A 61,517-nucleotide genomic window follows, 5' to 3' on the forward strand; every position below is an offset into this window, starting at 1 on the left:
AGGCCCTCCCAGAAGACGGACACCAGGCCCTCGTTATCCCAGGCAAGCTCAGAAGCGAGGGTACGGAACCGTATGGCATATTGGCCCACGGTGAGATTCTCTTGGCGGAGACGTAGCATACAGGAGGCTGAAGAGGTTTTTCGTCCTGGTTCACCGAAGACTTTCCGGAAAGCAGCGAGGAAAGATGACAGGTCGGACACCAGGGGACCCCCTCTTTCCCACAGGGGATTTAGCCATGTCAGTGCCTCCCCAGTGAGATGGGACATGATGAATGCCACTTTGGCCCGGTTGGAGATGAACTGATGTGCCAAGAGTTCAAAGTGCAGGGTGCACTGGTTTATGAAACCTCGAGCTAAGGCGGGGTTGCCACCAAAACGAGGAGGTGCAGAAAGCCGGGGACCGGGGCTGGATGCCATGGTATTGTTGGGCAGCGGCTCTGCTGGAGCAGGAGTCGTACGACTCGAGGTGGATGCAGGAGGAACAGGCAGTGTGTCCAGGTGGGAGTTGACACTCCGCAGGTAGTTCAGGATGGTTTCCTGTTGGGATCTCTGACGGGACACCTCCTGGTATAGGTCAGAGAGCGAGGGAGCTTGGGTGCCACCGGGTTCCATGGCCCGAGCAAACTGTTACGGATCCGGGTGGTTGAATCTCTGTGCCGTGGTGCAAGGAGGGACCCAGAGGGGTGTAACTAAGTATCAACTCAGACCGACCCTGGTCGTACGGCGGTTAGCGACTCCGTGACCAGGGAGGGACCGAGCAGAGGGACCAGGTGCTACTCTGGGGACGACCTTGTAAGAGAGCAGGTGGCTCCCACGGGTCAGAAGACTGGGACTGACCGGTATAGCGGGTGGGCACAGCAAGCAGGCAGAAGTCTCTGGGTTGGCAGACTGGTGGTCACGGCAAGAGACGGCAGGAGCCTCCAGGTAGGCTATCAGGTGGTCACGGCAAGTGACGGCAGGAGCCTCCAGGTAGGCTATCAGGTGGTCACGGCAAGTGACGGCCAAGCAGGCTGAAGTCTCTTGGTAACAGTTAGGTGGTCACGGCAAGTGACGGCAGAGCCTCCAGATAGGCTAGCAGGTAACAGGCAGGTAACAGGCGAGTGCTCCCAGGTGAGCAGGCTAGCAGGCATGGCAGGTAGCAGGCAGGTAACTGGCGAGTGCTCCCAGGTGAGCAGGCTAGCAGGCACGGCAGGTAGCAGGCAGGTAACTAGCAGGTGCTTCCTGGTAAGCAGGCGGGCTTGCCCATAGACAGACTGGCAGGTTGTACGGAAGACAGACTGTCGGGCTGGAGAGTAGTCAGGCTGGCGGACTGGAACAGTAGTCAGGCTGGCAACTGGACCAGAGGGCTGAAGCAGAGGTAAGAATACTTGTGCAACAACTATTGCTCGGGCACCTCCATTTTGGAGGAGGTGCCTTATATATGGCCGGGGACTCCTTAGGACGGCGCGCGGCCCCTTTAAGAGAGAGGGAGCGCGCGCCCTAAGCACAGTGCCCGGGAAGCTGCGCGCGCCGGCAGCAGCAGGAAGAGGGCGGTCAGTAAAAAGGGGGGTTTATAAGGGATTTGGAAAGTTCGTGACGCCACCTGTGGTGCCTGGTGAGGATCACCAGCGCTGCAACAGTCCTCTGAGGCAGATGTTAGGGCAGCTTGTGATGGGACGGCTCCCCACAGGTGAAGCAGGCCTCAGGGCAGTGTAATGGTAGAGAGTGGGTTGCGCTGGGTGTTGTAGTGCAGGGGGAACAGTGGCGCTGAGGAAGGAATGGACAGAGGCAGTGCAGAGAAGTCATCCAAGATTTTACTCACAGTTCTTAAGACACTTCACAGGTGCACTGTACAAGTAAATGCCTCCCGCGTCGCGCTGCGTTCACCGGGCAGGGGTTCAATCCTTCCTCAGGCTGCTTGGGAATACCTGGCAGAACCCCACTTTCTCATGTTCCTATTTTGACCGTCTTCACACTGGTCCTACTCCCTCCTGCTCTGCGCGGCCCACTCTCAGTCCTGTTGGGTACTCTGAAGTCCCTCCTGTCCGTCGGAGTTACACAGACTTGCTTGACCCTCAGGGGACTAGAATGCGGCTGCCATCCCTCTGTCTTCTGACAGATGCGGAGCGTACGGGTGCCATCCTGCACGCGCCGTACCCCCTGGGATCCTTTCTGTAGAACGGAGCCTACTCCCTGCTCCTCACCTGGGCCTCCTGCCTTGGCCCTACTTGTGGAGCAGATCTCCTAATGAGACTCTGCCCCCGGACTGTTCTTCTGAACTGTCCCGAGCTGTTCTTCTGAACTGCTCCCTAGAACTGAACTGCCACCCTAAGATGGCTTCCCTATTTATACCTCACTATGATGGTGCTTCCTCTAACTACTTCCTCCACCCACACCCACTACTGGTTCCCCCTAGCTTTGGTTCCCCCCACTCCAGCCAGGGACAGGGCTCAGCAGGAAACATACATTGCGTCTTGCCCTTCCAGCCAGCCTGGAGCAGTGTAGTGTTGGATGCAGGTGTTTGGGGTTCCGTGCAGCACTCCCACCTTACCTGAGAGAAGGAGACACCACACCTCTGGGTGAGGTGCAGTACCTCTGTGGCGACTGAACCCTCAGGGGCGCCACACAGACATAATTGAATACACAGGACGCCTGTATACATACATGCAGACAGGCATGTGTGCACGGAGCACATGCATACAAACATAATTGAATACACAGGACACCTGTATACATACATGCAGACAGACATGTATACACAGAGCTCATACATACAGAGAGAGACATGCTGAATACACAGAGCACATATGTATATATATATAGATATATATATCTGAGTCGGCCTCCACCAAGCCGGGGAGTAATGGCGGTCAACTGTCTCAATGGTCTTGCAGGCCGTCCTCAAGAGATTAAAAAAGGGGAAGGTTGTTGAAGGGATGTAGGATCAGCCCATCTCAGTAATCAACGTCCAGATGTCCGGTGCCACAGGAAGAAAAACAAATTTTTACTGGAGCAGTTGATGATGATGATGATGATTACAGCTCTCCACAGTTAGTCATTACACTGAGCCAACAGCCCTTCATGGTGAGATGAACCCAGTTCTTTTTCGGCAATGTGTAGCGTTTCTCCTCACTCTCGCTGCACATAACTCTATACTGCACTAAAACTTCTCCCCTCAGCCTGGACCTCGGCATCCACGCCACCTCAGGCTTATAGGAAAGTACCTCAGCTCTCTTCCCACCGCTGGCAACTAAGGATCCTCCATAGACATCCCTCGTCTGACCCCTTGCTGACATCGTCTGACAGTTGGGCGCTTCTTGAGCCGCGCAGGACACTATGTCCCATATGGCTGCACAAATTTTGCTGTTGTCCCGACAAAAAAACACAGCAAAGGCACTGGCTGGCCTCCTTGATCTCCAGCTCCACTCAATCCCAGGGAGCAGGGTTGCTTCACTTGTGCTTATTTTATCTCCTGCAAGGCCTGCTACCCACCAGACTTCTCAATAGCCCTTCACAGATATTTGTGACGCCTGTCTTTGCAGGTCATCACCTATATATGTATATCCATATATCCATGTATTGGTTGCTTTTTCCTTTTAAGATATTAATAAAATTCTGACTTTTTACCTGGATGAGATTAGCCTATTGTGAGAAAAATTTTGAATATTCTCCATATATCACAAAGCTTTATTTGTACCTTTCATTTCGAATCTATTTAATGTTTTTTTCTTGTAAACTAGTCCCTTGGTTTTGGTCTTTGGTTACGTAATCCTTACCCAATTGGCTGGCACCATGCCGATATTGTAAACTGCAACCCTGAATGTCAGAATAAATGTATGTCCTTATCTGCTAATTTGTGAGAAATTGTATTCGGTGTGTTATCCAAAATATTTGGAAATTTTCCTGATGTATTTTCCAAGTCTGAATCTAACGAATTAGCCCAATACATAGTTTAGGATTGTCCCATTGACCGGGTACCTAACTCCCATCTCTCCAAGGGAATATTATATAATCTTTTGGGTCTGAAACCTCAGGCCATGAGAGATTATAGCAGACAGTCTGAAAACAGAGTTCATGAGACGTTTCATGTCCCTTTGGTTCACCAAACTCGATCTCCGAAGGCATATAACGTGATCCATATCATGGGCGGGGGAATGAGTGGAATAATGCACCTAATACAAAATGAGTACCTTCTGATCCCCTTTGGGCTAAGTCACGCAATTTTTCCAAAATTTTGTTAATTATATATTCCAAGATATTAGTGGTGTTTATGCAATTTTTTATCTAGATGATATCTTGTTTTTCTCACCAGACTATAAGACCCACATGTGACAAGTCCGCAGTCTACTGCAAAGACTCAGAGACAATATTTTATTTGATAAACTTGAAAAATGTGTTTTCCTGGTTTAAAAAGTAAATTTCCTGGATTATATTTTGTTGGCAAAAGGTTTCTGTATGGACGACACTTCAAATCTACAACCTATTAAGGATTGGGTTCAATCCAGATCTGTAAGAACTTTGCACGCATTTCTTGCGTTCTCTAACTATTATCAAAAATTTCTAAAATTGATTTCCAAGATAAAAAAACACATGACCGATTTAACTAAGAAATGGACCTATTGTTACGGGGCCTTGGTAATGGTCATGTCACGCAAGGTGTGGGAAAGACTTAGTGCAACACAAAGGGAAGAGGGAAAGGGAGCCCCGACTGTAGGGAAAGGGGGGGGAGTGGAGACCTCCTAGGTTGATCTAGCGTCACCCTGTCTCCCCTAATGTCCCTGTATTGGCTCTTCACCAAACGCCGCACACGTACCTCGCCCTGTCTTTCCCTGGCGTTTGCTCAGGCTAGGTAAGAGAAGAGATGAGCACTAGTCGATCTCCATTAAACACTATAGACAACAAGGAAAGGCAAACAGGGGAAATAGCTTAGCTTTAGACGACTCCAGACAAACATGCACACGTCCTCAAGCTCCAGAGAGGACAAAGTACTGCTCTTGCTAAAGCCTTCACAGGTAGTAATGAATATCATCGACACCTCCCTCTAGAACACACCAGGTATTTATACAACTAGACCAGGGAGTTAATTAGCCAGAGGGAGGTAGCCTCTGGGTTCTAGAGACTGCCTCTAAGAAGATGTCTGTAATGCCAAATGTAGAGATCTCCTGCAACCAACTGCAGGATGACTGTCTGTCACTTCTGACACACCCATAACAGTACCCCCTCCTCTATGAATGGCCTCCGGACACTCAGGACTGGGTTTCTCAGAACAAGAGGTGTGGAATGAGCGAACCAATCTGGGAGCGTTCACCTCTGAAACCCATATCCTCTCCTCTGGACCCTAGCCTTTCCAGTGCACCAAGTATTGTAGAGAATGACTTTGGAGACAAGAATCTGCAATCCTTGAAATCTGGAACTCCAGATTACCATCAACCATTACTGGGGGTGGTGGTAGAGGCAAGGGCTCAAGAGGTTGCACATACTTTTTGAGGACCTATGGAACACATTGTGGACCTTAAGGGCCTGGGAAGTTCAAGACGAAACGCTGCTGGGTTAATGACGGCCATTATTTTATAGGGACCAATAAACCTAAGTCCCAGATTCCATGAAGGAACTTTCAATCTTATATTCCTGGTAGATAACCACTAGTGTTGAGCCACCCCCGTAGTGTTCGGGTTCGGTTCGTCGAACACCGGTATGTTCGCCGAACTGTTCGTCGAACACTGTCGAACACCGTTAAAACCAGTGGCAGGCAAACAAAAACACATAGAAAACACCTTCAAAGGTGTCCAAAAGCTGACAAACTGCTCAGAAGACACAACTAACACATGGAAAAGTACATATAGTCATGCGAAAAGAAAAGAGGTGGAGGAGTAAAAGGAGGGGGAGACACAGATATAGGCATGTTATGCCCTTCTAAAATCAAGAAAGGCTGGAGTAAAAATCTAAAATCAGCCTACCAACACCCAGACGTCGTGACAAGAAAATTAAAAAAAGAAATATCTTTAGGTAGAATGGCGTTTCCATTCAGAACACTTTCCTTACAAGGCATAGTGGTATCCCCATTGTGAGTTGTGCCAAAAACGGAACCCAATACATTCGGACTAATCCACCATTTGTCATATCCAAGGGGCAGGTCAGTAAACGACAACATTGATGCGGAACGAAGTACAGTAGTATACACTGTACATCCTTTGACAAGGCAATCAGGCGGATAAAGAAGTTGGGAAGGGTCACCCTAATGGCCAAAACAGACATTGATGGGGCGTTCCGGTTACTTACTACCTGTGCCTCCGAATAGTGTCAACCTATTGGGCTGCTTCTGGGAAGGAGCATACTATATAGATTGCTGTTTGCCCATGGGGTGGTCCAGATCCTGCTCACTATTTGAGGCGTTTGGTTGCTTCCTCGAATGGGTTGTAATGGACGTTTCTAAGGGGGCACATATTATTCATTACCTCGACAACTTCTTATGCCTGGGCCCAAAAGACTCGCCACAGTGTGAATACACACGGTAGTCCACCTGTGAGAAGGAGAGAGGTGGAGGGAGAGCAGACACCACAGAGCCGAGGGGTTAGATGGAGAACGGAAGAAGGAAAGAGGGCGAGGGAGGTAAGGGAGTACAGTGGAAGGCCGACCTGAGCTCCCCCACATTCCTGCTGGGTGGGGAACAGCCCTAGGAAGAAAAGCCGCTTGCGCATCCCTTTGAGGTTACAGGCGCGAGCGGGCAGAGGGACTACGCTGGAGTGCGAAGCCGACACGGCCAGTCCGTTCCTGCCCGTGCAACCTCCGTGTCGCCGGGTTTGTGCCAGAGCCGCGGTGGACCCTGACGGCCAGCCGCCCTCTCCCAATACTGGTGCCTGTCCGCTGGTGGGTCGAGCCCCCTCGCGGTGGGTGGGGTAACATCTGCAGAAGAAAGACCATCTTGCAGCCAAACTAAGATGTCTACTTCTTTTTGTGGACGATGTGATACGATCCCTTTCTTATGGACACGCCCATCGCTACAAATTCCAGATGAGGCACAAAAACAGCAGGTGCTTCAACGGATATCAAGTGCTCCTTCAAGTGGGCTCTCCTCCACCTCAACTTCAACATCACAAATACTCCAGTCCTCAGAGGTGTCACCCCAATCGCACTTGCTTCCTCACAGCTCCCAAGTCTCCAGCTGCCCGTCTGAGTATGGGGTAACACAGATGGTTGAGTCTGCACAGCTGTCTACTCATACTATAGCCTGGGAAACGTAGGTCTGCTCCAGAGCTTCTGTTAATCCAGACGAGGAAATGATCTGCACTGATGCCCAGAATCTTTATGAGTCGGATCCAGGACCAGATGAAGAAGGTTCTGAGCATAATGTAGACCCTCTTTCCCAAACTGTAACTCCTGTTGGTGGAGACAATGATGAAGACGATGATGAGACTCAAATACCTGATTGGAGTGACAACTTGACTTTTCGGTCAGGGCAGGAAGAGGTTGGCTCTGAGGACGACGGGTGTGAGAACACACAGGGTGATGATGACGAGGTTGGAGATCCCACTTACTTTCAACCCACAGTCGTGGTGGCTCTTCAGGTCACATGGGCTCTAAGCCTTGCATAGCCTGGGCATTTTTTCAGATCGATAAAGATGACCCAACTCGTGTTATCTGTAATATTTGTCACCAAAAGCTAAGTAGAGGCCAAAAAATCCATAGTTTGAGTACTTCATGCATGAACCGTCACATGGATATGAAGCATAAGTTGCAGTGGGAAGCTCACTGTGCTACAATGCGGCCTAGCGGGCCGGGCCAACCACCGTCTGCCCCATCTTGTGCATCCGCGGCCTCTTCATCCTCTGTGACTGGGGGGACAGCAGTCACACATGTTTTTGGACGCAGACCTGCCGCCTCTTTACCCGCAATAGCCAGTGTGATTGGCAGTTCATAATTTCATTTGGAAGTGGAAACACCAGCTGGTGTTGAGCGCTCTCCGACATCGAGAGCACCACCTTTGGATCAAGGCTACCTAACTTTTCCGCCTGCATCTTCCTCACAGACCGGCAGTTTGCCGGGGACACCCTACTCAACCCCGTCTAAGCTCAACAGCCAGCCCTCGGTCCCTCAGATGTGGACAAGTAAAAGACCATTTCCTCTTAGCCATGACAAAGCTAAGAGGTTGAATTTCACCATCTGCAACCTGTTGGCTACAGAAATGCTTCCTTTCCGCCTGGTGGACACAGAGGATTTTCAAGACCTTATGTCCGTCGCAGTGCCCCAGTACCAGATGCCCAGTCAGCACAACTTCTCAAAGAAAGGTGTGCCTGTGCTCCACCAGCATGTCGCACACAACATCACCGCTTCTTTGAGAAACTCTGTGTGTGACAGGGTGCATTTCACCACAGACACTTGGACGAGTAGGCATGGACAGGGGTGTTACATGTCGCTGACTGGGCACTGGGTAACTATGGTGACAGCAGGACAAGGGGCTGCTGTCCAAGTCTTGCCGTCCCCACGAGTTGTGTGTCAATCCTCTTTATCTAGAAGTTCCTCCACTGCTTCTCCCTCCTCAACCTCCTCTCGGTCCTCCACCTGCACCCAAAGCCTGTCTGGTAATGCCACCCACTTTCTAACTGCGCAAAAGGTATCCTGCACACCTCCTTACTATGCTGGCAGCAGGGCTCAACGGCATCAGGCGGTGTTTACTTTGAAATGTCTGGGAAACGTGAGTCACACAGCTGAGGAGTTGTGGTCAGCTCTGGAGACCCAGTTTCATGAATGGTTGTCTCCACTGGACCTGCAACCAGGGAAGGCCATGTGCGACAATGCTGCAAACCTGGGTGCGGCCCTTCGCCGGGGCAATGTCACACACGTGCCTTGTATGGCTCACGTGTTGAACCTGGTTGTCCAGCAATTTTTAGCCCACTATCCCGGACTAGATGGCTTTCTGCAGAGCGCACGGTCGCTGTGTGCTCACTTCCGGCATTCGCATCCCGCATCTCAACGACTTACATCTCTACAGAAGTCGTTGGGCCTGCCAGTTCACTGGCTGAAATGCGATGTGCCGACATGGTGGAATTCAACTCTGCACATGTTGCAGCGACTGTGGCAGCACCGACAAGCCCTGGTGCAATACGTTCTGACGTATAGCCTGGCTCAACGAGATCCAGAGGTGGGGCAAATCACGCTGCAGGAGTGGTCTCAGATCAAGGACCTATGCACCCTTCTGCACAGTTTTGAAATGGAGACAAAGATGTTTAGTGCTAACGATGCCATTATCAGCATGACTATTCCAGTGATTTACATGCTGGAGCACACGTTAAACAGAATTCGGAGTCAGGTGGTGGGACAAGAGGAGGTGGAGGAAGTAGAGGAGGCGTCGTATGTGGAAGGGATAACATCTCCAAGGTCCAGATGGTCGGCAGCACCAAGGTGGCAGGCATGGGAGGGTGGGGGAGAGGGATTAACCAGGGCGCATGGTAGCAGCCAAACTGTTGAGGAAGGTGCAGGAGCCGAGGAAGAAGTGGAGGACGAACTGGCGATGGGCATGGAAGACTCATCAGATGAGGGAGACCTTGATCACTTTTCTGTTGTGCGAGGTTGGGGGGAGAGGGCAGAGGAAGGAAGCATGATTCTTACCTCGCTACCAACACAACAAGGACTTGGTCCTCCTGGATGCGCAAGACACATGAGTGCCTTCTTGCTGCACTACCAACAACATGACCCTCGGATTGTCAGAATTCGAAGTAATCCCGACTACTGGGTTGCCACTCTCTTAGATCCCCGGTACAAAAGTAAATTTGCCGAAATAATTCCTGCCTTAGAAAGGGATTCACGCATGCAGGAGTATCAGCAGAGGCTGTTGCAGAATCTTACATGTGCTTTTACACAAAACACCAGTGGTGCACGTAGTGAATCTCACAGTTCTAACTTGCCAACCGTGGGACTGTCGAGTCTTCATTACTCAAACCGTAACAGTAACACAGTATCTGCTGGTAACAGCAATTTTGTGGAATCGTTTCACCACTTTTTTAGACCATCCTTTGCAAGGCCACAGGAGACAAGAAGTCTGACACATAGTCAACGCCTAGAGAGGATGGTCCAGGAGTATCTCCAAGTGAACATCGAAGCCATGACTGTGTCACTGGACCCTTGCTCATTTTGGGCTTCTAATCTGGAAAAATATCCGGAGCTCGCCACTCACGCCTTGGAGATCTTGTCATGCCCTGCAGCCAGCGTTCTCTCTGACCGTGTGTTCAGCGCTGCTGGTGGTGTGCTGACAGATAAGCGCACGCGGCTGTCCACTGAGAATGTAGACAGACTCACGTTCATAAAGATGAACAAATCATGGATCCGCAAGGACTTTTCTACCGCTGTGTCATCCTGGGGAGACTAAAAGCTTGAGGAATTGGTTAAATCACCTCAACAACCGTTTTAAACAACTCTGGGGCAATTGATGCCACTTAAGTGGTGTCTGTGCCACAATTTTTGGAAAAAATGGAGACTCTTTTTGGAGTCCCCTTGCTGTGTTTTACGTGACTTTGGCATCGTCAATTCCAGGTGGGTTAGGTCGCACCCCCCCCCTTTTAACCGTAAGAAACTACATACACTATGGCTTGGGGTAACACAGATGGTTGAGTCTGAAGAGCTGTTTACTCAGAGGTCTGCTCCAAAGCTTCAGTGTCTGCTAGTCAGCGTAGTAGCCCAGCTCTGAAGCAAGCTACACTGCCTGTGTATCTAATAAGAATTTTTAACTGGATCTAGCCTAGGCACACTGTGGGGACCCCCAACCAAACCCAGATGCTCAGCTCCCCTACCGCCCCCCTTTCCTTGACAATACAATAATGTAACTCTTACAACTGGATCGGTGAGGATCAGTCACAGCTTTATTAACTCTTTATACTCATTCCAATAGAAAGGCATTTTATTTCTAAAATAATTCAGCTTGTTGCAGCATGCCTTGTGTCTCCACACCGGCAAGTTGGCCAACAAGTGTAACTCTCCAACATGTCCTTTCTATTTCCAGGCCACGGAGGATCCTGCTTACTCGTATGCAGGACTCCGACCCCCATCCATCACTCTTAACGCTTGTTCCACTCCGTCCTGGAGTCATGACAGGAATACGTCCAGTCCAATATCCATTAAGTGAACACCGTCGGGCCGTATGAGGCCTGCTTTATCTCCTTCCAGTTGTCGGTGTCGTATCACTACACCACCTCTGTCTCTTCTAAATTGTGCCATCCGAATATTTATTACCCGCCTTGTCCGTTCGATGGCCGTGATGTCTCGCGCACCTTGCCATACCGCTATCGGGACAATCTCTGACCATACTATAGTTAGTTTTGTGAAAAATTCTCTGAAGCGCTCAGTGTCTAGTTTCATTATTGCCATTAGTTATGCACTCTTGTGATGACCTAGGTCGTTTCCCCCGGCCTGTATAACTAAGATGACCGGACCTCTTGCCTCTCTCCTTACCTTGATTACCTTCATTAGTACCTGTGGCCATTGCAGGCCTCTAATACCTCTCCAGTTGAAATATGTGTTATGAAACTCTAATTTTCTCCCGCCTGGGCGGACTTTCGCCCTTTTTTCTGCCCAATATGTATACGAGTGGCCTATCACCCACACTGTTGGCTTAGCGTCACCTGTAAAAGAAACAAACCACGTTAGGATAACAAGTCCGGTCTTATGTATCTCGCCAAACACGTGGATCGCCATTTCCCTGTCCTCTCAACTTCCGTTTCAGACAGTCCTGCTCTTGCTGCTTCCGTGGCCGCGCCTATTCGGAATGAGTGTGTCCCGTAATCTTTGGGGTGGTTCCCTGCCGATGTTAGGCATTTATTTAATATAGCTTGGAACTGGTATCTTGATAATGGCGTTCCATCAATGTGTGATAGGAAGAAATTATCTTGTGATCTGATGGTTATATATGTTTTTACTATTGTTACCCGACTCAGTGTACCATTTGTGGGTTGTAGAAGTACCCAAGTGCCCCTGCCCGCTGGAACCGTTTTCGATTTGCGTATGCGTAGACGTATTGCATTATTGGCTATGACTATGTCCTGGTGTAATAAGCCTCCACAGGTGGTAATTTTGGATTGAGGGACTAATTCGCTTATGCATAGCGCCCCGAAGAAGGTGATCGCATATGCAGTAGACAGTAGTGTTGCTTCAAATTGTGAGTGTCATGTTAATGGTGTTAGGGATATGATGTGAGAAATCAGTTTTAGTAACACGGGACGGGACGTCTACACTCCTGACTTGGCTGTCCCCTTTTCCACCCTTTTATGGATTGTCTGATGATGAATCTCTTTGTCACATCTCCCCAATTCAGTAGTTGGAAGTGAAATGCTACTCCGGTCAGACACCGCTGCGCTGAAGCCCGTGATATGCCCCTCATCATTAGCTGGTGGAGAAATTCTATGGTGACTTGTAATCTGGCTTGTTCACATTGGTCAGCCCATCTGCCTGCTACTAGTCGTATCTAGTGTTGAGCGGTACCTTCCGATCTCCTGCAATAAAAGAAAAATAATAAAGCAACATCATCCTTACCTTTTGATGGTTCCCAGGACAGCTTCAGCTCTGCTACATCGAGATGACAGGCTGGACCGCAGCAGAAAGCTGCCATCCAGCCTGTTATCTCCCAGACACTGAGAAGCGCAGGCTTGCTTGCGCTCCTCAGTGTCTGGCTGTGACGGCATCCAGATGAGCCGAGAATGAACTCAGCTCACCTCATGCTCGTCACTGACAGCGTGGGAAAATTCTCCTGCGCTCAGCGCTTCAGCAGGAGAGTTCTCTCACGCTCACCGCATGCGCAGGAGAATTTTCCCACGCTGTCAGTGACGTGCATGAGATGAGCTGAGTTCATTGTCGGCTCATCTGGATGCCGTCACAGCCAGACACTGAGGAGCGCAAGCATGCCTGCGCTTCTCAGTGTCTGTGGGATGACAGGCTGGATGGCAGCTTTCTGCTGCGATCCAGCCTGTCAGCTCGATGTAGCAGAGCTGGAGCCGTCCTGGGAACCATCAAAAGGTAAGGATGATGTTGGTTTATTATTTTTATTTTATTGCAGGAGATCGTTGGCTTCAGCTGGAATGGGCGTGATGGTAAGTATGGTTTAATTTAGAACAATAAAGAATTGTGTGTTTATTTCAATTAAAGGACTTTATTCTGGGTGTTTGTGTTTTTTTTTAACTTTGACTATGGGGTTAGAAATGGGGGTGTCTTATAGACGCCTCTCCATTACTAACCTGGGCTTGATGTCAGCTGGCATTATAAGCTGACATCAACCCCAACCCTATTACCCCACTGCCACCACTACACGGCAGTGGGAAGAGCGAGGCTAAGTGCCAGAATTGGCGCATCCTATCGATGCGCCATTTCTGGGGCGGCTGACGGCTGGGGCGGCTGACGGCTGGTGTTTCTAGCCTGGGAGGGGGCCAATATTCACCTAGCCTTTGCTAGCTATTAAAATAGGGGGGACCCCACGTCATTTTTTTTTTGGGTCCCCCATTTTAATAGCTAGTAAAGGCTAGGTATTCAGCTAGGGGCTGATATTAGTAGTCTGGGAAGCTCCGTGGGTATTACCCCCTTCCCAGGCTTCAAACATCTGCCCCAGCCGTCTGCTTATCCTCCGCTAGAGACTATAATTACGGGGAACCCCACGCCAATTTTTTTTTTAATAAATCCTTTATTTTAACACTAAATGACAAGTACAGTAACCAACACTGTCACTCTACTTCTTATATATGTGACTGACATGTTTCTATCTATCTAATCTATGTGTGATGCTCTATCTTTCTATTCTAAATTGTCGGGTACCGCTGCTAAATTGCCGGCCGGCTTTTTTAAAGAGACGGTGCATGAAAACACTATTATTTTTTTAAATAGATCCTTTACACTAAATGACAAGTACAATAAGCAACACTGTCACTGTACTTATTATATATGTGACTGACATGTTTCTATCTATCTAATCTATGTGTGATGCTCTATCTTTCTATTCTAAATTGTCGGGTACCGCTGCTAAATTGCCGGCCGGCTTTTTTAAAGAGACTGTGCATGAAAACACTATTATTTTTTTAAATAAATCCTTTACACTAAATGACATGTACAGTAAGCAACACTATCACTGTACTTATTATATATGTGACTGACATGTTTCTATCTATCTAATCTATGTGTGATACTCTATTCTTTCGGTTCTAAATTGTCGGGTACCGGGGTATGCCACTGATGAATTGCCGGCTTTTCATGTTTCACTGTGAGCACTGTTCCCATCGATTTGGGCAACCACTGTAATGCCACAACCACCATGGCTGTGGCATTAACGTCTTAAAAAAATATTAATTCCTGCTATTCCATTTAATTGTAATGTAAGGGAGATAATGTAATGTCAGCGCTTGAGCAGGAGAATTCTCTCACGCTGGGATGGCATTCTGATAACAGGCTGGATCGCAGCTGAGCGCTGCTATCCAGCTTGTCATCCTTCAGAGACACTGCAGAGCGCAGGCATTATGTGAACTTCCGATTCCGGTATTCGATATTCTAAAAGTATCGGAACTCAGTATCGGAACTCCGATACAGCGAATATCGGTCGATACCCGATATTTCAGTATCGGAATGCTCAACACTAGTCGTGTCCACTCTTCCCATGCCTTACCGTATGCTTGCCACGTCGACGGGGCAACTGACGCTCTGATTAATGGCATCAACTATTCGCCACTAGATCCCATAGGGAGGGTCGGCAACTGTTGCCCGATGGGTGGGCGTTGGGGAGGAGCCCTGTGAAAATCTGCCAATTGAATTGTGATAAAGCGTTAGCAGCAGTGTTAGACCCCTCAGCATCGTGGCTAGCGCGGACCCATACATTGTGTTTTAGACACAGGAATGCTAGCCGCCGTAGTAGGCCTAGCATTGGGAGAGACGATGATGCCATCTTATTAATGCAGTGCGCAAGGCTGGTGTTTTTTGTTATGAAGCGTATATTTTTGTTAGCCAGGCACGCGCCCCATATTTCTATTGCTACCACTATTGGGAATAAAAATTATTTTCCGGGCTAGATACAGCTAAAAATTATTATTAATTTCAAAGCTTGTGGAGCTTGGTATAGATGGCCTAATACAATGAGTACCACACACTGCTACTATGCCCAAAATTATTTTCCGGGCTAGATGCAGCTAAAAATTATTATTAATTTCAAAGCTTATGGAGCTTGGTATAGATGGCCTAATACAATGAGTACCACACACTGCTACTATGCCCAAAATTATTTTCCGGGCTAGATGCAGCTAAAAATTATTATTAATTTCAAAGCTGGTGGAGCTTGGTATAGATGGCCTAATACAATGAGTACCACACACTGCTACTATGCCCAAAATTATTTTCCGGGCTAGATGCAGCTAAAAATTATTATTAATTTCAAAGCTTATGGAGCTTGGTATAGATGGCCTAATACAATGAGTACCACACACTGCTACTATGCCCAAAATAATTTTCCGGGCTAGATGCAGCTAAAAATTATTATCAATTTCAAAGCTGGTGGAGCTTGGTATAGATGGCCTAATACAATGAGTACCACACACTGCTACTATGCCCAAAATTATTTTCTGGGCTAGATGCAGCTAAAAATTATTATTAATTTCAAAGCTGGTGGAGCTTGGCATAAATGGCCTAATACAATGAGTACCAAACACTGCTACTATGCCCAAAATTATTTTCCGGGCTAGATTCAGCTAAAAATTATTATTAATTTCAAAGCTGGTGGAGCTTGGTATAGATGGCCTAATACAATGAGTACCATATACTGCTACTATGCCCAAAACTATTTTCCGGGCTAGATGCAGCTAAAAAATATTATTAATTTCAAAGCTGGTGGAGCTTGGTATAGATGGCCTAATACAATGAGTACCACACACTGCTACAATGCCCAAAACTATTTTCCGGGCTAGATGCAGCTAAAAATTATTATTAATTTCAAAGCTGGTGGAGCTTGGTATAGATGGCCTAATACAATGAGTACCACACACTGCTACTATGCCCAAAATTATTTTCCGGGCAGGATGCAGCTAAAAATTATTATTAATTTCAAAGCTGGTGGAGCTTGGTATAGATGGCCTAATATAATGGGTACCACACACTGCTACTATGCCCAAAATTATTTTCCGGGCTAGATTCAGCTAAAAATTATTATTAATTTCAAAGCTGGTGGAGCTTGGTATAGATGGCCTAATACAATGAGTACCACACACTGCTACTATGCCCAAAATTATTTTCCGGGCTAGATGCAGCTAAAAATTATTATTCATTTCAAAGCTGGTGGAGCTTGGTATAGATGGCCTAATACAATGAGAACCACACACTGCTACTGTGCCCAAAATTATTTTCCGGGCTAGATGCAGCTAAAAATTATTATTCATTTCAAAGCTGGTGGAGCTTGGTATAGATGGCCTAATACAATGAGTACCACACACTGCTACTATGCCCAAAATTATTTTCCGGGCTGGAAGCAGCTAAAAATTATTATTAATTTCAAAGCTGGTGGAGCTTGGTATAGATGGCCCAATACAATGAGTACCACACACTGCTACTATGGCCAAAATTATTTTTCGGACTAGATGCAGCTAAAAATTATTATTAATTTCAAAGCTGGTGGAGCTTGGTATAGATGGCCTAATACAATGAGTACCACACACTGCTACTATGCCCAAAATTATTTTACGGGCTAGATGCAGCTAAAAATTATTATTAATTTCAAAGCTTGTGGAGCTTGGTATATGTGGCCTAATACAATGAGTACCACACACTGCTAGTATGCCCAAAATTATTTTCCGGGCTAGATGCAGCTAAAAATTATTATTAATTTCAAAGCTGGTGGAGCTTGGTATAGATGGCCTAATACAATGAGTACCACACACTGCTACTATGCCCAAAATTATTTTCCGGGCTAGATGCGGCTAAAAATTATTATTAATTTCAAAGCTGGTGGAGCTTGGTATAGATGGCCTAGTACAATGAGTACCACACACTGCTACTATGCCCAAAATTATTTTCCGGGCTAGATGCAGCTAAAAATTATTATTAATTTCAAAGCTGGTGGAGCTTGGTATAGATGGCCTAATACAATGAGTACCACACACTGCTACTATGCCCAAAATTATTTTACGGGCTAGATGCATCTAAAAATTATTATTAATTTCAAAGCTGGTGGAGCTTGGTATAGATGGCCCAATACAATGAGTACCACACACTGCTACTATGGCCAAAATTATTTTTCGGACTAGATGCAGCTAAAAATTATTATTAATTTCAAAGCTGGTGGAGCTTGGTATAGATGGCCTAATACAATGAGTACCACACACTGCTACTATGCCCAAAATTATTTTACGGGCTAGATGCAGCTAAAAATTATTATTAATTTCAAAGCTTGTGGAGCTTGGTATATGTGGCCTAATACAATGAGTACCACACACTGCTAGTATGCCCAAAATTATTTTTCAGGCTAGATGCAGCTAAAAATTATTATTAATTTCAAAGCTGGTGGAGCTTGGTATAGATGGCCTAATACAATGAGTACCACACACTGCTACTATGCCCAAAATTATTTTCCGGGCTAGATGCGGCTAAAAATTATTATTAATTTCAAAGCTGGTGGAGCTTGGTATAGATGGCCTAGTACAATGAGTACCACACACTGCTACTATGCCCAAAATTATTTTCCGGGCTAGATGCAGCTAAAAATTATTATTAATTTCAAAGCTGGTGGAGCTTGGTATAGATGGCCTAATACAATGAGTACCACACACTGCTACTATACCCAAAATTATTTTCTGGGCTATATGCAACTAAAATTATTATTAATTTCAAAGCTGGTGGAGCTTGGTATAGATGGCCTAATGCAATGAGTACCACACACTGCTACTATGCCCAAAATTATTTTCCGGGCCAGATGCAGCTAAAAATTATTATTAATTTCAAAGCTAGTGGAGCTTGGTATAGATGGCCTAATACAATGTGTACCACACACTACTACTATGCCCAAAATTATTTTCCGGGCTAGATGCAGCTAAAAATTATTATTAATTTCAAAGCTGGTGGAGCTTGGTATAGATGGCCTAATACAATGAGTACCACACACTGCTACTATGCCCAAAATTATTTTCCGGGCTAGATGCAGCTAAAAATTATTATTAATTTCAAAGCTGGTGGAGCTTAGTATAGATGGCCTAATAGATTGAGTACCACACACTGCTACTATGCCCAAAAGGTTTTACTTGGCTAGGTGCAGTAAAAAATTCGTATTACATGCACAGGTGGTGTAGCTTGCAACACAGATAGGCTACTCCACTGACTAACACACACTGCAAGAGGCCCAAAAAGATTTGCTTAGCTAGATTTAGCCAAATGCTGTGAAAAACACTTGCACAGCACTAAAACAGACCTGCCTGGCAAAAAGTCCTAGGAAATGCTGTAACCTAGCCCTCAATAGGGCTGCAATTACAACTAGTCCCTACTCCCAACCTATCTGTCTATTTAAGAGCAAATTCGCTTGCAATTCACACAGTTAGAAAGTATAGCACCCACAGCAGCAGCGGTGCCGTCTAACACTCAGCTGCAGCAGTGAGAAAATGGTGGCGACGTGGAAAATGGCTGGGTCTTATAGGGCAAGGACATGTGACATACACAGCCAATGACACATGCCCTTGCTTGTGTGAAAAAAAGCACTTCGCTGCGTGTGTGTGCTGCTGATAGGCTGACAGACTGCACCTCCCCACTGCAAATGCGGGAAAGAAAAAAAAATGGAGATCTTCATTATTTCTGCAGAGATCCATCCCCTGCCCCTCCCCCCGCCCCACTGTACACTCAAACTGCGTATTAACATTGATTAACAGCATTACTGTGAAAAAATCCAGTTACGATTTTGGTGCACGAACAGTTATCGAACATAACCTCGAACATCCGGATTTTTTTCAAATCGTTCGTGTTCGTCGAACGGCTCGAACACCGCCCAAAACAGCTCGAATTTGAGATTGGCGAACAGTTTGAGTCGAACACCGCTTATCTCTAATAACCACACAAAGTCATTCACATTCAGGTCTGGACCTGAGAAGCGTTATCTGTCAACAATACGTTTATACCTGTCTCCCATGATCTTTAAATTACTCAGAACCCCCCGCCATACCGAGGAGAGCAATGAAGCAAAACGTTCCTCCTCAGGAACTCCTGAAGCTCCTCCCCCACTAAAGGTACAAAACTGTGGGTGATAGCCGTATGCACCGAAGAACAGTGACCTGCCAGTGGATTCTTGACGATGATTATTGATGGCAAATTCTGCCAGCGGTAGGCAGGATGCCCAATCCTCCTGATTTTCGTAAACGAAACTCCTGAGGTAGGTGTCCAATTTGTGATTGACACGCTCGGTCTGTCAATTCGACTGAGGGTGGAAAGCAGAGGAAAAGGACAGCTGCACCCCCAGTCGAGAACAGAAAGCCTTCCATAACTTGGAAACAAACTCGGTCCCCCCATCTGAAACCACATTGGAGGGAACCCCGTGAAGCTTCACAATCTCATTCATCAACACCTGAGGAAGTGTCTTGGCATTTGGAAGTGCAGGCAATGCAATGAAATGTGCCATTTTACTGAACCTACCTACTACCACCAAAACCACTGTTTTGCCTGAAGAAACCGGTCAGTAATAAAATCCATGGATAAGTGTGTCCATTGCCTGCTAGGGATGGGTAGCGGAAGAAGAGTACCAGATGGACGGGTATGCAAAACCTTAGAACGCGCGCAAATACTACAAGCAGCTACGTGTTCACTCACATCCCAATGCAACCCCGGCCACCAAAAACGACGAGAGAGGAGGTCCATGGTTGCCTTACCACCTGGATGCCCAGCAAGTACATAGTTATGATGTGTTCCTTAATTACTTTGCGGCACAAATCAGATGGTACAAATAACCTTCCTGAAGGGCAGGAGGCAGAGGTGTGCCCCTGAGCCTCCAACACCTCACCCTTCAGTTAAGGAAACAGTGCCAAAATGACTACCCCTTTCTATAATATCGGGGCAGGGTTCTCATGGTCACCACCACCAGGAAAGCTCTGGGACAAAGCATCAGCCTTGACATTTTTGAACCCTGGGCGAAAAGTGACAACAAAATTGAACCTAGTAAAAAACAGTGACCACCTGGCTTGCCTAGGGTTGAAACGTTTAGCTGACTGGAGGTATGACAGGTTCTTATGGTCAGTAATAAAAGTAATAAAAGTAATAGGATGGACAGCTCCCTCCAACCAATGTCGTCATTCTTCAAACGCCAATTTGATCGCCAAAAGTTCCCTATTACCCATGTCATAATTTCTCTCAGCCGAAGACACAACTTTTTAGAAAAGAAAGCGCACGGACACCATGTACCAGGGGACAGACCCTGAGACAACACAGCCCCAACCCCGACATCCGACGCATCAACCTCCACAATAAAGGGTTGGAAAACATCGGGTTGACAGAGTATATGTGCAGTGGCAAAATGATTCTTTAAGGAAGAAAAAGCCTGGAGTGAAGCATCTGACCATTTGGAAAAATCAGATCCTTTCGCAGGCCTTGTCAGTAAGGGGTTTCACTATAACAGAGTAATTTTGGATGAATTAATAGTAAAAATTTGTAAAGCCCAGAAAACGTTGTAGATCCTTCAGGTTCTTGGGATGTTCCCAATCAAGGACTGCACGGATCTTCTCCGGATGCATCCGAAAACCTGAAGATCACAACAAGTACCCCAAAAACTTCACCTCCTGAACAGCGAAAACACATTTTCAGTTTGGCATAAAGTTTGTTATCCCTTAATATCTGGAGTACCTGCTTAACATGCCCCCAATGTGTCTTAAAATCAGGTGAGTAAACCAAAATATCGTCTAGATAGACCACCACAAACCTCCCCACCAAATTATAGAAAATATAATTTATGAAATGCTGGAATACCGCAGGTGCATTGGTCAAACCAAAAAGCATAACCAGACTCTCGAAATGTCCTTCCGGGGTATTGAATGCTGTTTTCCATTCGTCCCCTTCTCTGATTCTAACCAGATTGTAGACTCCCCTTAAATCCAACTTTGAGAATACCTTAGCTCCTACAACCTGGCTGAACAAATCAGGAATCAGAGGAAGAAGGTATGGATCACAGATAGTAATTTGATTTAACTCCCAGAAATCTAAACAGGGACGTAGACCACCATCTTTTTTCTTCACAAAGAAGAACCCTACCGCCACGGGCGAAGATAAGTTTCCGATATGTCCCTTCTCCAGACTTTCGACAATGAAATTTTTCATGGCTTGTCTCTCAGGGCCAGAAAGATTATACAGCCTGGACTTTGGTAGTTTAGCTCCAGGGGTCAGGTTAATAGGACAGTCACATGCACGATGAGGAGGCAAATCCTGACACCCCATCTCAGAAAATAATGTCCTCAAAACCAGACAGAAAAGCAGGTAATATTTCCATAGAAACAGTAGCAAGGGAAATATTTAAACAGTTCTCTTGACAGTTATCTCCCCAGTCAAAAATCTCCCTGGCTTGCAAATCCACCAATGGATTATGTTTAACAAGCTAAGGAATACCCAAAACAATAGGTATGAGAAGATTGTCCAGGACATAGCAAGGGATTATTTCACAATGAACTGACCCCAACTTCAGTTTTACATTATGTACAATCTGAGTAAATGCTTTCTGTGCAAATGGCGCCGAGTCGATGGCAAAGATGAAAATAGGTTCAGCTAAAGCACAGCAAACAAGACCATGAGTTTTCATAAACTCAGCATCAACCATGCTGACCCCGGCTCCACTGTCAACAAACACAGAAATTTTCTCGGTTTTGCTCTCTAGCACCACCTCTGCTGACAGGACATAGTGGGAACTGCAGGTTGGTAACAAATGAACCCCTTGTTTATCCAACTCCAGACTACCAAGAGTTAATCGAGTCTCCTTTTGTTTAGGAATTGAAGTACAGGTCCCAAAAAAATGTCCCTTTTTCCCATAACAAAAAACATGCGCCTTTTTTCCTGAGAATCCCTGAGGAGATGTATGATGTAGAGACACCCCCTAATTGCATGGGTTCCTCCACCTCCCCCAGTACTGGTTCACCTCCAGAACACTCTCCCGGCAGAGGTACACAACCCCGACAAGAAGGCCCCGGAGAAGGTGGTCTCACCCGTCTATCCCCTAGGCGTCTATCAAGACATATGGCCAACAACATGGCAGCTTCCAAGGATTGAGGGGTTTCATATACTGCCACGGCATCTTTCTACCGTTCAGTAAGCCCCTCACAAAATTGACTTCTAAGGGCTGAGTCATTCCGTTTGGAATCCGTTGCCCATCTACGGAATTCAGAGCTGTACATTTCTACTGACCAATTCCTCTGCTGAAGGCGACATAGCCTAGACTCAGTCAAGACAACTCAGTCAGGGTCATCATAGATGAGGGCCAGAGCCCCGAAAAACCCCTCCACAGACTGGAGACAAACTGAGTCCTGTGGTAAGGAAAACGCCCACGACTGAGGATATCCCTGCAATAGAGAAATCACAATACCAACCCATTGCTCCTCATTTCTGGAGGAGTAAGGACGAAGTTTAAAATACAATTTGCATGCTTCCTTAAATAAAAAAAACTTGTCCCTACCTCCTGAAAATCTTCGCCACTGGTACTGAGGGCAGTTCTAATACCATGGAGTCGTACCATAGTTCACTGGAAATATTCCAGGCTGGTAGGAGGCAAGCAGATTCCCACAGAAAAGTACCAGCAGTAATGTTCAGGGACCCTTGCTTGTGGAAGGTGGAGACGATACTTGGAGAAATAGTGACGGCTGGGGACTGAGTATGGACACCTGGCTGCCGACGCTGCCATGAGGTTGTGAAAAGCTTCCTGCTCCATGAGCCTAAAAGGCCACATTTCAAGTGCAGGTAGCTGTCAAAAATTTGGCAGTATAGTACTGCAGCCTGTGGGTCGGTGGGTGGCTGGCTGCATACTTGTGCTTGCATTCCAAGTAACAGAAAACTAGGTAGATGGTGTCCTCTATCATCATCATGGCCTCACCTCGGCACTATGAACTCTCCCGAAGGAGAAGCCAGTGCCCACCGGAGGAGATTCCAGTTCTCTGGTGGGCCCGTCCAACCCTGCCGAGAAGCAGCCCTGGCTAAGAAAAGTGTGTAGGAAAGTTCCCGGACACTCTATGGCTGCTTTTTTTAATGTGGATTGGACGTGCTTAATTGCATGTTATTTCTGAAACCGCATTGCAGATCATGCCATTGCCCAACTCAGTAGTTATGAAATTAAAGGACAAAGAAAGATGTTTGCGCGTTGAAGCACCACCGACAAGTGCGAGCTGATGTTGGATAGGCTGCTGCCATTACTTATGCGCCAAGCTGCATTAGAGGACTTCTTGGGAGAGATGACAGCTGCAGTAGATACGGTTTCCCAAAAGCCAGTCCTTTCACCGAGCTAAAAAATATGGCTGTGGGGAAATGCAGCTCAAACCGACAGTAAGTGCACTGGAGAAGACACGTGTAATGTTGTGGGACCCGTACTTATGGAAGGCGGAGACGACGCCTGGAGAAATAGTGGCGGCTGGGGACTGAGTGTGGACACCCGGCCGCGCCACGATGAGGTGGTGGACGACTTCTGCCTCCAAGAGTCTAAAAGGCCACATTTCAAGGGCAAGCATCTGTCAAAAATTTGGCAGCATAGTATTGCAGCCTGTGGGTGGGTGGGTGGATGGCTTGCTGCATACTTGCGCTTGCATACCAAGGAATGGGGTAGGGACAACTGCTTCCAGGGGTCTTCCTCATGCTGTTCCCATGTCTTTTCAGCACTGTATGCATGTGTCTGATGATGTGTTACACACCACATGGCCAGATAAGGTTGTAAAATGTTAAAATGACATTTCCCAGTGAATGCATTTGTCATCGTTGAAAGCAATGCAAAACGGCAAAAATGCATCAAAAACGCTACGTGTGAACATAGTTCAAGGTGTGGAGGAGTGTTTTTGTTTTTTGCTTATTTATTTTGCCTTATATACAAGTCATTACCCTGGAAAGGATGTTCCTTAACATTTTTCCTAGGAAAATCCATTTTGGTTTCGTATTGTGAGTCCGTAAAAGTGGCGTAATACCTCTGACAACATTGTTCACAGCAGTGATCTGGGCATCAGAAATGCTTCCAGGGGTCTTCCTCATGCTGATCCCATGTCATTTGAGCACTGTTCCCAATGATTCGGGCAATTTTTAGTCCCTCTGCAGACCACCGGGGGGAGTCGCCGGAAAAATGTTTGAGTTTCCCATAGACTTACATTGGGCTCATTACTCGGTCCGAGCACTCGAGCATTCCAATTTGCTCACCCTGAACAACGAGTACCAGAGCATTTTAGTGTTCACTCATCACTAATCATAACTATACAGGGATCTTGTTGCAGATAGTTCAGCAAGAAGGCACTCATATGTCGGGCTCTTCCATGAGGTTCAAGCCCATGTTGTTTTGGTGGCTGGGTAATTCTGATGCTCGTTTCCTCCGTCCCCTCCCACCAAGCACGAACTGTTGCTTGCCCATCACCTCTTCCTCTTATATTTGTTCCTTGCCTCTTGCACCTTAACTAACAGTTTTTCTGGTATCACCAACCCCCCTCGATCCCAGTGAACCACCCTCCCTTGGCACCCTGAGATGTCCCCTAGTGTATGACGTTAGTAACAGAAGAAAGCAATTTTTTACTGTGGATGAGGCCTGTATAACATAGGAAATATGCTGCGAACAATTTCAAAATGAGATGTCCCCTACTGTATCACATTAGTAACAGGAGAAAGTATTTTTTTAGTGTGGATGAAGCCTGTATATCATACGTGATATTCTCCAAACTATTTCAAAATGAGATGTCCCATGCTGTATAATGTTAGGAATCGAAGAAAGTATTTTTTTTACTTTGGATGAGGCCTGTATAATATAGAATATATGCTCCAAGATATTTCAAACTCACATCTAGGCTGCTGTATCACGTTAGTCACAGCAAAAAATCTATTTTTTTATTCTGCAGCAGCTCTGCATACAGCTGATTATCTCCCCCACTAAAATACAAGGTGGCTTATACCAGAGTGTAACACGTTTGTGACATAAAAAAAATCTATTTTTTTACTCTGAAAAGAGCTGAAGTTCACTGCCACTAATGTAGTAGCTGGCTTATAGCAGAGTGTATCACGTTTGCGGCAGATAAAAATTATTTTTTGGACTCTGCCTAGCAACAGAAAAAAAATATTTTTTTACTCTGAAAACTGCTGAAGTTCAATGCCACTAAAATAGTAGGTGGCTTATAGCAGAGTTTATGGTGTTTGCGACACAAAAAAATCTTTTGTGGTCTCTGCCTAGCAACAGAAAAAATATATATTTTTCACTGTGCATACAGCTAACGTTCACCCACCAAAAAATGACAAAGTGGCTATCACGGCATGCACTATCACATTAGCAAATGAAAAAAAAGGTTTTTGTGCGCTGCACTCAGAAGCTCTGCAGAATCTGCAAACAGGCAAATTTCAACCCCACAAAATCAAAAGGTGGGCTACAAGGGCTTGCTTGCTTTATCACATTAGCAAGTGAAAAAATAGATTGAAAGTATACTCATGCATACAGCACAATACAACTGGTGCAAAACACAGTTCTATGGCATGGGCCCTGCTGTTTCTGTCAGAATCTCAGTAATTGAACAAGAAAAAGAAATGTACTGCAAGGTCAGTTTCACAGGTACACAGCAGAGAAGTTATCTACACTATCTGACTTCCAAACAAGCGCCCATCTATATAGCTAATATTTCTCATTAAACAAGAGCACACTGAGCAGCAGCGTCTGTCAGCTGTGACATGCATAAAATGGCGCTGAGGGAACATGGCCGCTCTTCATATAGAGAGGACATGTGATTTCATCAGCCAATGGCAGAAGCCCTTGAGTCTGGACAGTGTGGATGGTTTCCTGCGCTCTGATTGGCTAGCCTCGCTTTCCTGACTTAAAGTTACCGCCTACAGGAAGAAAAAAAAAAACAGTGCGCAGCTGATCTGACCTGTTCTGAGCTATCACCAGCCCCCCTCTCATCTGCCACATGCCCCTGCTCATCATACACAAGCAATATGCTAGACAAACTGTTAAAAACGCTGTAGATGCCCAGCAATCACGTTCCCGCATTTATTCGTCGAACGTTACCCATTTTTCCAAATTTAAGTAAAAATGCTCGCCTTTCCGATCACGAATCCGAATGTGCCACATTCGTGCCGAATTTAACTTTGAGATCGGATTTCGAACATATTCGCTCATCGCTAATTGCAACATCCATGTAGGTACCTACCCTCTTCGTTTCCATTTCTGTCACCAGGCGACACCACACCTTCTTTGTGGGCAGCATGTGGCAACAGCACAATTCTGTTTAATTCTATGGCACTTGTAATGCCATCCAGACAGGGAGCTTATGGGTTAATTGCTTGCTTTGGTTCTTTATTAATTCCTTCTATGAGTCTTGGTGGGCCAGATGACTATATAAATCCCTGAGTCTGTGTCTCCTTTTACCAGTTATAAGTTCTCCCTTACCTGCTCCACACCCTCCTCTCCCTTTGTTCTAATGAATATTCCTGGTTCAGACCTCGGCTCATTTACAAACTATTCTTTTTTTCTGTTGATTTTTTTCCCATATCTTTACTTCGTGGTTCTGACCCAGCTATTTGTTTATTCCTGCCTGCCTGCTCCACTAGCCAGCAACTACTCATTGGACTCAACCCAGGGCCCCTGCGTAAGTCCATATTCCTGTATAGGTGTTAAAGGGTGAAGGCAAGGGATTGTCTGGAACCTGTTAGCTGCAGTAGCTAGCGCAAAGGCTGTCTGTGGACGCCCTATTAAAATTACCAGGTGATAATAAAAAGCCACTCTACATTGAGATACCCAGACTAGACCCTGATGTTCTAGTGGACCAAAGCCACAACAGTCATTATGAAGTCTGGCAAAACAAATGATGGAAGAAAAGCAGATATAAACCTGCACTGAGTAATTAATGGTTGATCTACCAGTCATACACCTCCTCTGGAGGTCTCAACGAAGTTTACTCTGACCCCAGCAGTATGTTTGGAAAGTTGATTAAATAATTCTAGTAAAATTGTGATTTAATTTAAGAGATAAAAAAAAGTTTTTAAAACATTTACTGTAACCAAGATCATCAAAAATGTTTAAATGACTCAACCTTCTTTTAGGAAGATACTTCTTAGTATCTCCTCCTAGCATGACATAATTTTAATATTTTTTTTATTTCAGATAGACAGTTGCATTATGGCTGTTCTGTATATTTTATTAATATAACATAATGAGTAGTCACTTGGGATATTTAGTTCTATAATCCTTTCCATTTGCAGCAGGTTGCATTAATTACCCTCTAGATCCCCAGGACCAATTATCTTATATGTATATAAACCCCTATTCTGACTGATCCTCTCGCAGTCTGTGAGATGGGTGCTGTGTGTGTCTTGTGTGAGCGTGGAATACTTTTACACATGTGACTGAGACTCTGCTGCACTAAGGTGCATGGGACTGGCTATGTTATAGGTTTCTTTTAGACTGAAATGTGTTTCTTGAAGGGGTTTTTGTAAGGATAGAATAAAAGGACATTTTGTGAGTAACCGGACAGGACATATAATCATATCTTGTTGTTTAGATTTTTTTAATTTGACAAAAAGGGAAAGAGGCAAAGGGATGTAAGGAGAAGGGAAAGGGGCTATAGAAAAGGAAGGGAAGTGAGGAGTGGGGAAAGGGGAGATAAAAAAGGAAGGGAAGTGAGGAGAAGTGAGGAGAAGGGAACAGGAGATAGAAAAGGAAGGGAAGTGAGGAGAAGGGAAAGGGGAGATTAAAAAGGAAGGGAAGTGAGGAGAAGTGAGGAGAAGGGAACAGGAGATAGAAAAAGAAGGGGAGATAGAAAAGGAAGGGAAGTGAGGAGTAGGGAAAGGGGAGATAAAAAAGGAAGGGAATTAAGGAAAAGGGAAGGGGAGATAGAAAAGGAAGGGAAGTGAGGAGAAGGGGAGATAGAAAAGGAAGGGAAGTGAAGAGAAGGGGAGATAGAAAAGGAAGGGAAGTGAGGAGAAGGGAAAGGGGAGATAGAAAAAGAAGGGAAGTGAGGAGAAGTGAGGAGAAGGGAACAGGAGATAGAAAAAGAAGGGGAGATAGAAAAGGAAGGGAAGTGAGGAAAAGGGCAGGGGAGATAGAAAGGAAGAAAAAGGGAAGGGAGGGACATAGAAAGTAGACAAGAATAGGATAAAAGGGCAAAGTAATTGAGGGAAGGGAGGAGAAGGGCAGGGAGGAAGAGAAGAGGGGCAACAATAGTAAAAACAAGAGAAGTGAAAGGAAGAGAGATGGAGGAAAGGAAATCAAAGTAAGGTAAGGAAGTGAGCAAAGGGAAAGGAGAGAGGAACAATAAGTGGTAAAAGGAAAGGGTGAAGAAAGTAAACAGGTAAAAGGGAATGTGATGAAATCTGGGAAGAGAAATACTGAAAGGAAAAAAAGAAGAACAGAATAAGGACAATAAGAAAAAGGGAAAAGGAGAGTAGGGAAAGGAAGGAAATTAATAAAATATACAAAGAAAGAAGCAAAAGGGAGTCAAAAGGAAAGAGAAGGCAAACCGAAGAGAAAGTAAAGAGGGAGAAAGAAGAGCAAGAGGAGAAAAGAAAAAAGGGGGAGGAGGATGGGATCTCTAAAACCCTTTACTTGAATGTGCCCATTTTTCTGCAAGGTAGATCATTTACTATCTATGTAGGACTAAGACTAAGTGAAGTCATATACAGGTCTTGTATTTTTTGAGTATGTGACAATTCCTTATGTCATTACTTAGGCCTATAGATGAGGACAACATTCTCTTATTGGAGTTTTTTTTTACCATTTAAGTAGAATATAGAACTGATTATGGCTCTTTGGGTGGTCTTCCTCACCTTATCAACTTTTAAATCCCATATCTCTATGTGAAAGTCGATCATGACATATTATCCCATTTTTGACCTACTAGTTCTGATTGTAACCTTACGACATATGCAGTGGCTATATAAGATTACATACCTGTTGCTTTGTGAGGTTTGGCTTTTGTATATCTGCGCTGTGCAAGTGTGTGAAGCTGTGAAGTTCACTGCAGGCTGCCATATACCTGGTGGCAATATCAGTGGGTATCTAGGTCAGTTTGGGGACTTGGTCATAGGAGGCACTTTCCCCATTCATGTGGACAGAATCTATACAGAAAATCATTTTACAAGCAAACCAGAAGATCTTAAATGCCAACTGTAAGTCTATTGAACATAGTCAAGTGTTACACTTCTTTTATTTTGTCAGTAGTTTTAAAGTCAAGCACTTTGGTGGGAAGGGCTCGTCGATACCAAATATCCAATACAAGCATGTTGTAGAATGGCAAATGGTACAAGAGAACCAACAGCACAAGTGCAGATTGCGATTCATCATAGAAAATCTAGATGGAAATCACTATGGCCTATGCAAGCTTCAATGACCAAACAACTGACAAAAGCTTCAGTTAATGTCATGCCATGGAGATATTGAATCACTGTTAATGTAAAGTGGAAATCTGAGCTCAAACTTAAATAGGCTGTGGGCTCTGCTAACAATTATATAAAGGATTGGTTTTAAAGTTCTCTGATTGCTTATAAACTCTGGCTTTGTCCAGAAACCCAATAATAGCATGGGTTTAGTTCCACAACATTATTACTATTTCAGTCCTACTAGAAATAAGGAGCTATCTTCTTATGGGAGCTCTGGTCAACCTATCTAGGCTAGTCCTGGTTAAACCCTCAAGAAAATAGTACCACCCTCAAGACAGTAGTGACAATGCTGCCATACTGTCAGCTTAGGGTAATTAGCAAAAGGACTAGGACATGGCAGTAGAGCCGTGCAACCATAGAGGGAGTCAGAGTATCAAGATGCCTCAAGGACATGCTTGCAATATAGTCAGGAGATAAGCATGTTCTACTACATACTGTGGATACAGATATATGAAAAAATATTTCAACCTTCTATATTTTACTCCATTAGACTTGAAGTTCAAAACTATCAGAGCATGCAGGCCTTTATATTTGCCATGGAGGAGATCAATAAAAATCCATATCTTCTTCCCAATATCAGTTTGGGATTCCAGATTTATGACACTTGTACTGTCGTGAGAAGAGCAGCAGAAGGCACCTTGTGGATGTTATCTGGAAGGGAACCAAGTGTCCCAAATTATCGTTTTGGTGAAGAAGGAACACTTGCTGGGATTGTTGGTGATTCTGGGTCAACACGCTCAATCCTAATGGCTCATATTTTGGGTCTATACAGATATCCACAGGTAAGGTGGACATTGTCCACATTTGAGGAGTAGTTGAAGCCCCAAAGTTGTTCTTCCTACACTAAATAAGTAATTTTGGAATGTACACAAAGATAAAGACACTTCACTGGTGCTTGCCTATATATCCCTCTTTCCGTAACACATGTATGTTTTCTTGCACCTGCTTGGATTGGTTTACTTATACAGCAAGGGCCATATGACAGCGAACATAAAGCACAAATCAAGACTTATCAGATTGGATTTTTCCAGTGCTTGACTCCCTAGACCACATTGTACAGTATTTGTTAAAAAAAATGTAATTTTTGTTTATTTTGTCTACAGATAAGTTATTTTTCCACCAGTCCAATCCTCAGCAATCGGAATTTGTTTCCCTCATTCTTCCGCACAGTACCAAGTGACATGTTTCAATCTCGAGGTCTAGCTGAGCTAATCCTGTACTTTGGTTGGACATGGGTCGGGTTACTGGCCACTGATAATGATTATGGTCAACTTGGCATTCAGGTAGTAAAGCAAGAAATAGTCCAAGCTGGAGCTTGTGTGGCCTTCATTGAGAATATCATGACTGGACAACCCAACAGAGGTGCTCCACGTATCGTTAATGTTATCAAAGACTCATCAGCCAAGGTGGTGCTAGTCTTGTCTTCAGATTCTGATTTCATGCCTGTAGTGGAAGAGTTGGCCAAACAAAATGTAACTGGGAAAATCTGGGTAGCCAGTGAATCATGGTCAACTTCTACCCTTCTTAACAAGGAAAAGTTCCAATCAGTCTTGATGGGTACTATAGGTTTTGCTGTTCATGGTGGACAGATGGCTGAATTTATAGAACATCTAAACAACTTACACCCTTCAAAGTCTCCAAGTGATCGCTTTTTGCTAGAGTTTTGGGAGGAGACATTTTCTTGCAAGTGGACCGTCATCCATACTAGAGCTGACGGCATGCTCAAACAAACCATCAATGAATGTATCGGGGATGAAAAATTACAAAGTGTCATGGCTAACGTGGACCTTAGAATAACATTTAATGTCTACACAGCAGTTTATACATTTGCGTGGGCTATACATAACTTGATGAAATGTGAACCAGGAAAAGGTCCTTTCCTTAATGGTACTTGTGCCAACATGTCATCCTTACACCCTTGGCAGGTAAAAAAGTTTCATATTTATATTTGTGGTTACTAACGGCTTCTGAGGTACAGCAGATGAGCACAGATGGGTTCTCACAACACATAGTGACCAAAATAGCACCATACTTTCATAAAAACGACAGTACTAACATTAATAGTACCCGAATACAATGACCGTATAGTGGAAGGTATCAGTATATTCTATACAGGTAACTACAAATACTTACCAGTGATATCTCCAATTGAAGAAATTAATTTTCAGTTTTTATTTTTTACCCGGAGCAGACTGCTATGTCATATTTCAGCCGAAATGTAAGGCACAGAAATCTCTGGATGATCGCTTCTACATAACCATTTCCACTTTTCCCCTACTTTTACAATAACAGTACCTCCATTTTGTCCAACAAAAATAGTAGTATCCCCCAAAAAATAATACAGTACAGTACTGATACTCCGTTTTGTGTCCCACATATAGTAATAATTGTCCCCAAATAAAGTACAATTGCCACTGTGACAATCAGTAGTGTTGTCCATTTATTATGCCCCCATAATGTCCCTCTTTGTGGCCTCGATATAGTTGTGATATTCCCATTGTGGTCCCATGCATTAATGATATCCACCTATGTGGCCCCCATATAACTAGATGTCATCCAATGTGGACTATATATATTAATAATGTCAATCTATATGGCGCCATATTTATAATATAACCGGTGATTCGTCCCTCTGTCTGAAGCCTTTATAGACTGCACATGCGCTACGCGCAGTCTGTCTCCAGACAGAAGACCGCATCCAGCCGTTATAGGTAAGAGGAGTGTATGGCGCCGGAGATCGCGGTATGCGTAGACACTGAACGCATACTGCGATCTCTGGCGCCATACTTACATACTTACCTGACCAGGAGGAGCGTTGCCGCGGCGCCTCTCTTCACCGGAGACTGGGGCAGGAGTGAGGCGTCGGATCGGCGCATGCACATAGCACTATCCGGCGCCATTTAACTGAAGACACATTTGCAGTGTGTCTTCAGCAAAATGGCGCCGGACAGCGCGGTGCTCCGGCGCCGCACTCCTCCCCCGGCCTCCGGCAGAACAGGACACAGCAGCGCTGGAGCACAGAGAAGAAAGGTGAGTATAACTGTTTATTTATTTATATGTGTATACAGTGTGAAAGGGATGAAGGGGCCACACATACCAGGATTGGGGGGTGAGGGGGCCACACATACCAGGATTGGGGGGTGAGGGGGCCACACATACCAAGATTGGGGGGATGAGGGGTACCACACATGCCAGGATTGGGGGGATGAGGGGTACCACACATACCAGGATTGTGGGGATGAGGCGTACCACACATACCAGGATTGGGGGGATGAGGGGTACCACACATACCAGGATTGTGGGGATGAGGGCTACCACACATACCAGGATTGTGGGGATGAGGGGTACCACACATACCAGAATTGTGGGGTGAGAGGACCATGCATACCAGGATTGGGGGGTGAGGGAACCATGCATACCAGGATTGGGGGGTGAGAGGACCATGCATACCAGGATTGTGGAGGTGAGGGGATCATGCATACCAGGATGAGGGGTATCACACACACCTACCAGGATTGCGGGGTGAGGGGACCATGCATACTAGGATTGGGGGGTGAGGGATACCACGCACACCAGGATTGGGGGGTGAGGGGACCATGCATACCAGGATTGGGGGATGAGGGGTGCCATGTGTTAGAACCCTCCTGTTAGTTTTTTTCTATTTTGTGGTCACGGTGACCTGCTGCCTATTTATTCCAGCTCCGCCCTCCTGGCTTTGCTGGACTTCAGTGTTACTTTGACTCTTAATCTAGCCAGGTGCTTTGTACCTATCTCTATAGTTTGCTTGGTCCTTGGACCTCTAAGTACTTTTTGTCTGTTTGTCTTTTTGCTCCGCTACAACTTCTGCTAGGAGGTGTCCAGTTTTGTCCCAGTCCTTAGAACTTTTAGGGACCCCTCCCTTATATCTATATGTCTGCGCTCAGATTGCTGAGGACGAAGGCGGGTTTGTTCACAAGGAACAGGTTGCCCGCTGCATCGTAGGGAATCAGCTTAGTCCTATTGTAGAGACAGTTTTCCTTTCTTTCCTTAGTTCTTGTAGCAGATCATAACAGTAAGTCCAGCCCAAAAAAAAAAACTCTTAGGAAAGAAATCCGGAGATCAGCATGGTGTCTGTTCAGGAATTGGCTCAACGCCTGCAGGGATTGTCTCTTGAGGTGGACGAGCTACAGCAACACGTGAGTAGCTGTCCTGGAGAGCATTTTGTGGAACCGAAGGTAGGACTGCCTGATTTTTTTTATGGTAAACAACAAGATTTTTTTTCCTTTAAAAATGCTTGTTTATTATATTTTCGTTTGAGACCCAGGTCCTCTGGGAATGAATCACAGCGCATTGGGTTTATCATGTCACTTTTGCGCAAGGAACCACAGGGATGGGCATTTTCTCTCCAACCTAATGATCCGTGTTTTAGATCAGTGGAAGATTTTTTTTCTGCTATGGGGTTGTTGTATGACGATCCTGATCGAGTCTCATCTGCTGAGACAGAACTGAGACGTTTGAAGCAGGGGTCAGGTGATGTTAAAAATTATTGTACACACTTCAGAAGGTGGTCTTCTTAAGAGGAATGGAATGATTCGGCGTTAAAATGTTCGTTTCTTGCTGGTCTAAGTGAAAGGGTTAAGGATCTGCTGATTGCTTTCCCTGCACCTGGAACCTTACAAGAAGCCATGCAATTAGCTATACGTGTGGGCAGGAGACTGCGTGCCAGGGTTAATGAGGAGAAAACTCCTGCTATGGCAGCTCCTAGTCATCAGAGGGTCTGCTCAGACGACGGAGAACCGATGGAGGTTGGGGCGATGTCACTCCGCTCTCAGGAAAAAAAACGCAGGTTTTCCAAGGGATTGTGTTTTTACTGTGGTAAATCTGACCATTTTGTTAACAACTGTGAGCTTCTGTTAAACAAAGAAAAAAAAAAAGGTCAGTTACGCCCGTATTGCTTGTTTAAACTCTAAGGGAGTATTTCTTTCAGGGAGTACCTCATTGCAGGAGGAGTTGATTGAATTTCAGGTATTTGTGGATAGTGGCTCAACACTGAATGTGATTGATAAGGGATTTTTGGAAAAACTTAAATTAGAATCCAAACCTTTGTCATCTCCTATTTCTGTGGTTGCTGTTAATAACACTCCTTTGAAATGTATTACTCACAAGGTTGCTGAATTTCCCCTCACTATTATTGGTATTCACCAAGAGAATTTGGATTTGGTGGTATTGGATAATTTACCTTCTCCAGTAGTTTTAGGTTTGCCTTTTGTTAAAACTGCACAATCCTTTACTGGACTGGTCTACTAATGAGATTAAGTCATGGAGTCCTAAGTGTTATGATAAATGTTGTAACGGTCGCATTGCTGCTGTGGAAAGAGGGGAATTACCTGTACCCATTCAGGATTTTTGGAAGGTTTTTTCAGAGGAGGAGTCGCAAGTTTTACCTCCTCATAGGGATTATGATTGCGCCATTGAGTTTGTTCCTGGAGCTACTCTTCCCAAGAGTCGTTTATTTAATCTGACTATCCCTGAAAGAAAGGCTTTTGAGGAATACATACAGACTAGCTTGGCTGCTGGTCACATTAGACCTTCTAAGTCACCTGTGGCTGTTGGATTTTTTTTTGTTAAAAAAAAGGACGGCGGTTTACGTCCATGTCTGGACTTTCACGAAATTAATAAAATTACCGTACGCAATTCCTACCCACTGCCGTTAATTCCTGACTTGTTTAACCAGTTAGTGGGGGCCAAGTGGTTCTCTAAAATTGATCTCCGGGGGGCATACAATTTGTTGCGAATGAAGGAGGGTGATGAATGGAAAACTGCTTTTAACACTCCGGTGGGTCATTTTGAGAATCTGGTTATGCCTTTTGGTCTTACCAATGCACCAGCGTTTTTTCAGAACCTTATTAATGACATCCTGAGACCTTTGATTGGTAAGAATGTGGTTGTGTATTTGGATGACATTTTGATTTATTCGCCGGATCTGGAGTCTCATTGGCGGAGCGTACGTGAGGTTTCGCAGTTAATAAGTGACAATTCACTTTTTGCTAAGCTGGAGAAATTCGAGTTCGCTGTGCAGAGGATTAGTTTTTTGGGCTACATTATCTCCAGCGAGGGCTTTGAGATGGACCCGGTGAAGGTTCAAGCTGTGCAGGGATGGCCTAGGCCTATTGGTTTGAAATCAATACAGAGATTTTTGGGTTTCACCAATTATTACAGAAAATTCATTAAGAATTTTTCTATAATTGTTAAGCCACTGACCGATCTCACCAGGAAAGGTGCGAATACGGTCCAGTGGACTACTGAGGCCATTGAAGCTTTTTTGTATCTCAAGGAGAGGTTCAGTTCTGCCCCCATCCTTATGCAGCCTGATGAGACCAAGCCTTTTTTGGTCGAGGTTGATGCTTCTTCAGTGGGGGTCGGTGCAGTTTTGTCTCAAGAGAACAACGATGGAGTTCATCCCTGTGCTTTTTTTTCGAAAAAAATTTCTGAAACCGAACTTAATTACGATGTTGGTAATCGGGAATTGCTGGCTATTAAACTCGTATTTGAACATTGGCGTCATTTCTTGGAAGGTGCTAAATTTCCCATTCAGGTTTTCACTGATCATAAGAAGCTGATCTATCTAGATGCTGCCAAGCGCTTGAATGCCTGTCAGGCTAGGTGGGCAGTTTTTTTTTCGCGGTTTAATTTTTCTGTTACTTACATCCCGGGTACTAAGAATGTTAAAGCCGATGCTTTATCTCGCAGCTTTTCTCCCATATTTGGTACCGAGGAGGAGGAGAGCATTTTACAGGACGCAGTTGTGATAGCAGCATTGGACTCCGTTTTGGAAGATGGGATTCTGAAAGCCCAGGAGGATGCCCAATCTAACACTCCCCATGGGAGGTTGTTTGTGCCTAGAACCTTTAGGAGAGATTTGTTTGTTGAGTATCATGAGTCTCGGTTGGCAGGTCAGCCAGGAATTTCTGAGACTAAGAGACTTGTAGGTCGCAGTTTTTGGTGGCCTGGGTGGCAGAAGGAAGTCATTAAGTGGGTGCGTCTATGTACTGTGTGTGCTAGATCAAAGGCTTCACATGCTCCTGCTGCGGGGTTGCTTTGCCCTCTGGAGGTTCCTAGTGCACCTTGGACGCATCTTGCAATGGATTTTATTACTGACCTTCCTGTGTCCGAGGGTTTCACTGTCATCTGGGTGGTCGTGGACCGTTTTAGCAAGATGTGTCACTTGGTTCCTTTCATCAAACTGCCCTGCGCTAAGACACTCGCTAAGGCTTTTGTTAAGGAAATTGTCAGGCTCCATGGCGTTCCCACCGACATTGTTTCTGATAGGGGACCCCAGTTTGTGGCTCGTTTTTGGCGTGCCTTTTGTGACAGGTTGGGAGTCCATTTGTCATTTTCGTCTGGTTATCATCCTGAGTCTAATGGACAGACAGAAAGAAAGAACCAGGATGTTGAACAGTTTTTGCATTGTTTTGTGGCAGACTATCAAGAGGGGTGGTCTGAGTTTCTGCCACTTGCTGAATTTGCTCTTAACAACCATACATCCTCTTCTGCTGGGTGTTCTCCGTTTTTTTGTTGTACTGAGAAACATCCGTCGTTTGGTTCGTTCTCCAAATTGGTGTCGGCCGTGCAGGAGGAGGAGAATTTTTCCGGTGATTTGGAGAGAGTTTGGACTGATGTACGTTGTAACCTTCAAGAGGCTAACAAAAAGTCCAAGAAGTATTTTAACAGGAAACGTCAAGAGGTTTTGTTTACGGTTGGTGACATGGTTTGGTTGTCCTCAAAGAATCTGCGGTTGAGGATTCCTTCTAAGAAATTGGGTCCGAAGTTTGTGGGACCATTTAAGGTGCTTCAGGTGGTGAACCAGTCTGCTGTTAGGTTGGAGGTTCCCACCTCCTGGAAGATTAATCCGGTGTTTCATGTTTCCTTGTTGAAAAAAGCTGATGTATCGGATAGGAATGCCACTGTCACAGTTCCTCCGGTGGTGGAAGACGGTGAATATGAAATTTCTCGTATCCTGAATTCCAGAAGGCATAGAGGGAGATTGCAGTATCTCGTCGCTTGGAAAGGTTTCGTTCCTGAGGATAACTCCTGGGTAAGGGCGGATGATGTCTCTGCTCCTAGACTTATCAGAGCATTTCACAGGAGGTTTCCTGATAGGCCTGGGCCTGGAGGATCCGGAGGATCCTCATAGAAGAGGGGGTACTGTTAGGACCCTCCTGTTAGTTTTTTTCTATTTTGTGGTCACGTGACCTGCTGCCTATTTATTCCAGCTCCGCCCTCCTGGCTTTGCTGGACTTCAGTGTTACTTTGACTCTTAATCTAGCCAGGTGCTTTGTACCTATCTCTATAGTTTGCTTGGTCCTTGGACCTCTAAGTACTTTTTGTCTGTTTGTCTTTTTGCTCCACTACAACTTCTCCTAGGAGGTGTCCAATTTTGTCCCAGTCCTTAGTACTTTTAGGGACCCCTCCCTTATATCTATAGGTCTGCGTTCAGACTAGCTGAGGACGAAGGCGGGTCTGTTCACAAGGAACAGGTTGCCCACTGCATCGCATCGTAGGGAATCAGCTTAGTACTATTGTAGGGACAGTTTTCCTTTCTTTCCTTAGTTCTTGTAGCAGATCATAACACCATGCATACCAGTAAGAGGGGTACCACACATACCATTATTGGGGGGTGAGGGGACCATGCATAGCAGGATTGGGGGTGGGGGGACCATGCATACCAGGATTGGGGGGTGAGGGGATCATGCATACCAGGATTGGGGGGTGAGGGGACCATGCATACCAGGATTAGGGGGTGAGGGATGCCATGCATACCAGAATAAGGATGAGGGGTACCAAACATACCAGGATAGGAATGTGGGGTACCATGCATACCAGGATGAGGGATGGGGTGCCATGCATACCAAAATGAGGGGTACCATGCATACCAGAATAGGAATGAGGGGTACCATGCATACCAGGATAAAGATGAGGGGTGCCATGCATACTAAGATGAGGGATTGGGTGCCATGCATACCAGGTTTCTGGGATGAGGAGGCCATACATACCAGAATTGGGGGGTGAGGGATGCCATGCATACCAGAATAGGGATGAGGGGTACCATACATACCAGGATAGGAATGCGGGGTACCATGCATACCAGGATGAGGGATGGGGTGCCATGCATACCAGGTTTCTGGGATGAGGAGGCCATACATACCAGAATTGGGATGAGGGTTATCATACAAACCAGGATAGGGATGAGGGGTACCATGTATACCAGGATTGGGGATGAGGGGCCCATGCATACTAGGATAGGGATGAGGGAGCCATGCATACCAGGATTGGGGATGAGGGAGCCATGCATACTAGAATTGGGGATGAGGGGTGCCATGCAAACCAGGATTGAGGATAAGGGAGCCATTCATACCAGGATAGGCATGAGGGAGCCATGCACACCAGGATTGGGGATGAGGGAGCCATGCATACCAGGATTGGGGATGAGGGGTGCCATGCATACCAGGATTGGGGATGAGGGGTGCCAAGCATACCAGGATTGGGGATGAGGGGTGACATGCATACCAGGATTGGGGATGACAGAGCCATGCATACCAGGATTGGGGATGAGGGAGCCATGCATACTAGGATTTGGGATGAGGGAGCCATGCATACCAGGATTGGGGATGAGGGGTGCCATGCATACCAGGATTGGGGGTGAGGGGTGCCATGCATATCAGGATTGGGGGTGAGGGGTGCCATGCATACCAGGATTGGGAGTGACGGGTGCCATGCATACCAGGATTGGGGGTGAGGGGTGCCATGCATACCAGGATTGAGGATAAGGGAGCCATTCATACCAGGATAGGCATGAGGGAGCCATGCACACCAGGATTGGGGATGAGGGAGCCATGCATACCAGGATTGGGGATGAGGGGTGCCAAGCATACCTGGATTGGGGATGAGGAGTGACATGCATACCAGGATTGGGGATGACAGAGCCATGCATACCAGGATTGGGGATGAGGGAGCCATGCATACTAGGATTGGGGATGAGGGAGCCATGCATACCAGGATTGGGGATGAGGGGTGCCATGCATACCAGGATTGGGGGTGAGGGGTGCCATGCATATCAGGATTGGGGGTGAGGGGTGCCATGCATACCAGGATTGGGAGTGACGGGTGCCATGCATACCAGGATTGGGGGTGAGGGGTGCCATGCATACCAGGGTTGGGGGTGAGGGATGCTATGCATACCAGGATAGGGATGAGGGGTGCCATGCATACCAGGATTCAGATGAGGGGCCATGCATACCAGGATAGGAATGAGAAGTGCCATGCATACCAGGATGGGGGTGAGGAATTCCATGTATACCAGGATAGGGATGAGGAGTACCACACATACCAGGATTGGGGGGTGAGGGATGCCATGCATACCAGAATAGGGATGAGGGGCACCATACATACCAGGATAGGAATGCAGGGTACCATGCATATCAGAATGAGGGATGGGGTGCCATGCATACCAGGATGAGGGGTACCATGCATGCCAGAATAGGATGGAGGGGTACCATGCATACCAGGATTAGGATGAGGGTTGCCATGTATACCAGGATTGGGGATGAGGGGTGCCATGCATACCAGCATTGGGGATGAGGGGTGCCATGCATACCAGGATTGGGGACGAGGGGTGCCAAGCAAACCAGGATTGGGGATGAGGGGAGCCATGCATACCAGGATAGGGGTGAGGGGTGCCATGCATACCAGGATTGGGGATGAGGGAGTCATGCATACCAGGACTGAGGTTGAGGAAGCCATGCATACAAGGATTGGGGATGAGGGAGCCATGCATACCAGGATTGTAGATGAGTGGTGCCATGCATACCAGGATTGGGGATGAGGGGTGCCATGCATACCAGGATTGGGGGTGAGGTGTGCCATGCATAGCAGGATTGGGGGTGAGGGGTGCCATGCATACCAGGATTGGGGGTGAGGGGTGCCATGCATACCAGGATTGGGGATGAGGGAGCCATGCATACCAGGATTGGGGATGAGGGGTGCCATGCATACCAGGATTGGGGATGAGGGAGCTATTCATACCAGGATAGGGATGAGGGAGCCATGCAAACCAGGATTGGGAATGAGGGAGTCATGCATACCAGGATTGAGGTTGAGGAAGCCATGCATATCAGGATTGGGGATAAGGGAGCCATGCATACCAGGATTGGAGATGAGGGGTGTCCTGCATACCAGGATTGGGGGTGAGGGGTGCCATGCATACCAGGATTGGGGGTGAGGTGTGCCATGCATAGCAGGATTGGGGGTGAGGGGTGCCATGCATACCAGGATTGGGGGTGAGGGGTGCCATGCATACCAGGATTGGGGATGAGGGAGCCATGCATACCAGGATTGGGGATGAGGGGTGCCATGCATACCAGGATTGGGGATGAGGGAGCTATTCATACCAGGATAGGGATGAGGGAGCCATGCAAACCAGGATTGGGGATGAGGGAGCCATGCATACCAGGATTGGGGATGAGGGGTGCCATGCATACCAGGATTGGGGATGAGGGGTGCCATGAATACCAGCATTGGGGATGAGGGTGGCCATGCATACCAGGATTGGGGGGATGAGGGGTGCCATGCATACCAGGATGGGTGATGAGGGGTGCCATGCATACCGGGATTGGGGAAGAGGGAGCCATGCATACCAGGATTGAGAATGAGGGAGCCATGCATACCAGCATTGGGGATGAGGGAGCCATGCTTACCATGATTGGAGATGAGGGGTGCCATGCATACCAGGATTGGGGATGAGGGGTGTCATGCATTCCAGGATTGGGGGTGAGGGGTGCCATGCATACCACGATTAGGTGTGAGGGGTGCCATGCATACCAGGATTGGGGGTGAGGGGTGCCATGCATACCAGGATTCAGATGATTGGCTATGCATACCAGGATAGGAATGAGGAGTGCCATGCATACCAGGATGTGGGTGAGGGGTGCCATGCATACCAGGATGTGGGTGAAGAGCCCATGCATACTAGGATGAGGGATACCATACATACCAGGATAGGGATGAGGGATGGGGTACCATGTATACCAGGATAGGGATGAGGAGTACCACACATACCAGGATTGGGGGGTGAGGGATGCCATGCATACCAGAATAGGAATGAAGGGTACCATACTTACCAGGATAGGAATGCAGGGTACCATGCATACCAGGATGAGGGGTACCATGCATGCCAGAATAGGAATGAGGGGTTCCATGCACACCAGGATAAGGATGAGGGGTGCCATGCATACTAGGATTGGGGATGACAGAGCCATGCATACCAGGATTGACAATGTGGGGTGCCATGCATATCAGGATTGGGGATGAGGGAGCCATGCATACCAGGATTGGGGAAGAGGGAGCCATGCATAGCAGGATTGGGGATGAGGGGTACTATGTATACCAGGATTGGGGATGAGGGAAACATGCATACCAGAATTGTGGATGAGGGAGCCATGCTTACCAGGATTGGGGATGAGGGGTGCCATGCATACCAGGATTGGGGATGAGGGAGCCATTCATACCAGTATAGGGATGAGGGAGCCATGCATACCAGGATTGGGGATGAGGGAGCCATGCATACCAGGATTGGGGATGAGGGGTGCCATGCATACCAGGATTGGGGATGAGGGGTGACATGCATGCCAGGATTGGGAGTGAGGGGTGCCATGCATACCAAGATTGGGGATGAGGGGTGCCATGCATACCAGGATTGGGGATGAGGGGTGACATGCATACCAGGATTGGGATTGAGGGGTGCCAAGCATACCAAGATTGGGGGTGAGGGGTGACATGCATACCAGGATTGGGGGTGAGGGGTGCCATGCATACCAGGATTCGGATGAGGGGCTATGCATACCAGCATAGGAATGAGGAGTTCCATGCATACCAGAAAGTGGGTGAGGGGTGCCATTCATACCAGGATGTGGGAGGGGGGTGCCATGCATACCAGGATGTGGGTGAGGGGTGCCGTGCATACCAGGATGTGGGTGAGGGGCCCATGCATACTAGGATTAGGGATACCATACATACCAGGATAGGGACGAGGGATGGTGTACCATGTATACCAGGATAGGGATGAGGAGTACCACAGATACCAGGATTGGGGGATGAGGGATGCCATGCATACCAGAATAGGAATGCAGTGTACCATGCATACCAGGTTGAGGGATGGGGTGCCATGCATACCAGGATGAGGGGTACCATACATACCAGGATAGGAATGCAGGGTACCATGCATACCAGGATAGGAATGCAGGGTACCTTGCATACCAGGATGAGGGATGGGGTGCCATGCATATCAGGATGAGGGGTACCATGCATGCCAGAATAGGAATGAGGGGTACCATGCACTCAAGGATAAGGATGAGGGGTGCCATGCATACTAGGAAGAGGGATTGGGTGCCATGCATACCAGGTTTCTGGGATGAGGAGGCCATACATACCAGAATTGGGATGAGGGGTGCCATGCATATCAGGATAGGGATGAGGGATACTATCCATACCAGGATAGGGATGAGAGGTACCATGTATTCTAGGATTGGGGGTGAGGGGCCCATGCATACCAGGATAGGGATGGGGGAGCCATGCATACCAGGATTGGGGATGACAGAGCCATGCATACCAGGATTGGGGGTGAGGGGGGGCATGCATACCAGGATTTAGGTTGAGGACGCCATGCATACCAGGATTGGGGATGAGGGGTGCCATGCATACCAGGATTGGGGATAAGGGAGCCATGCATACCAGAATTGGAGATGAGGGGTGTCTTGCATACCAGGATTGGGGGTGAGGGGTGCCATGCATACCAGGATTGGGGGTGAGGTGTGCCATGCATAGCAGGATTGGGGGTGAGGAGTGCCATGCATACCAGGATTGGGGGTGAGGAGTGCCATGCATACCAGGATTGGGGATGAGGGAGCCATGCATACCAGGATTGGGGATGAGGGGTGCCATGCATACCAGGATTGGGGATGAGGGAGCTATTCATACCAGGATAGGAATGAGGGAGCCATGCAAACCAGGATTGGGGATGAGGGAGCCATGCATACCAGGATTGGGGATGAGGGGTGCCATGCATACCAGGATTGGGGATGAGGGGTGCCATGAATACCAGCATTGGGGATGAGGGGTCCCATGCATACCAGGATTGGGGCGATGAGGGGTGCCATGCATACCAGGATGGATGATGAGGGGTGCCATGCATACCGGGATTGGGGAAGAGGGAGCCGTGCATACCAGGACTGAGAATGAGGGGTGCCATGCATACCAGGATTGGGGGTGAGGGGTGCCATGCATTCCAGGATTGGGGGTGAGGGGTGCCATGCATACCAGGATTTGGTGTGAGGGGTACCATGCATACCAGGATTGGGGGTGAGGGGTGCCATGCATACCAGGATTCAGATGATTGGCTATGCATACCATGATAGGAATGAGGAGTGCCATGCATACCAGGATGTGGATGAGGGAGCCATGCATACCAGGATTGGGGATGAGGGGTGCCATGCATACCAGGATTGGGGATGAGGGGTGCCATGAATACCAGCATTGGGGATGAGGGGTGCCATGCATACCAGGATTGGGGTGATGAGGGGTGCCATGCATACCAGGATGGATGATGAGGGGTGCCATGCATACCGGGATTGGGGAAGAGGGAGCCATGCATACCAGGATTGAGAATGAGGGGTGCCATGCATACCAGGATTGGGGGTGAGGGGTGCCATGCATTCCAGGATTGGGGGTGAGGGGTGCCATGCATACCAGGATTTGGTGTGAGGGGTGCCATGCATACCAGGATTGGGGGTGAGGGGTGCCATGCATACCAGGATTGGGGTGATGAGGGGTGCCATGCATACCAGGATGGATGATGAGGGGTGCCATGCATACCGGGATTGGGGAAGAGGGAGCCATGCATACCAGGATTGAGAATGAGGGGTGCCATGCATACCAGGATTGGGGGTGAGGGGTGCCATGCATTCCAGGATTGGGGGTGAGGGGTGCCATGCATACCAGGATTTGGTGTGAGGGGTGCCATGCATACCAGGATTGGGGGTGAGGGGTGCCATGCATACCAGGATTCAGATGATTGGCTATGCATACCAGGATAGGAATGAGGAGTGCCATGCATACCAGGATGTGGGTGAGGGGTGCCATGCATACCAGGATGTGGGTGAGGGGTGCCATGCATACCAGGATGTGGGTGAGGGGCCCATGCATACTATGATGAGGGATACCATACATACCAGGATAGGGATGAGGGATGGGGTACCATGTATACCAGGATAGGGATGAGGAGTACCACACATACCAGGATTGGGGGGTGAGGGATGCCATGCATACCAGAATAGGAATGAAGGGTACCATACATACCAGGATAGGAATGCAGAGTACCATGCATACCAGGATGAGGGATTCCATGCATGCCAGAACAGGAATGAGGGGTTCCATGCACACCAGGATAAGAATGAGGGGTGCCATGCATGCTAGGATTGGGGATGACAGAGCCATGCATACCAGGATTGACAATGTGGGATGCCATGCATATCAGGATTGGGGATGAGGGAGCCATGCATACCAGGATTGGGGAAGAGGGAGCCATGCATAGCAGGATTGGGGATGAGGGGTACTATGTATACCAGGATTGGGGATGAGGGAAACATGCATACCAGAATTGTGGATGAGGGAGCCATGCTTACCAGGATTGGGGATGAGGGGTGCCATGCATACCAGGATTGGGGATGAGGGAGCCATTCATACCAGTATAGGGATGAGGGAGCCATGCATACCAGGATTGGGGATGAGGGAGCCATGCATGCCAGGATTGGGGATGAGGGGTGCCATGCATACCAGCATTGGGGTGAGGGGTGACATGCATACCAGGATTGGGAGTGAGGGGTGCCATGCATACCAAGATTGGGGATGAGGGGTGCCATGCATACCAGGATTGGGGATGAGGGGTGACATGAATACCAGGATTGGGAGTGAGGGGTGCCAAGCATACCAAGATTGGGGGTGAGGGGTGCCATGCATACCAGGATTGGGGGTGAGGGGTGCCATGCATACCAGGATTCGGATGAGGGGCTATGCATACCAGCATAGGAATGAGGAGTGCCATGCATACCAGAAAGTGGGTGAGGGGTGCCATTCATACCAGGATGTGGGAGGGGGGTTCCATGCATACCAGGATGTGGGTGAGGGGTGCCGTGCATGCCAGGATGTGGGTGAGGGGCCCATGCATACTAGGATGAGGAATACCATACATACCAGGATAGGGACGAGGGATGGGGTACCATGTATACCAGGATAGGGATGAGGAGTTCCACAGATACCAGGATTGGGGGATGAGGGATGCCATGCATACCAGAATAGGAATGCAGTGTACCATGCATACCAGGTTGAGGGATGGGGTGCCATGCATACCAGGATGAGGGGTACCATACATACCAGGATAGGAATGCAGGGTACCATGCATACCAGGATAGGAATGCAGGGTACCATGCATACCAGGATGAGGGATGGGGTGCCATGCATATCAGGATGAGGGGTACCATGCATGCCAGAATAGGAATGAGGGGTATCATGCACACCAGGATAAGGATGAGGGGTGCCATGCATACTAGGATGAGGGATTGGGTGCCATGCATACCAGGTTTCTGGGATGAGGAGGCCATACATACCAGAATTGGGATGAGGGGTGCCATGCATATCAGGATAGGGATGAGGGGTACTATACATACCAGGATATGGATGAGGGGTACCATGCGTTCTAGGATTGGGGATGAGGGGCCCATGCATACCAGGATAGGGATGGGGGAGCCATGCATACCAGGATTGGGGATGACAAAGCCATGCATACCAGGATTGGGGGTGAGGGGGGCCATGCATACCAGGATTGGGATGACGGAGCCATGCATATCAGGATTGGGGATGAGGGGTGCCATGCATACCAGGATTGGGGATGAGGGGTGCCATGCATACCAGGATTGGGGATGAGGGGTGCCATGCAAACCAGGATTGGGGATGAGGGGTGACATGCATACCAGGATTGGGAGTGAGGGGTGCCATACATACCAAGATTGGGGGTGAGGGGTGCCATGCATACCAGGATTGGGGGTGAGGGGTGCCATGCAAACCAGGAAGTGGGTGAGGGGTGCCATGCATACCAGGATGTGGGAGGGGGGTGCCATGCATACCAGGGTGTGGGTGAGGGGTGCCGTGCATACCAGGATGTGGGTTAGGGGCCCATGCTTACTAGGATGAGGGATACCATACATACCAGGATAGGGATGAGGGATGGGGTACCATGTATACCAGGATAGGGATGAGGAGTACCACAGATACCAGGATTGGGGGATGAGGGATGCCATGCATACCAGAATAGGAATGCAGTGTACCATGCATACCAGGATGAGGGATGGGGTGCCATGCTTACCAGGATGAGGGGTATCATACATACCAGGATAGGAATGCAGGGTACAATGCATACCAGGATAGGAATGCAGGGTACCATGTATACCAGGATGAGGGATGGGGTGCCATGCATATCAGGATGAGGGGTACCATGCATGCCAGAATAGGAATGAGGGGTACCATGCACACCAAGATAAGGATGAGGGGTGCCATGCATACTAGGATGAGGGATTGGGTGCCATGCATACCAGGTTTCTGGGATGAGGAGGCCATACATACCAGAATTGGGATGAGGGGTGCCATGCATATCAGGATAGGGATGAGGGGTACTATACATACCAGGATAGGGATGGGGGAGCCATGCATACCAGGATTGGGGATGACAGAGCCATGCATACCAGGATTGGGGGTGAGGTGTACCATGTATACCAGGATTGGGGATGATGGAGCCATGCATACCAGGATTGGGGATGAGGGGTGCCATGCATATCAGGATTGGGGATGAGGGAGCCATGCATACCAGGATTGGGGATGAGGGGTGCCATGCATACCAGGATTGGGGATGAGGGGTACTATGTATTCCAGGATTGGGGATGAGGGAGCCATGCATACCAGCATAGGAATGAAGAGTGCCATGCATACCAGGATGGGGTGAGGGGTGCCATGCATACCAGGATGTGAGTGAGGGGTGCTATGCATACCAGGATGTGAATGAGGGGTGCCATGCATACCAGGATGTGGGTGAGGGGCCCATGCATGCTAGTATGAGGGATACCATACATACCAGGATTGGGATGAGGGATGGGGTACCATGTATACCAGGATAGTGATGAGGAGTACCACACATACCAGGGTTGGGGGATGAGGGATGCCATGCATACCAGAATAGGAATGTGGGGTACCATGCATACCAGGATGAGGGATGGGGTTCCATGCATACCAGGATGAGGGGTACCATGCATACCAGAATAGGGATGAGGGGTACCATGCATACCAGGATAAGGATGAGGGGTGCCATGCATACCAGGTTTCTGGGATGAGGGAGCCATACATACCAGGATAAGGATGAGGGGTACCATACATACCAGGATAGGGATGAGGGGTACCATGCATACCAGGATTGGGGATGAGGGGCCTATGCATACCAGGATAGGGATGAGGGAGCCATGCATACCAGGATTGGGGATGACAGAGGCATGCATACCAGGATTGGGGATGAGTTGTGCCATGCATATCAGGATTGGGGATGAGGGAGCCATGCATACCAGGATTGGGAATGAGGGGTACCATACATACCAGTATAGCAATGCGGGGTACCACACATACCAGGATTGGGGAGTGAGGGATGCCATGCATACCAGAATAGGGATCAGGGGTACCATACATACCAGGATAGGAATGCAGGGTACCATGCATACCAGGATGATGGATGGGGTGCCATGCATACAAGGATGAGGGGTACCATGCATGCCAGAATAGGAATGAGGTGTACCATGCACACCAGAATAAGGATGAGGGGTGCCATGCATACTAGGATGAGGGGTGAGCGGTTCCACGCATATCAGGATTGGGGGTGAGGGGTGCCATGCCTACCAGGATTGGGGGTGAGGGGTGCCACGCATACCAGGATTGGAAGTGAGGGGTGCCATGCATACCTGGATTGGGGTTGAGGGGTGCCATGCATACCAGGATTGGGGGTGAGGGTTGTCATGCATACCAGCATTGTGGGTGAGTGGTGCCATGTATGCCAGAATTGGGGGTGAGGGGTGCCATGCATACCAGGATTGGGGGTGAGGGATGTCATACATACCAGGATTGGGGGTGAGGGGTTCCATGCATACCAGGATTGGGGGTGAGGGGTGCTATACATACCAGGATGGGGGGTGAGGGGTGCCTTGCATACCAGGATTGGGGGTGAGGGGTGCTATACATACCAGGATTGGGGGTGAGGGGTGCCATGCCTACCAGGATTGGGGGTGAGGGGTGCCACGCATACCAGGATTGGAAGTGAGGGGTGCCATGCATACCTGGATTGGGGTTGAGGGGTGCCATGCATACCAGGATTGGGGGTGAGGGTTGTCATGCATACCAGCATTGTGGGTGAGTGGTGCCATGTATGCCAGAATTGGGGGTGAGGGGTGCCATGCATACCAGGATTGGGGGTGAGGGATGTCATACATACCAGGATTGGGGGTGAGGGGTTCCATGCATACCAGGATTGGGGGTGAGGTGTGCCATGCATAACAGGATGGGGATGAGGGGTGCCATGCATACCAGGATAGGATGGTGGGGACAGGATGGGGCAGCACAAATACCAGAAGAGGGGCAGCATGGGAAGCCAATAAAAATGCTCACCTCCTGGGCGTAGAACGGGTTCAATAGCTAGTAGAAGTTATATCCCCATATGTGACTCCATAAAGGTAATATAACATAATATAATGTTACTTATGCATCCCCATATATTATTATCGCCCCCTTCTGTGGCACCATATAGTAATAATATCCCCCTATTTGGCCCCCTTATAATAATATTGTCACCCTATTTGTCTCTCATCCGGACCTAAAGCTCCAATTGTGCCACAGCGGTCTGACCCCTTAGTGTTGCACTAATTAAAAAAAACTCACCTATCCTCCCTCGCACACCGAGCAGACATGTCTTCAGAGGCTCCGAGCCGCACAGCACATCAGCACCACATCGCATGCCAGAGTGGTCCAATAGGCCTGGTGTTGTAGATTGAGTACAGGACAAAAAGCCAGGGGCACTTCATCTCAATATTTTTCAACTGGAGGAGTGCTTGAGGACACCCTTCAAGTTGAAAATAGTATTAGCCCCGATGAACTCACCTCCTCCTTAGGCCGGGTTACAACTCCTGCAACCACAATCGTTGTGCCCTTGGGTCGGAGGACTCTGAAACAGATTTTTTTTAATAGAGCCCAGTGGTTTCGAGTTATGCCACTGGGTTATCCATAAGTTTTAGAGGTGTTAAGAGAATTTTGACTGGAAGATGAAGAGTATGTTGGAGATTCATCTCCTTACGGAGATAGATTGCAGCTTACTTGAGGTGCTTCAGTGAAAAGAAGATGATCTCAGGCTTTAAAAATGTTACGTTTGTGACTTCACGAATTAGAAAATAAATTAATGAATCCTTTCTATTTCTTCAGCTCCTTCATTATATTAAGACTGTAGATTTTGAGACAAAAGACAAAGCTCACATATTTTTTGATGATAAAGGGGATCCTCCAGCCCTCTACGACATTGTAAATTGGCAGCGGAGCGCCACTGGTTCCATGGAGCAGAAGATAGTGGGAAGTTATGACTCCAGATCCCCAGAAAATATTCGCATGAAAATGAACAATGCAGATAATATATGGAGATCTGAGGTAGGACATTATATTCTGCACAGGTTTAATCCCACAAGTAAGTAGTTTGGGGTCAAGATGTGGGAGATTTGGCAAGCGAAGCCTTGTTGTACCTTTCTTTTCAATGAAACTGAGATATGAGGTAATATTCGGCCAAGTCTTCACAGCGTAGGTCAATTTTTGCTGTCTCTGTATCCACTATCACAATGAGGGAAACAGCTGGATGATTTTGTATCCTTAGCTAATACAGTACTTGCCAAATGGACCTTATTTTGTTTAGGACAGTAAAGAAGTGTAACTGTATGGAGAGCAGAAATTATAGTCTCATGTGGTCATTGAAATCTAGAAGATTTCTGCCCCATGTGAATGCAAAAATGATGCACAATAATTGAGGAAAAAAAACCTGTTAATGATTTTCTGTTGAAGTCCAGGAGCTCTAAGGTACGCCTCCTAGAGAGAAGACTTCTAAAACTCCCAAGACCTAAGAACAAGTAAAGCAGGTCTAGAACACAAGGACATTACCAAACAACTTACAAATGTTTTTACTTTCCTCCTACATGTACTCAAAGAATAGCTTTAAATGTAGCATCATCAGAAAAATTTTCTTGCAATTTTGTGTTTGGGGTTGTACAGATAAATAGCTGATTGATGGACATTGATAACCCCTTGCCCCATGTCCTCTTCTTTACTGATCCCTAGCACATTATTATTTATAACATATTCCACATATTCCTCCACCCGTATCATCTCCGGACATGTGCAGTTCAAAATCCATTACCACATGTCCATCACACCATTAAGTGGTAATATATTCCACTGGCTCCTGAAGCTTCTCTCCTGGAAGCCTCCCTCATCTCCATGCTTCACATGTATGAAGGTGGCAACACACATATGATTATTGTCATAAGACCATATGTTTGGGGGTGTTTCAACCTTCATCAATGGCAGATGCTGTAGGAAATAAGAATCTGGCTGTTACATCCTTTTGCTCACAAGGAATATAAGTTGTCAGTGATTTACTCCTTTTTCCCAATTCCGAACCCTTGCAAACTAATCGAGTAGGAATTGGTATTGGCAAGTAGGGAAGGAGTGAGGAGGAGAGTTATCTGAAATGTATGCTCAATTTTAGAGGTTTTTTTTTAATCATAAATTGTATCCCCTACCCCAAATGGAGCGCTAGCCACCTGGCAATTCTGTTTACCCATTACAAGCCAATTCACTTAGTTAAACATCAATTCTCCACAAGCTTATGCTGAAAATTTACAGGGGAAATGTCAAGCTCGGCTTTGTAGGTTTGTAATACCTTGTTCTCAAGGTTTCATTGTGTAATCGTCCATATGGTGAATTCTTATATTTAGACTCCTCAATCAAAATGCAGTTCGAGTTGTTCTTTGGGATCCCGTAAGGCAACAATTCCAGGAAAGCCCACGTGCTGCTTCGAGTGTGTCCAGTGTCCAATAGGAGAGATTGCAAATGAGACAGGTACCATAAACATAGTAAGAAGGTATCATGTATCTTATATGTTGAATTTACAAATTATTTGACCCCATGTTCTTCTCTAGATTCTGTGGAGTGCCAAAAATGCTCTTGGGACACTTGGCCAAATATCCGACAGGACATGTGCTTACCAAGAACAATTGAATTTCTCTCCTATGATGAAGCCATGGGTATCAACTTGGCAACCTTGTCTATTGTTTCATCACTCATCCCAATTGGAGTTCTAGGAGTCTTTATTCATTATAAGACAACACCAATAGTCAGAGCAAATAACTGGTCCCTTAGTTGTCTTCTCCTTGTTGCTTTATTTTTCTGCTTCCTTAGTTCATTAGCTTTCATTGGATATCCACATCCTGAGAAGTGCCTGTTGCGTCAGGTGGCATTTGGCTTGGCTTTTACTCTCTGCATCTCCTGCGTCTTGGCCAAAACTATAACAGTGGTTATTGCTTTCAAAGCCACCAAGCCTGGGACTAGTTTACGACATTGGACTGGGGGAAAGGTGTCTTACACTCTTATTGTGATTTGTGTTCTCATCCAGATATCTATCTGTGTGACTTGGCTTTCTTACTCTCCTCCATTTCCTGAGAAAGACACCCAGACTCAATCCATGGTCATCATTCTTAACTGTAATGAGGGGTCTCCTTTTGCGTTTTGGATTATGTTGGGGTATTTAGGTCTTCTGGCCACTGTCAGCTTCATTGTGGCCTTCTTGGCTAGGAGACTTCCTGACAGTTTCAATGAGGCCAAGTACATTACATTTAGCATGTTGGCCTTCCTTTGCGTCTGGATTTCCTTCATCCCAGCAACTCTTAGCTCCCGTGGGAAGTACACAGTGGCCATGGAGATCTTCGCCATCCTTTCCTCCAGTTGGGCAGTTGTTTTTTGTATATTCTTACCCAAATGTTTTATCATATTGTTTCGAGCTCACTTGAATGTAAGGAAAAATCTAATGAGAAAAGAGACTGGTCAAAGTAGGACATCCTAGTTTCATCCTTGACCTCAACAATATGTGATCAGTTCACGTCTACCAGCAAACCCTACTAGATATTGCTTAATTTCAGGCAAAATATCATGTAAAACTAAGCATTGTGTAACGGGTCCGGGAGGCGGAACCTCTGAGCTACTATACAAGGGGGCGGCCCTTGTAAGGGAGCGGGTGGCAGTCTCTGGATGAACGGACAGGGAGATACGGCAAGTGATCAGGGCAGTCTCTGGGTGAACGGACAGGGAGATACGGCAAGTGATCAGGGCAGTCTCTGGGTGAACGGACAGGGAGATACGGCAAGTGATCAGGGCAGTCTCTGGGTAAGGGGTAGGTACGACCTGTGATGGCAGAGCCTCCGGGTAGGCTAGCAGGCAGATGGTAGATGGGTGCTCCCAGGTGAGCAGGCGAGAGTCTCTGGAATAGCAGGTGGTCACGGCACGTGACGGCGGAGCCTCCGGGCTGGCAGGCAGGCAGGTAACGGAGAAGCGCTCCCAGGTGAGCGGGCAAGAGTCTCTGGAATAGCTGGTGGTCACCGCAAGTGACAACGGGACCTCCGGGCTGGCAAGCAGGCAGGTAACGGAGATACGCTCCCAGGTGAGCGGGCAAGAGTCTCTGAGTTAGCTGGTGGTCACAGCACGTGACAACGGAGCCTCCGGGCTGGCAAGCAGGCAGGTAACGGAGAAGCGCTCCCAGGTGAGCGGGCAAGCAGGTCCATAGACAGACTGACCGGAGTAGTAAGGCAGACCGTCGGACCTCAGGCAAGCAGGCAGGTAACTGATAAGCGCTCCCAGGTGAGCGGGCAGGCTGGTCCTTAGACAGACTGACAGGAGTAGTAAGGCAGACCGTCGGACCTCAGACTGGCAGACAGGTAACAAGTATTCAGGCAGGAATCAGGCAGGTAACTGGCAGGTAACTGGCAGGTAACTGGCAACGGGACCTGAGGGCTGAAGCACAGGTGAGACACAGGTGCAAACAACATTGCTCGGGCACCTCCATTTTGGAGGAGGTGCCTTTTATATGATGAAGTCCTCCGGCCATTGGCCGGGGACTCTTTAGGGCGGCGCGCGCGGCCCCTTTAAGAGGAGGGGAGCGCGCGCGCGCGCGCCCTAAGCACAGGGGCCGGGAAGGAGCGCGCGCCGAGAGCAGAGCAGGAGGAGAGGACGCCGGGCACGGAGCAGAGCGGTGAGGGGAGCAGCGTCCCTGCCTAGCAGAGGGCAGGGACGCCAGCGCTACAGTACCCCCCCCTTTAGGCCCCCCCTTTTTTAGGCCAGACAGAAATTTAGCTAGGATGAGAGGGGCATGGATGTTCTCCCGGGGCTCCCACGTTCTCTCCTCAGGACCAAACCCCCTCCAATCTACCAGAAAAAAGGTCTTTCCTTTTACCCTTTTGCTGGCAAGAATGTTCTCTACCTCAAACTTGTCCTCAGCAGAAACCAGAGCAGGAGGCGTACCTGTAGACTTAGAAAAAGAGTTAAGTACCACAGGTTTGAGGAGAGATACATGGAAGGAGTTAGGGATCCGTAAGTTGGCCGGGAGTTTCAATTTATAGGCTACCGGGTTGATCTGACCGATGACCACCAGTGGGCCGATGAACCGAGACCCTAACTTATAGGAAGGGATCTTGAGTCGGACATATTTGGACGAGAGCCAGACTTTATCCCCAGGACGGAATTGAGGAGGGTCCATCGCTAAATGCTGCCAAGGGGCAGCAGGTACTGGCAGAGGAAGAAGGCGGCCGGCCGACAGGTGTCTCGGAACTTTGTTGCGGGCGCAGGACACACAGGCAGAAACAAAGTCCATAACATCCTTGTGCAGGTTAGGCCACCAGTAGTGTCGGGTAATAAGCTGGAGGGTCTTTTTCCGACCGGCGTGGTCAGCTAGTTTAGACGAATGACCCCAGTGTAGGATTCTCTCCCGATCAGGTACCGATACGAACGTCTTACCAGGAGGGAGACAATTTAGACTCACGGGAGCCACCTGCATTACTCTGGCGGGATCGATGGGGCAGTCACATGGTCTATGAGGTGGTGATGTCTCTGCCTCCTCCTTAACAAAGACATCAGCACTAGACCAATAAGGAATCGGAAGTCCAGGTAGATTAGCTGGGATAGGAGAGGGACGGACGGAATGGACGGGAACCAGGCAGGTTTTATGACAGGCCTGTCCCCAGTGAAGGACTTCTCCGGTTTGCCAGTCAAGCACGGGTGCATGTCTCTGGAGCCAAGGCAGACCTAGCAAGAGGGCGTGAGGGAGACCAGGCAGAACGTGAAAGGAGATACTCTCTGAATGCAGCATTCCCACCTGCAGAGTAATGGATTCGGTGATGAATTGGATGGGGCGAGGTAAGAGGCCCCCATCCACGGCAACAACAGACAAGGGTACAGCCAGAGGTTTGGTGGGGATGCGGAATTTCTCCACCAGGGACTGTGAAATAAGATTTCCGGCTGCTCCAGAGTCAAGTTGGGCTAGTTCGGAATAACGATTCTCCCCGCAGATGATTGAGACTGACAACAGCAGGGATGGAGAGGATTTATTTTTGTCTAGATCGACCCCTCTGAGTGAACCTAGATACAGGCGTTCTCCCGACCTCTCCGGGCAGGCACGGATCAGATGCTCCTTACTGCCACAGTAGAAGCAGCTCCCCTCGGCACGGCGGAAATCCTGACGGGATTTGACCATCTTGGTCTGGTCGACCTGCATAGGCTCAGGAGAGTGTACCTGTGGAGAAACGGAAGGAATGACGGGTTCCTGGAAAGTAGGAGCTAGACGTGGAATCCTTCTCTCACGGGTGACCTCTTTGGCACGCTCCTGGAACCGTAGGTCAATCCGGGTGGCAAGGGTTATTAGATCATCGAGAGTGGTAGGAATGTCCCGACCAGCAAGTTCATCTTTAATACGGCCGGACAGACCCTCCCAGAAGACGGATACCAGGGCTTCGTTATCCCAGGCCAGCTCCGAGGCAAGGGTACGGAACCGTATGGCATATTGGCCCACGGTGAGGCTTCCCTGACGGAGGCGAAGCAGAGAAGATGCGGATGAGGTCCTCCGTCCGGGTTCGTCGAAGGCTTTCCGGAAAGCCATGAGAAAGGCAGGCAAGTCGGACACCAGGGGATCTCCTCTCTCCCATAGAGGATTTAGCCAGGCCAGGGCCTCCCCGGTGAGATGGGACATGATAAAGGCAATTTTGGCTCGGTCGGAGTTAAACTGGTGGGATAATAGTTCAAAATGCAGGGTGCACTGATTTATGAAGCCCCGAGCCAGGACGGAGTCGCCTCCGAAGCGAGGAGGTGCAGAGAGCCGGGGTCCGGAAAAGGATACCATGGTACTGGCGGAGGTTGTTGGTGGATCAGACAGAGTGTTCAGGCGAGTATTAACATTCCGCAGGTGACCCAGGATGGTCTCCTGTTGGGACCTCTGACGGGACAGTTCAAGACAGAGGTCCGAGAGCGAGGGAGCTTGGGTGCCACCGGGTTCCATGGCCCGAGCAAACTGTAACGGGTCCGGGAGGCGGAACCTCTGAGCTACTATACAAGGGGGCGGCCCTTGTAAGGGAGCGGGTGGCAGTCTCTGGATGAACGGACAGGGAGATACGGCAAGTGATCAGGGCAGTCTCTGGGTGAACGGACAGGGAGATACGGCAAGTGATCAGGGCAGTCTCTGGGTGAACGGACAGGGAGATACGGCAAGTGATCAGGGCAGTCTCTGGGTAAGGGGTAGGTACGACCTGTGATGGCAGAGCCTCCGGGTAGGCTAGCAGGCAGATGGTAGATGGGTGCTCCCAGGTGAGCAGGCGAGAGTCTCTGGAATAGCAGGTGGTCACGGCACGTGACGGCGGAGCCTCCGGGCTGGCAGGCAGGCAGGTAACGGAGAAGCGCTCCCAGGTGAGCGGGCAAGAGTCTCTGGAATAGCTGGTGGTCACCGCAAGTGACAACGGGACCTCCGGGCTGGCAAGCAGGCAGGTAACGGAGATACGCTCCCAGGTGAGCGGGCAAGAGTCTCTGAGTTAGCTGGTGGTCACAGCACGTGACAACGGAGCCTCCGGGCTGGCAAGCAGGCAGGTAACGGAGAAGCGCTCCCAGGTGAGCGGGCAAGCAGGTCCATAGACAGACTGACCGGAGTAGTAAGGCAGACCGTCGGACCTCAGGCAAGCAGGCAGGTAACTGATAAGCGCTCCCAGGTGAGCGGGCAGGCTGGTCCTTAGACAGACTGACAGGAGTAGTAAGGCAGACCGTCGGACCTCAGACTGGCAGACAGGTAACAAGTATTCAGGCAGGAATCAGGCAGGTAACTGGCAGGTAACTGGCAGGTAACTGGCAACGGGACCTGAGGGCTGAAGCACAGGTGAGACACAGGTGCAAACAACATTGCTCGGGCACCTCCATTTTGGAGGAGGTGCCTTTTATATGATGAAGTCCTCCGGCCATTGGCCGGGGACTCTTTAGGGCGGCGCGCGCGGCCCCTTTAAGAGGAGGGGAGCGCGCGCGCGCGCGCCCTAAGCACAGGGGCCGGGAAGGAGCGCGCGCCGAGAGCAGAGCAGGAGGAGAGGACGCCGGGCACGGAGCAGAGCGGTGAGGGGAGCAGCGTCCCTGCCTAGCAGAGGGCAGGGACGCCAGCGCTACACATTGCAGCTATAAAAATGTTTCAAAGTGCAGTTATCTCATATATTATATACACTGTGGATACTATAGCACACAGCGTGCCCTTGACAATCCTTCATATCCATTGTCTTGCTGTTTAGCTTGGTCATATCGACATTTTACAGATCCAAGTAATCTTCAACATTAATTTTCATATCATTAGAGATTTAATTAGCGTTTGGTAAGATGTGCACAATGATGTGAATAGTGATCTGGATCCACACAATGTAACTGTGACTAAATTCTGTAACCGGAGCTTCAGAACAGGAAGTTTTCTACTGAGGTCACCATATATATTAGACTTAAGTCAGCCGATACCGCACATATCGGTGGGATCGGCCAACAGTGTTAGAACCTTGCTCTTAGGTTTTTTTTCCTTTGCTGGTCACATGACCTTGTTGGCCTATTTAATCCTGCTCCGCCCTTCTGGCTTTGCTGGACTTCATTGTATATCTACTTTCTAGCTAGCCTGTGCTCTGTGTCTTGCTCTGTTAGTTTGCTTGGTCTACTGACCTCTATGTTCTATATATTTAGTTTGTTCGTCTGTCTGCTACTATTTCTGTTAGGAGGTGTCCCATATTCCTCCCAGTCCTTAGTACTTGTAGGGATTCCTTCCCCACATCTATAGGTCTCCGTACAGACTAGCTTAGGACTTTAGCAGGTCTGATCGCAGGATCAGGTTCCCTGTTACATCGTAGGGATTCAGCTGAGTTCTATCGTAGGGACAGATCTCCTCTCTTTCCTTAGCTCTGGTAGCAGAACATAACAGTAAGTCCAGCCAGCAAATTCTCTAAGGAAAGATTTTTCTGTTCCATCATGGTGTCGGTTCAGGATTTGGTTCATCGCCTGCAGGGACTCTCTCTGGAGGTTGTCGAGCTCCGTCAGCACGTGAGTAACTGTCCTGGAGCACATTTCTTGGAGCCTAAGGTATGTTTGCCGGATTTATTTTTTGGTGAACACCGAGAATTTTTTTCATTCAAAAATGCTTGCTTATTGTATTTTCGTTTGAGACCTAAGTCCTCTGGGGATGAATCCCAGCGCGTAGGGTTCATAATGTCACTTTTGCGCAAAGAGCCTCAGGAGTGGGCCTTATCTTTGCAACCTAGTGATACATGCTTCAGATCAGTGGATAGTTTTTTTTCTGCTTTGGGACTATTATATGATGATCCTGACCATGTCGCATCAGCTGAGACTGAGTTGAGACGTTTAAAACAAGGATCAGGTAATGTGGAAAAATATTGTACTCATTTCCGTCGTTGGTCTACTCAAACAGGGTGGAATGATTCTGCTCTGAAAAGTCTATTTCTTGCTGGGCTCAGTGAAAGGGTTAAAGACCTGCTAATTGCTTATCCTACACCTGAAGATTTGCAACAGGCTATGCAATTAGCTATACGGGTGGATAGAAGACTGCGTGCAAGGGTTAATGAGAGCAAATCCTCTGCTATGTCAGTTTCTGGTTATGAGAATGTGTGTACTAACAGTGGTGAACCGATGGAGATTGGATCGGTGGCACCTCGCTCTCAAGAAAAAGACCGTCGATTTTTTGAAGGCTTGTGTTTCTATTGCGGAAAATCTGGTCATTTGATTAAAGGCTGTGAGCTTCGTATGAAGAAAGAAAAAAAAATGGTCAGTCATGCCCGTATTGCCTGTTTAAATTCCAAGGGTGTATTTTTAGCTGCTTCCACGATTGCTCAGGAAAAATTAATGGAATTTCGGGTGTTTGTCGATTGTGGGTCTACTCTGAATGTTATTGATGGGGGATTCGTGGAAAGACTCAATTTAAAACCTGAACCTTTATCATCCCCCATTGCTGTGGTTTCTGTGGATGGTTCCCCTTTGAAGAATATTACTCTCAAGGTCTGTGAATTTCCTCTCACTATTAATGGTGTTCACCATGAGAAATTGGATTTGGTAGTGTTGAATAACTTGCCTTCTCCAGTAATATTGGGATTGCCCTGGTTAAAATTTCACAATCCTGTACTGGATTGGTCTACCAGTGAAATTAAATCCTGGAGCCATAAATGTTATGACAAGTGTTGTAATGGGCGTATTGCAGCTGTGGATAGGGGAGAATTGCCTGTTCCTATTCAGGATTTTTGGAGAGTTTTTTCTGAGAAGGAATCGCAGGTTTTGCCTCCCCATAGAGACTATGATTGTTCTATTGAATTTGTCCCTGGAGCGACTCTTCCTAAAAGTCGTTTATTTAACCTTACTATTCCTGAGAGGAAGGCTTTGGAGGAATACATACAGACAAGTTTGGCCGCCGGTCACATTAGGCCCTCTAAGTCTCCTGTGGCGGTTGGATATTTTTTTGTAAAAAAAAAGGACGGCGGTTTACGTCCTTGTCTGGATTTTCGTGAGATTAACAAAATTACTGTACGCAATCCTTACCCACTGCCATTGATTCCTGATCTGTTTAACCAGTTAATGGGGGCCAAGTGGTTCTCTAAAATTGACCTTAAGGGGGCATACAATCTGTTGCGCATGAAGGAGGGTGACGAATGGAAGACTGCTTTTAACACTCCTGTGGGTCATTTTGAGAATCTGGTTATGCCTTTTGGTCTTACTAATGCTCCTGCATTTTTTCAGAATCTGATTAATGACATCCTTAGACCTTTGATCGGTAAAAATGTGGTTGTGTATTTGGATGACATTTTGATTTATTCGCCGGATCTGGAGTCTCATTGGCGGAGCGTGCGTGAGGTATTACAGTTATTAATGGACAATTCGCTTTTTGCTAAGCTGGAGAAATGTGAGTTCGCTGTACAGAGAATTAGTTTTTTGGGCTACATTATCTCCAGCAAAGGTTTTGAGATGGATCCGGTTAAGGTTCAGGCTGTGCAGGAATGGCCTAGGCCTATTGGTTTGAAATCGATACAGAGGTTTTTGGGTTTCGCCAATTACTATAGAAAATTCATAAAAAATTTTTCTAGTATTGTCAAACCTCTGACTGATCTCACCAGGAAAGGTGCTGATGCGGTTCAGTGGTCTTCTGAGGCCATTGAAGCTTTTGTGTATCTCAAGGAGAGGTTCACCTCTGCTCCCATCCTTATGCAGCCTGATGTGACTAAGCCGTTTTTGGTTGAGGTTGATGCTTCCTCTGTGGGGGTTGGCGCAGTATTGTCTCAGGATAACAGGGATGGATTACATCCCTGTGCCTTTTTTTCAAAAAAATTTTCGGATACTGAACTGAATTACGATATTGGTAATCGGGAATTATTGGCTATTAAACTCGCATTTGAACACTGGCGCCACTTCTTGGAAGGTGCGGAATTTCCCGTTCAGGTTCTTACGGATCATAAAAATCTGATATATCTTGATGCTGCCAAGCGCCTGAATGCCCGTCAGGCTAGGTGGGCACTGTTTTTCTCGCGGTTTAATTTCTCCGTTACTTACATCCCGGGTACTAAGAATGTTAAGGCGGATGCCTTGTCTCGCAGTTTTTCTCCCATAGTCGGTGCTGAGAAAGAGGAGAACATTTTACAAGAAGGTGTTGTGATAGCTGCTTTGGACTCCGTTTTGGAAAATGAGATTCTTAAAGCACAGGAGAATGCCCCTTCTAACACTCCTCATGGGAGGTTGTTTGTGCCTGGGACCTTTAGGAGAGATTTGTTTGTTGAGTGTCGCGAATCTCGGTTGGCAGGTCATCCCGGAATCTCTGAGACCAAGAGACTGGTGGGTCGCAGTTTTTGGTGGCCTGGATGGCAGAAGGAAGTCATTAAGTGGGTGCGTCAATGTACTATATGTGCTAGATCTAAGTCCTCACATACTCCTGCTGCGGGGTTGCTTTGTCCTTTGGAGGTTCCCAGTGCTCCTTGGACACATTTGGCTATGGACTTTATAACTGACCTTCCCCCCTCTGAGGGTTTTACTGTCATCTGGGTGGTCGTGGACCGTTTTAGCAAGATGTGTCACTTGGTTCCTTTCGTCAAACTGCCCTGCGCTAAAACTCTCGCTAAGGCCTTTGTCAAGGAAATTGTCAGACTTCATGGCGTTCCTACTGACATTGTTTCTGATAGGGGTCCTCAGTTCGTGGCTCATTTTTGGCGTGCCTTTTGTGATAGGTTGGGAGTTCATTTGTCG

General features: G+C 47.5%; 1 protein-coding gene across 1 annotated transcript; it reads left to right on the forward strand.

Annotated features, from left to right (window-relative positions):
* The first annotated feature begins 29,194 nt into the window (after nt 1–29,194).
* On the forward strand, nt 29,195–52,797 carry LOC141167429 (extracellular calcium-sensing receptor-like). Its single transcript, XM_073654832.1, has 5 exons — nt 29,195–29,389; nt 30,632–31,453; nt 50,118–50,336; nt 51,674–51,797; nt 51,878–52,797. The coding sequence occupies exons 1-5, from the start codon at nt 29,195–29,197 to the stop codon at nt 52,795–52,797; spliced, it is 2,280 nt and encodes a 759-aa protein (XP_073510933.1).
* Nucleotides 52,798–61,517: the final 8,720 nt, after the last annotated feature.

This window comes from Phyllobates terribilis, unplaced genomic scaffold, assembly GCF_046119375.1.
Source record: "Phyllobates terribilis strain yellow unplaced genomic scaffold, ASM4611937v1 Scaffold_11__3_contigs__length_659146591, whole genome shotgun sequence".
NCBI lineage: Eukaryota > Metazoa > Chordata > Amphibia > Anura > Dendrobatidae > Phyllobates > Phyllobates terribilis.

Coding starts and splice junctions, on each gene's coding strand:
- LOC141167429 (XM_073654832.1), top strand. CDS start 29,195: ATGTGGACAGAATCTATACAGAAAATCATTTTACAAGCAAACCAGAAG. Junction 29,390..30,631: donor ATGTTGTAGAATGGCAAATG/GTACAAGAGAAC, acceptor TTTTGTCTACAG/ATAAGTTATTTTTCCACCAG. Junction 31,454..50,117: donor CATCCTTACACCCTTGGCAG/GTAAAAAAGTTT, acceptor CTATTTCTTCAG/CTCCTTCATTATATTAAGAC.